This window comes from Grampus griseus (assembly GCF_964374135.1).
Source record: "Grampus griseus genome assembly, chromosome: 15".
Lineage (NCBI taxonomy): Eukaryota > Metazoa > Chordata > Mammalia > Artiodactyla > Delphinidae > Grampus > Grampus griseus.
This window is the reverse complement of record NC_139009.1, coordinates 85,513,452-85,585,540: the sequence shown is the minus strand read 5'-3', so window position 1 is coordinate 85,585,540 and position 72,089 is coordinate 85,513,452.

Sequence of the window (72,089 nt, the reverse complement as noted above, 5' to 3'; positions counted from 1 at the left end):
TTTTAATATAATTTTTAAGCACACAGAGATTTACTACAAAATAGTTCATGAGAGATAATCAAGTGACTTTTAAAAGATGTATACAAATATTTTGAGATGTGTGTCTTGTGAGGAGAAAAAGAGGAGGGGAAGTTAAATAGGGGGAAAATCTGGCAGAAATCACGTTTCCCATAATGAGAAATACTCTGTAGAAAACAGGTCTAGAATAAGTTGCTATTTTTATTCTTTTCCTTATGAACTAGGTTTCTCACAAAATCTTGAATTACCTGAAATTTGTTTGTTGGCGTGTGTGTTTACAATGAACCTTAAGGTCATGAGTTAGGGTGTGCGTCCTTAGCCTAGCAGCTCCTAAGTGAGAAGTGTGCGTAGTCTTCTGGCATTTTCTTTTTAATAGCAATTCCAAGTACAGAATTGCTGAAATGTAGAATCATTTTTGAACATGCACCCTGAGGCCACAGGACAATCAGGAACATTTCTAGGGAGTCGATAAAATAAAACTAAAAGCAGCAGCTGCGTGCTTTGGAAAGCAGTGCTATTGCTCTTGGTGGCCTCGCCCTTCACCTTGGTCTGTCTTCTCATCAACCAGTAACTCCTCTTGAAGCTGGAGGGACTCAGAACCCAGCCCAGAGCCCAGACCTGCCTCTGCCTCACTTGGAGTCTTTTCTGCAGGAAAAAGGTCCTTCTGTATAAGAGACTTTGTGGACACTTCCTGCCAAGGGGGTATTTACATTATCATTTCATCCCCAAAGCATCCTCTGATAGACATGATTCGGTCAAGTGTCCTGCCTTTCTTCTCAGAGTCCTACTCATTGTAGGACACAAAGAGTTAAGATGATGTTTCTTGTTGTAAAATTAATCAGATTCATATTAGCGGTAGTAAATGTCATGCTGGCACCTTTTCCTTCTCACACATTACAGTTTCGAGTCTTTGCTATGAGGGAATAATGAAGGCAGGATATGCAGTGCCATATACCATGCATCTTCTTGTCAGTCTGCATAAGAAGTGAATTGTATCTGCTACTAAGGGGGTCATAGAGCAGTGAGTTAAGAAGACTGCTTAAAGAAATGATGTGTCAAAGGAAACAGAAACTTATTTTTTTAGCATTTTCTAGGTGGATTGTCTTTTTGGAAATAAAATGTCCCCAGATACCCCTAGGCGATAAAGTCTGGTTGCTTTTAATGGCTACTGACCAAGGAACTTTCAAGTTCTCTGAACTTACTTACCAAGATCAATAAAACAAAAATAACCTCTTCCAAGGCAAATCTGAACACCACCAGGAGAGGGACAGCCTGCTGCCTGTCCTACATTGGGGACAGGGTGGCTACCAGTTCAGCGCTGGCATCACATTGCCTGGAGGAGAATCACTCAGTTCTGCCTGAGGGCAAGAGTTATCTGGACCAAGTGATTCAACCTCATCCAGCCCCTTCCATCATAAATGAGGAGGATAACAGTACTTATCTCACAGAATTCTTGCAAAGATTAAGGTTGTTAAATCACATAAAACTTTTGAAATATGCTGCCTCATAGACTGAGTGCCTCTATAACTGTTAGCTCTTAATATAGATTCATTAATTCTTTAATTTACTTAAAGAATATTTATCCATTACTCGCTAGGTTGAATATTTGGGAGATTCAGGAAAAAGAATTGACTTGGGTCAGATAGATTGAGATGGGTAATATTCTAAGAGGTGGTACTACATAAAATCACTCTATGTAGTAGAGAAAAGAGAGTACAGTAGCTCGTGACTTAGTAAAAGAGGCAAAATAATCCTCACATATAAACTCCTGCAGGGGTGGGTGGTAGCATCAGAAGTGACCCATGAGAAAACTGAATAACTACATGAAGAATGTAATTGGATCCCTCTCTCACACTCTCACAAAAATTAACTCGAAATGGATTAAAAATGTAAATGTAAGATCCAAAACTGTAAAGCTAGTAGAAGAAAACACTGGGAAACAGCTCCTTGACCCTGGTCTTGGTAAAGCTTCTTTGGATGTGACACCAAACGTGCAAGCAACAAAAGCAAACATCAAACTAAAGAGCTTCTGCATAGAAAAAGAAACCATCAACAAAATGAAAAGGCAACCTACAGAATGGGAGAAAATATTTGTAAACCCTATATCTGATAAGGGGTTAATATCCAAAATATAAGGAACTCCTACAACTCAATAGCAAAAAGTAAAAAAATAAAAACAAACAAACCAAAAATCCAAACGACTCAATTAAAAAAATGGGCAAAGGACTTAAATAGACATTTTTCGAAAAAAGACATACCAATAGCCAACAGGTACAGGAAAAGATGCTCAGCATCACTAATCATCAGGGAAATGCAAACCAAAACCACAATGAAGTATCACCTCATCCCTGTTGGAATGACCATCACCAAAAAGACAAGAACTAACAAATGCTGGCAAAGGTGTTGTAAAAAGGAAACCCTCCTACACACTGTTGGTGGGAATGTAAATTGGTGCAGCCACTATGGAAAACAGTATGGAGGCTTCTCAAAAAATTAAAAATAAAACTAGCATAAGATCCAACAGTTCTGCTTCTGGGTATATACCCGAAGGAAATGAAAACAGTCTTGAAGAGATATCTGCACCCCCATGTTCACTGCAGCATTATTCACAATAGCCAAGACGTGGAAACAACCTAAGTGTCCATGGATGGATGAATGGATAAAGAAGATGTGAAATGGAATATCATTCAGCCATAAAAAAGAAGGAAATACTACCTTTTGGACATTGACCTTGAGGACATTATATTAAGTGAAATAAGTCAGACGTAGAAAAAACAAATCTTGTACATTCTCACTTACATGTGGAATCTAAAACGGTCAAACTCATAAAAATAGAGAATAAAATGGTGGTTGGCAGGGGCTGAGGGTAGGTGGGAGAAATGGGGAGATGTTGGTCAAAGGGTACAAACTTCCAGTTATAAGATGAATAATTTCTGGGGACCTAGTGTACAGCATGGTGACTATAGTCAGCAACACTGTATTATATACTTGAAAGTTGTCAATAAAGTAGATCTTAAATGTTGTCACCCTCTAAAAATGGTAATTGTGTGAGAGGATGGAAGTGTTAACTAACCATACTATGTTACTATTTTGCATGATATATGTGTATCAAATCATCACTTTATACATCTTAAACTTGCATGTGTCATACGTTAATAATATCTCAATAAAGCTGGAAAAAAAGGAAGTCGTCCAGGAGTCTTTTTCAGTATTTCTCTAGCAGTTTTCACTTTATGTAAGTGATTTCTTTCCTCCTTTTCTCTCTGGACCTCTGGCACTTTTTATATTATTTAGTTTTCCATTCTCTCTCTCTCTCTCTTTCTCCTTCCCCCTCCCAGAAACATCCAAAGTCTGTATTTAAATCTCATTGTAATCCTTTAAGTTAAAGCAGTTGCTGCATTTCAGATGAAAACATCATTTTGTAACTTTTCCCAGTATCACATCATTTGGGAGCATATGGGAAAGCAAGTGCAACTTGGGGTAATAAAGGTTTCTGTCAAAAAGGTATAAAACTATGTTATCCTCTAAAGCACACCATTTGATACCTCCTAATGCCAGAGTCTATTGCTATAGTTTTAAACCAGCTTTATTGATTTATAATTTATATATAATAAAATTTACCCCTCATAAGTGTACAATTTTATGAGTTTTGACAACAATATATGTCATGAAACCTTCTCTCCAATATACAGAACATTCTCGTCACCCCAGAAAGTTCCCCTGTGCTACTTTGCAGTTACTCTCCTCTCTGACTTCCGGCCCCCAGCAACCCCTGATCTATAGTTTTTGTTTTGTTTTGTTTTCTTTTGTTTTATATGAATGGACTCATAAAGTGTGTGGTCTTTTGTATCTGGCTTCTTTGACTTAGCGTAATGCTTTGGAATTCATCTATGTTGTTTGTGTATCAATGGTTCTTTTAATTGTTGGAATTCCTTAGGATGGAAATATCAAAATTTATTTATGTATTCACCGGTAAATGGAAATTTGGGTTATTTTTAGTGCTTGGTAATTATGAAAAAACTTCAATTTCATTCTAGCCTTTTTGTGGTATTTACTGGGTAAATACCTAGGAATGGGATTGCTGGGTCATTTGGTAAGTGTATGCGTAACTTTTTAAGGAACTGTCAAATTGTTTTCCAAAGTGGTAAGCCAATTTGTGTTCCCATCAGCAGTATATGAATAAATAACTTTTTGACTTTATAGCTGACTTGATTCAATCCCAATTTTGAGATCATCAACTATGACTGAGCAATGTGTCAGGTACCGTCAGGGAGCATCAGATCCTCCACGAGGACTGACCAACATTCATAAACAATGTTAACACAAGGTAGGTTGTGATAATCACTATAATAAAGATAGAAGCAAATTCCTATGGGAATTTATGAGAAGAAAGAAAGGATGAACTTCCATAAACTATTACTTAAAACTAAATAAGGTGATCATTTCTACAGTCAGCGTTGTTCAATTCACTTTACTTTGGCCAGACAATTAAACCTTTAAAGCTGTTTTCCCATGGGATTGTTATGAGGTTCAAGTGAGCAAATATAGGTGAAAATTCTGTGAAAAACACCAAGAGCTACCAACACTTAAAGAGTTATGCTTGTACTTATCACCATCTTTGTAATCACCAGTTTTACACACCATGTTTACTAGTCCTGGAATACAAAGATCCTTATAGAGCAGACCATCTCATATTTCATGTGTTCAAATCACTTGGGCATCTTTTTAAAATCAGATTCTGAATTGGTAGGTCTGGAATGTGGCCTGAGGTTATGCATTTCTAGCAACACCCAGGAGAAGAAGATGTGGCTAGAGCCAGGCTGGGGGCTGTCTTTTTGGTAGGGCCCCTATTTTTTTCAGGTTTTGCCGACAGCCTTGGCTCTCTTCTTATTCAGTTTTGACCACTAGGACTATGGATTCTTCCCAATAAACCACTGTGTCCCTGAGTAACCCAATCTCCCATGTCGTTTGGTCCAGCAACAAGTACCCTGGCTCACTGATTCTCGGATTGGAGTGGATTTTTAATTTCCCCTCAACCACCAGAATTAACTCATTAGATTCTTGGACACCTAAGATCTCATGCAACAGTCTCCTTTTGATTGAATCTCACCTACAACACTGCATCCTCTATTCATTTACTGCGTCTGACTCATAATTGCAGTAAAAATGCTCGGTGTGTTTTAGGACCATGTGCTTGTCCAATATACTTCCTTTCCCAAAAACCATGAAGCTGAAGAAATTAACATTGGACATGAAACGTATTCAACTCTTCAAATCAAAAGGTGAAAGGTTAAGACAATATGCTTTCAACATACATGACGGACCAAAAACTAAGTTTTCAAATATACAAATAATTATAAATTATTAACGAAAATAAAACTTCTAATGGGGAGAAATTAAAAAGAAGAAATTATATATCAGGAAATTGCAGATGAAGAGGAAGCAGGTGTAGTGTTATTGATATCAGATAAAGTAGAGTGCAGAGAAAAAGGTATTGGAAGAGTTATGGATATTTTATCCACCAGATAACACCACAAAAGACTATTTAATTTTTTTTAATTTAAAAATTAAAGGAACATTTTGATACTCCTTTCTCTATCTTCAGCAGATAAAGTAGATAAAAAGAAATACAGATTTAATAGGCTTGCATCAAACTTTGCACTCTACACATAAAAAATATACATTGCCTTCAGAAGTATTTGAGACAATTATTGTAGACTCAGTTAAACATTGGTTGAGCCCATTCAATGAACCAAGAGAGTTTACATATTTATTTATTCCTCAAAATAATCCTGTGATGTAGCTCTTGCTGAGGATTTATTGACAAGGTCACAAAATCTCACAGAGTATGAAATTATTAGATTACATAGTCTGAAAGTGATAGATATAGCCAGACTTGACATTTTCTTAACCTTTTTGGGGGACACATTTTAGACTTACAAAAAGCTGCAAAAATAATGCAGACACTTCCCTGTACCTCTCACCAAGCATCCCCTAAAGCTGACATCTTAACCTACAGTTAACATTGATGTAATACTGTTAACAAAAGACCTTATTCACATTTCACTCACCTTTCCACTAATGTCCTTTCTCTATTCCAAGATCCAATCCTGTGTCACACATTGTATTCCTCCTTGGTGTTCTTCAATCTGTCATAATCCTTCCTTCTTACCTTGTCTTCCATGATCTTGATACTTCTGGAGAGTACTTGGTTGTTGTTTTATAAGAATGTCTCTTATTGTGGGTTTGTCTGATGTTTTCTCAGATTCAACTGAAGTTACACAATTTTGGCAGGAACATCACAAATTCGTCTCAGTGCTTCATATGAGTTTCACACAGTGGTTAAGTCAAATGACTTCTGACACTGACTTTGATCAGTTGGTTAAGGTGTTTTCTGCTGAGTTTCTCCAACTTAAAGTTCCTGTTTTTCTCTTTGTTGCTAAGAAGTATCCTGGGAGACATAGGTAAAGACTTTGCAAATTCTCGTTCTCCTCAACTTTTGGACAATTTTAAAAAATTCATCATTTGCCAGGCAACAAAGTAAATTAAGATAATCTATGGTTTTATTTTGTTAAAATTGAAGTTGTATCTGTCATATTATCTGAGAAAAAAACCTCAACAATGTAATTGTCATTCCACATTGAAACTTATAGAAAAGATACACTAATTATTTTAGGGCAAGTAAGTAATCAATCTGTAATTTCAGATTATTTAGAAAATAATAGAATTGGGAATGATATGTCTTTAAATTTAATTACAGAAATTACTAAACTTAGAGGAAAATTTCATATTGTTAAATTTCCATAATTGATTTAATAAAGCCTTTTTTTTTTTTGCTCACTGTATGCCAAACACTACATTATTGTGAGCAAAACAGACGTGATTCCTCTAATAGTGATTACAATGAGAATAAATAAACTTTTCGTCTTAAAAATCTTTAGAGGAAACCATAAAATAAGTCTAAGGAAAATAGGAGAAAAACATAATTAATCAAACAGTAGAATTAATAAGCAGCTTGAAAAGCCAAGTCCTGCCCTCTCGGAAATGCAGACAATGCATGTCAAGGCTAATCAAAGGGACTTCCCTGGCGGTCCAGGGGTTAAGACTCGATGCCTCCACTGCAGGGGACTCGGGTTCGATCCCTGGTCAGGGAACTAAGATCCCATGTGCCACGTGGTGCAGCCAAAGGAAAAAAGCTAATCAGAAAATTCACAAACAGCTTCAAAATCCACAAGCTCCATTAGGAAAGGACAAACTTTTCTCCTACTCTAGGAGGAAGAATTAACAAAGGGGACAGATAGGGAATTCATAAAGAATATATAAAAATAGTCAAGAAACACATTTAACTTCACTAGTAATTAAAACAGTGAGATCCTGTTTTTTCCCAACAAACTTCCACTGAAGACAGAATGGAGAGACCCGGTTGGTGTGGTTGTGTTCAGAACATCTTCACACATGGTGAATGACAGGGTTATTGGGTCAAGGCCCTTGATGGAAATTTATTTTCTTAAATTTTATTTTTAATTTTTAAAATTATTTATTTATTTATTTAGGTTGCGCTGGGTCTTAGTTGTGGTAGGGGGCTCCTTAGTGTGGCTCATGGGCTCCTTAGTTGAGGGTTACCAGCTCCTTTAGTTGCGGCCAGTGGGCTCCTTAGTTGTGGCATGGGAACTCTTAGTTGTGGCTTGCATGTGGGATCTAGTTCCCTGACCAGGGATCAAACCCTTGTTCCCTGCATTGGAAGGCGGATTCTTAACCACTATACCACCAGGGAAGTCCCGGAAATTTGTTTTTTGTATTACATCAATCACTCTATGATGGTTGTATATTTGATCCATCTCTAAGAAATCTAAGATTATATCCTAAGGATATTCATTCATAGCTTTAGACACAATAATACTCATAATATTATTATGTTGATAATAGTGGGAAAAATAGAAAAAATCTAAATATCAGATAGGGAACTGATTAAATAAACTGTGATAAGTTCATGACACAGGGTATCATGTGAACATTACAAATAATACTGCAGATAAATATTAGTGATGTAGAAGGGTATTCACAAAAGATTTCAAGTTATTAGAGCTTTTCCCCAAAATACTATGTTTAGTATTTTTTTTTTTTTTGGTACGCGGGCCTCTCACCGTTGTGGCCTTTCCCATTGCGGAGCACAGGCTCCGGACGCGCAGGCTCAGCGGCCATGGCTCACGGGCCCAGCTGCTCCGCGACATGTGGGATCTTCCCAGACCGGGGCACGAACCCGCATCCCCTGCATCGGCAGGCGGACTCCCAACCACTGTGCCACCAGGGAAGCCCCTAGTGTGATTTTTATGATAGTCGTATACAGTATGAATCTATATATCTAGAAACATATTCATAAGTTATTAATAGTGGTTATCAGTGTGAAGCAGGATTATAGATGATTATTACTCTCAGCACCTCCTTCCAATTCAAACAGAATTGAGCTGCCAATGGAAATGTGTATATATATATATATATTTTTTTTAAATGTATGTACTATTATTGTATATATTTTAAAATCTAGTGTTAAAGACACTTAACCAAGCTGTACCAAACTGGCTTTACTTCACATTTTGAACATCATTTTAACTTGTCCTCTTAGTTTTCAACTAGGCTCGTTAATTTCTTTGCTGTTTTATTTTTCCCTAAAGTGAGTGGACTAGAGCAGTACCTTTAAAAATTCATTCACAAATTGTTAATGTAGTTTTTTTCTAAAAAAAATATTTATTTTATTTTATTTAATTATTTTTTTGGCTGTGTTGGGTCTTCGTTGCTGCGCACGGGTTTTCTCTAGCTGCGGCGAGCAGGGGCTATTCTGCGTTGCGGTGCGCGGGCTTCTCATTGCCGTGGCTTCTCTTGTTGTGGAGCAGGGGCTCTAGGTGCATGGGCTCAGTAGTTGTGGCTCGTGGACTCTAGAGCGCAGGCTCAGTAGTTGTGGCGCACGGGCTTAATTGCTCCGCAGCATGTGGGACCTTTCCAGACCAGGGTTCGAACCCGTGTCCCCTGCACTGGCAGGAGGATTCTTAACCACTGCACCACCAGGGAAGTCCCAATATAGGTTTTAAAACATGGGACTGCTTACTGTTTCTCGTGTATTGTACACTTGTACATATTTGTCCTCTATTTTTGATTACTTGGGCTTTGACTTTTCCCTCAGTGATTATCTTAAAAAGGGGTACTTTGACCCCTTTCCACATTCTTAGATACAAACAAGCAAACAAACAAACAAAAACTTAAAGCTTAGTGACTCTCCTCCCTGCTTCCAGCAAGTTTGGGAACTTGGTGATTCGCACAATTCAATGCCCAGTGGCTCTTGATTTATATTTTACATTGCGTTTTGAATTTTTTCCGTCTATCTTTTTCCTTATTTACATTTGAGTCATTTAATTATTATTAGCACGTCTTTCCACTGGCAACTGCAGCTGCTTTGGCTGCGACACCTTGCACAATTACATCTGCTCCCTTTCCATGGTCATAGAGCCACACGTGACTAGCTGGGACAGTCAGAGAGATGGCACTATTCCCATTTTAAAGATTTTTAAGTTTTGGTTTTTCTCCAAAACATTAATAATGGATTCTTAGCACTTTCTTGGTGTTGTACCTCTGTGCCACCAGTCATGGAAATCTCCTCCATGCTGCTAATTACCACAGGGGTGCAGCAGGCAGGGCGCTGGGTGGGGAGCGTCTCCTGGGGAATTCAGAAAACTGAACATTTGATAGGTCCTGGTAGAGAGGAAATATGGGTATCCAGTAATAATTTCATTAGTGAATAACATCTGAGAATCTTTATATATAATCAGCCCAGTGTAACATGAATTGGAGGGGCCGACAAACATCTGCATACTCCTTCTCAGATCCCAAACCCTCCAGCCTGATCTCAGAAAGAGAAATACCTACTCAAGACAGCTTTCCCCTGTTAGATGGGTAATTCACATCATTGACAGGTTTGCTTAAACTGTTTTTCACTAAATGGGTAATTATGACAGGAAATCTCAGCATTCAAGGGCATTTGTTATTACACTCCTTGAAAATAAATGTTATTCTAAGTCGTGTTGGAATACCTGACAATTACACATGACGTGTGTGTATGTGTATCTGTGTGTAGTAAGTCCTGATTCAGCCAGAATCCCTATGCCAAGGACATCTGGATTCTTTTCTTTTTTTTTCTAGATATTTTAATTTTTATTGGAGTATAGTTGATTTACAATGTTGTGTTACTTTCTGCTGTTCAGCAAAGTGAATCAGTTATACGTGAACATATATCCACTTTTTTTAAGATTTTTTTCCCCATATGAGTCTTTACAGAGTATTGAGTAGAGTTCCCTGTGCTATACAGTAGGTCCTTATTAGTTATCTATTTTATATATAATAGTGTGTATATGTCATATTTTCTTTATGAAGAAACCTGAACTTAAATTCACTTGCTTTATAACTAAGATTTCAACGAGTTTAAATTTCCTGAGGCTTTAGCTCGAGTTATATTCCAGAAACTACTTATGAAAACTGAAATCAGATATTGTCAAATTCCTTCATAAGAAATTTACTTCTTATTTCTTGATTCAGGGTATATTGAGTGCCTGCTTGGTACCTGGGACTTGGGTAGTAGCTACCTGCTATTTGCTAGGTGTCCCATTGTAACTCCTAGGCATTGAGGGTGGGAGAAACATGAGAAAAGCTTTTGAAAAGCACACATTCTGGTTATTCCTTTCACTACAGTTGTTTCTATTCCCCTTTCACCTCAGTTTCCTCTTTTGTAAAGTAACAAAAGTTGAACCACACTGTGCTATTACCTCTTTGCTGCCATCCTAGGGAGGTGATTTTCTATGTCTTTGCAGTTGTCAAACTATAGCCCACCCAGGTCCCCCCATAAAGAATGTGTAGCATTGTGGTTAAAGGCAGGAACTTCAGAATCTGACAGAACTGGGTGTAGATCTCAGCTCTGCCTATTGCTGCCATGAGACCCTCAACAAGAGTCTTGACCTCTCTGTGCCTCAGTTTCCCCTTGTGTAAAGTAGTGATGGAGGATATCTTTGTGATCTGGAGGATTAAAGGCTGAGCACAACACCTTTCACAAGGCAAGTGTTCAATTAATAGTAACTGCTATGGAATCATCAATGGTAGACATTGACAAATACCACTGGAATAAATTCCTCCATAATTACGTGACATCCCTTTGACACATGTATTTCAAGGTCTGGGATAGAAAATCAGTGTGATCATTTGTTTTGGCACATTCTCCTGATTACTGTAGCTTTATGTTGTCTTCAAGTCAGGTAGTGGCAGTCCTCCAACTTTGTTCTTCTACTTAAAACTGCGTTGGCTATTGTGGGTCTTTTGCCTCTTCATCCAGACTTCAGAATCTGTTCGTCGATATCCACAGAACAACTTGCTGAGATTTTGATTGGCATTGCGTTGAATTCATAGATCATGTTGGGAAGTACTGACATTTTGACAGTATTGAGTCTTCCTATCTATGAACATGGAATATTTCTCTCATAGTTTTTCTTTGATTTCTTTCACCAGAGTTTTGTAGTTTTCCTCATATACATCTTGTATATATTTTGTTAGATTTATACCAAATTATTTCATTTGGGGGGGTGATGATGTAAATGGTATTGTGTTTTTAGTTTCAAATTTCACTGTTTGATTGTTGGTATATGGGAAAGTGGTTGACTTTTGTATATTAACCTTGTCTCCTGAAACCTTTCTATCATTGTTTATTAATTGCAGGATTTTTTTGTCAGTTCTTTTTGATTTTCTACATATGAGATGATGCCATCTGTGAACAAAGAGAGTTTTGTTTTTTCCTCCCCAATTTGTATACCTTTTATTCCTTTTTTGTCATAATGCATTAACTAAAACTCAGTATGATGTTGAAAAACAGTGGTGAGAGGGGGCACCCTTGCCTTGTCCTTAATCTTAGAGGACAAGCATCTCATTTCTTACCATTAAGTCTGATGTTCCTTGTAGGTTTTGTATAGCTATTTCTTATCAAGGTGAGGAAGTTCCCCTCTAATCCTCGTGAGAATTTTTATCATGAATGGATGCCGGATTTTGTCCACTGTTTTTCCTGCGCCTATTGATATGATCAAATGATTTTTCTTCTTTAGCTCGTTCATGTATTGGATTATATCAATTGATTTTCAAATGTGGAACCAGACTTGCCTACCTGGGATAAACCCTACTTGTCACGGTGCATAATTCTTTTTATACATTGTTGGATTCAACTGGCTAATAGTTTGTTCAGGATTTTTACATCTATGTTCGTGAGAGATATTGGTCTGTAGTTTTCCTCCTTGGAATGTCTTTGTCTGGTTTTGGTATTAGGGTGATGCTGGCCTCGTAGAACGGGTTAGGAAGTATTCCCTCTGCTTCTGCCTCCTGAAAGAGATTATAGAGAATTGACATGATTTCCTTTTTAAATGTTTGGTAGTGCTCACCAGCGAATCCATCTGGGTCTGGTGTTTACGTTTTAAAAGGTTATTAATGGTTCAGTTCCTTTAATGGATACAGGCATATTCAGATTGTCTGTTTTTTCTTGTGTGAGTATTGGCAGATGACTTTTATGGACCTTTCAAGCTGCAACACTCAAGGAACTCTCATTGTCCCATCAGGTGGAAATGTATGCACAGGAACTCTGTCTCAGTTCTGCATCCTCAATCCTAAACTCAGGAGTTGGCACATCATGAATGTTCTTCACTTCAGGCTTATTTGATGAATCAAAACTCTGTGAGTAGGGAAGGGTCCTGACAGCATCTAGGGCAGATGGTGGGTGGATGAGCATACTTTCTGAATGACAAGGGGGCTTTTTATTACTCAAAAAACCTGGGAACCCCTTGTACATAGCACCAACAGACCCTCAATCTCCTGTCAAACAAGGGCTTTGTGCTTCATGGGCAAGTCCCTCTGCTTGACACGTTTTTCAGTTCTTACCGTACTAGGAGTGACAATTTCACAACAGGACTCAAGGGCATTCCTTAGATAAACATTTTCCAAAGAGAGTTCTGTAGGATACCAGTTCTGTGCACTATTCCTAGTTGTCCTGTAGAGAAAAGGTTCCTTAATCAGATATGTTGATGGCCACCAGGCTCATTAGAATTCAACAGCCCCTTTAGGCTTCTCAGAGCCTTTCTTGTGCTCACATTCACTAGGTAATTGCCAATCTTTGACCTATGAGCCTCAGGAGCATCCCCGGAACTAGTATTCTATGGCATAAATTTTGACATGCTGCCGTCAACATTCTTGCATTCACTTCCTCATTCTGCATTCGTACTTGAATGATCTAGGCAGGGCCGTGCTAAGCTCAGGTGTCATGGCTTTATTAGCCCAGGTTTGGCTGAAAGCAGATATGCAGGTACAGGTGTATGGTCAGGTCATTCAAGATGACTGTTCTCTTCTTCTCTGTACATCACCTGACTGACCAGTGTCTGCTTCACCTACGCCCTATGCACATGACTCACTTTCCTACAAACAGGCCCCAGCTGGTGATTGTTCTCATCAAAGGGGCGGTGAACTGGTTTCCCTGGTAACTAATGAGCCCACCTGACTTCAATTCCCCTTTAACTGGCAGTCTCCCCTTCCTCCTCGGAGGGAAGACTGCAACTACATCCTGCCTGCTGTCCGCCCCATGAGGTGGGCTGTCGCTCCAGGACCTTGCTTCAAACAGGTAAGCTCCCCGATCCGTGAAACCATTGATGTCTCTGTTGCTGACTCCGGGCTCTTTCTTCGGTCTTGAGGCTGGGCAAGCTCAGGCCTTGTAGGCCTGTGGGGCGGTTGGGGGCGGGGGGCAGCCCAACAACAGGGATCCGGTCTCTTCAGGGAACAGCAAACACATTCTTCCCTCATGGGGATGCTCATTAGTTCATCATATGAGGGTGTTACGGACTGAATGTTTGTGTCCCTGAAGCCAAATCTGGCCTCTGTGCCCTGACACTGAATGAAATCTCGGAGACAGAGTTTTGGGTGAAGTAGAAAACAATAGCTTTATTGCTTTGCCAGGCAAAGGGGGCCACAGTGGGCTAATGCCCTCAAGACTGTGTGCCCCACCCTGGAGGGGGTCGTGAGGAGTTTTATAGTAATGGTTCAAAGAGAGCGTGGTCAGTTCGTGGATACTCTTCTGATTGGCTAGTGGTGAGGTAATTGGGAGTCGGCATCACCAACCTTCTGGTTCCAACCGGTCTGGGGTCTCCGTGCTTGTGGGCAGCAGACAGTTAACTTCTCCCGCCTGGAGGGGGTTTCAGTACCTGCAAAACAGCTAAAGGATATTGTTGTGTGTATCCCTTGAGGGGAACCAGGACCCTGCCCCAAGGCTGTACTGTTGTGTCCTGACTGCTCCTCGCTGGTCTCTGCATCCCCTCCCTTCCCTGATTAGCATGTGTGTGAACCTGCCCTTGGAACTCAGGGAAGGTCCTGGAGGCTGAATGAAGCCTATTTCCTGTAATCAAGAGATGGGGTACACGGAAAGGCTTTTGTGCCCAGGAGCCCACAGGGCCCTGCTCGGTATCATCCCTCAGAATATGTATGTGAAGCCCTAATCCCTGGTGCGATGGTATTTGGAGATGTACTCTTTGGGACATTATGAGTATGGGGCCTTTATGACAGGATTAATGTCCTTATAAGAAGAGTCGCTCTCTCTCTCTCTCTCTCTCTCTCTCTCTCTCTCTCACACACACACACTCACTCTCACCCTTACCGTGCGTGAGGAGAGAGTGAGAAGGTGGCCATCTGCAAGCTAAAAAGCCAGCTGGTATCAGGAACCAAATCAGCTGTCACCTTAATCTTGGACTTCCAGCCTCTGGATCTGTGAGAAAATACATTTGGGTTGTCTTAAGCTCCCACCCCCGGCCCACCACATCTCCGGTATTTTGGTACCACAGGTGTTCTGGAAGCCTGAGCCGATTAAGGCACTCAACTTTCCATTTCTACTCTGTCCACTTCCCCTGTATGTTGGAGGCATATAGATGAAGGTTCCTTTCTAGAAATTACCTGTGGCAGAAGAATTCAATCTCACCCTCCAGAATCAAGTGAAAAGGAGAGATATTTTTCTGTAAAGTTTTCCGGCATGTATTGCAGCTGCTGAGCAAGAATGGAACTCTCTCTCTGTGTTAATATTTCAAAGGCACTTACAAGGCATCGTGCACTGGGTCTTCCTCCCTGTGTTGAAGGCTCTGCTCATCTCAGTGAGATGGCTGAGGGCAAAGGGAGTGTTGCCTGTGTATACAAATATAGTAATAATGAAGTCATTTATTTTCTCCTGATCCTGTATTTGTGAAAAAACAGGAAAGGATTAAATGTCCCTGTCTTGCTGAGAAGATCACCTGTACATTCTGGATAGGCAAATTCAAATGTAAACAAGATTACATAGACATTTCAAAATACTTTTGGGAACGTGTTTCCGACGAAGCTTAAGAATGTATACGTCATCTATTCATTCGAAGAAGAGGTAGTATTGTTACCTAACCACCACATATTTCAGCCCACTATTTTTTTTTTGAAGTATCGTGGATTTACAGTGTTGTGTTAGTTTCAGGTGTACAGCAAAGTGACTCAGATATATATTCTTTTTCAGATTCTTTTCCCTTATAGGTTATTACAAAATATTGAGTATGGTTCTCTGTGCTGTACAGTAGGTCCTTGTTGGTTATCTATTTTATATATAGTACTGTGTATAGATTAATCCCAAACTTCTAATTTTTCCCTTCCCCCCTTTCCCCTTTCGTAACCATAAGTTTGTTTTCTATGTCTCTGGGCCACTATTGGTTCTTAATGAGAATTCCACTACATTTATTAAGAACCTACTACGTGTAGACAGTGTATGGGACTCTGGATACACAGAAATACTCAAATGTGATCTGTAGCCTTAAGGGTCTCTGAGCCTAAAGGGGGTAACATACAAGGACGCGGGAGAATTATAACTCAGCAAAGTATCACACCCTCCACAGTGCAGAGAGCGGGGGGACATACGAACTATGGTTTGAAAGTGAGATGGAAACTGTTGAAAAGAAATGGAACTTTCTATGAAGACTTTTCGTTAATTCAGACTCCCTCTTGGAAAGTAATAAAGGAACCCAAGTTTGCCTGTGGTTTCTTCTTCTTTCTTTCTTTGCTTGCCTCTCCCCACACTACCATTTCCCACTGCCAGCTGGTTCAGGGTCCTGGATATCTTTGTCTCATACTGACCCTGAGACACTGGGACTTTTCCCCCAGGACAATTGTGTTGAGGCTGCCTTCCTTGGCCTGATTCCTGTACTCACCATCATCATTCCTGCAAAGTTCACTTAGAAAAATTACCTGCCAGGTGCTCATTTCCTCAGGGTCAGGCTTACTGGATTTTAGGAAGATTCTGCTTGACGTCTGCCTTGCCTAGACACATCCATGAGTAAAGAGAGATGGAAAAACAAAGTCTTCTCTCTCAAATTTCTGGAGGAAATATGCTTGCCTGTGATCAGGGATAATATTAAAACATTTAACAGCCATTAAGACAAGGTAACTGAACATTAAGGAAAGCAGCCAGCCATTGGGTTCAAGCAGGATCCCAAAGGAAGGTATATAGGATTCTGGGAGCTGTCGTTTGCAGCCAAAGCAGGGGTGGTAGAGGCCATGATGCCTTGGGGAGGGGCTCTTTCAAATGTATACAGTAAGCCCCTTACATACGAACGAGTTCTGTTATGAGAGCATGTTTGTAAGTCCAATTTGTTCGTAAGTCCAACAAAGTTAGCCTAGGTACCCAGTTAACACAATCGGCTATATAGCACTGTACTTAATAGATTTATAATACTTTTCACACAAATAATACATAAAAAACAAAGAAACACAAAAAATAAAGAAAACTTCTTTTGCGGTACGCGGGCCTCTCACTGCTGTGGCCTCTCCCGTTGCGGAGCACAGGCTCCGGACGCGCAGGCTCAGCAGCCATGGCTCACGGGCCCAGCCGCTCTGCGGCATGGGGGATTTTCCCAGACCGGGGCACGAACTCGTGTCCCCTGTATTGGCAGGCGGACTCTCAACCACTGTGCCACCAGGGAAGCCCAAGAAGACATCTTTAATCTTACAGTACAGTACCTTGAAAAGTACAGTAGTACCGGCTACATCACCACTGCTTTCACGCTTGCTTCTGTACATCCTTGTCTTGAAATAAAGATACTGTACTACTGTACTCTATAAAGTACCGTACAGTAAAGTACACAAAAGCACATCCACTTGTAGAGGATGCATGCATGTGACAATGTACGCAGACATGTGAACTAACTTACGTGATTGGACATGTGAATGCATGTTCACATCTTTGAAAGTTCGCAACTTGAAGGTTCGTATGTAGGGGACTTAACGGTACTATTAACTATTGGGATGCCTATGTTGATGTGTACCAGCTGAGTAGCAACCGTGTCTTTATGGTAAATTAATGATATGAAGTCTTTACTTAATAAGAGAATAGAGAACTTGCCATTTGGCTCCAATGATGGGGATTTTAGGGGAGTTAGAAAGGGAAGGTAATGTCATAAAAGGCTGCTCCAGGCAACATGCTGGAGCCTGTTCTCTACTTCTCCTCCCCCTGCTTCTTCTCTCTGTCCTCATCCTCAGACCCAGAAGACAGCATGTAGGCAGAAGCTATTTCCCACATCCCTGCAGAAGTAACCTTGCTTTTAGCTATTAAGTCAATGACGCTGCTCTGTTATGAAAATATTGTTCAAGTTACAAAGATGCCTTGAATTGGCCCCTTGGTACTTTGCTCAGGCTTTATTTACTTTGATTTCAAACCATACGTTTGTTTTACCTTTCATTCTACCTAAGCTGGGAACGCCAAAGGTAAAATTAAGTATTTCTTTTGGAAAGATATTTCTGTATGACCTTCTGCAGATTTCTGATTTACGAGTTACCTGCCATTACGTGGACATTTTATGAACAGAATCTTCCATATCAGTAGGAAATACAGAAAGATGAGAACTTTTTAAAGGAACATTTAAAATGTTAGCCTCTGTAAACAATACAAAAGAGTAGAAAAATATACTTCAGTTTGCAAATAAAAAGTTTATATTGAACTGTGTTTGGTTGAATGCAAGCCAAGTAAATGACTCTTTAATGCCCTTTAGGAAAGGCAAGTTGGATATGAACCACTGCCTTGCTTCTTCAGTGACTAATCTGAAATAAATGGTAATATAATGCAAAGCAGCTTTAGCAACTAATAAAACTTTTTGTGACTTAGCAATTACTAGAGAGTTCCTGAATGCATATGTTTATTTTTGACAGCACTGGATTTTGCATTCTCTACACTTGTTTATAAACAAGCAGGAAATTAGCTCCAGAAGGCAGGTGATAGGAAAGATTTTCCAACCAGTGAGAGTTTGTTCCACGTCCACTCGCGGGATGTGGTTGTTTTGGTTTGTTTCATCCCTCATGTTCCTGGACCATCAGTGCCTCCTGGTACTTGGGACGGCTGTGCAAATGGAGGCTTTAACAAACGGCTAGAGAGTGATATCTTACCAGGCCTATGATGGTGTGTTTTCCTTTCAGACAAAGTTCGAAATAGGCCTTTCAGGCTCAGGGAAAAAAGATTAAAAAGTAGCTTTCTCTCTTGATTTGAAGAAACTATGATTTCTTTTTTTCTATTGTCTTGGCGCAGACTTTTAATCGGTAACGTGAGCTTGCCTCCAGCAAATAATGTCTATAGGATGTTTTCCAAACTGAACTATTCTAGGGGGATTTTGAAATGTCTTTACCCCAGTCGCACAGAAAAATTGTGTCACTAGAGAAAATTCAGACGGACATAGAAGCAATAAAAATTCTCAACACGTTTTAAGTAAAAAAGCCCTCTGGAAAAGAAAAAAGTGGAAATTAAAGAAAAACTGCTCAACTAAATACTTTCTGACTAACTAAAAATATGTACACTGGGGAAAAAGCAGACTGTTAACAATGCCAAATTAACAGACACCATCAGCAAAGCTGGTCCATATGTCTGTACTCCCAAAGTTTTACATACCTTTCCAATTAGAACAATGAAATGATTCCTTTAATCAAATACAAATCAGGACCACAATTTCCATTATTTTATGATAAGGAAAAAAAATCACAAAAACCTGTAAATCTCAGTATTCCTTTTTTCCAGATGTACCAATTTAATTTGTAATTGTAAGACACTGCCTGGTTTTAATGAATGTGTAACATATGGATTTGTTCATTTCGCTGCCTTTGCATGTAGGGTCCCCAAGAGCAGGCATCAATCTTGTTAATGACAAACAACATTCTGGAGATTAAATATTTTTAGGGATAACAGTTTCTATTACTCTGTTGAGCTGCACCATATCTGTGCCTACACTGAGGCTCCTGGTCTATAATTTGGACATTTCCGATAGTTGGTTACCGTTGTAGTTGGTCTTGCCCATGTGATTATTTTAAAAGTCATTAATCCAACTGTATGTTTAGGTCAAAACAAATAGAACAAACTTTCTCCAAGGCAATGAGATTATAATAATTGCCACTCTAGGCCACTGTGAGCCATGCTGATTAGTTTTACCAAAATTTAGAGTTTTATAATGATTCTGCTACCAAAAAATAGGCATGGGTTTAGAGCAAATTAAAGTATAATTCAATTGCTTCCCTTAATGAGAGCACAGCATCACCTTAAGCATTAAGTCAAAATCAAGTATTGGCACGGGCGCTGGAAGGATTTGTACCTTCTGTTGTTGAGTGGCTCACCTTTTCTGGGATGAAGGATGGGAATTTACCCACAGATAGGGTCCAGGTGAGTCTCTGCCCTGCATGAATTCCCAGGGGAAGTAGGACATTGAAGAAAAGGTGTGGGAAGGGGGTAAAAGCTGGCGGATGGAGAAGCTGACCATGCAAGGACTGTTCAAGATGGGACAGGTTTCCTATTTCTGAGGTCACCTGTTGCTTGTACTTAAGAGATGCACTGTGTCCAGCCACATATTTTCTACTTAGGATGATGCTAGTTGGCCAAGAAATGGGACTTTTCACACCTGTAGTTTTCTCTGAGTGTATCTTTTTCTTTTATTTTAGAAAATAGTGTTGAGTGACAGGAAGCTGAATCTTGTTGATATCCTGTTAGTTAGATTTATTTATAAACAGTATCTCCCTGGGCACTACTTAGCCGCTACCGATAGGGACCATAACTCTATCTTGTCCTACTAGTGACTCTCCCATAAAATTCCACACTCACTACATCCTAATGTAAGGATTTTCTTCAGTGAACACTTACACCACCCTGAGGAATTAGTAACTCCACCATAAATGCTCATTTGTACATTACTAGGTAGAAAGGCTTTAAGGTGAAGCTTTGATGAGCATTTGCAGGTAGAGCGTGAATACAGTACAGTAGTGCCTGCCCTGAGCTGGGCAAGGAGGGAAGGAAGAACTTAGGGATGTCAGGGACTTGGAAACAAACTATTTCTACTCCCGAGTTTGGATGGAAGCCTTCTCTTGTCTGATGTGTTAGCACACATGTGGGTATTCAGGGGTTTACCACCTCTACCCTTACTAATCTTCTGATTCCTGGGTTGATGGTCCTTTCTTATGGTGGCAGAATTAAGTCACTTCTCTGAATAGAATTTAAATGCTGTCAGTCAGTTATATGCTTATTTACTTGCCTTTCCCACTGGGCTAGAAGCTCCGTGAAGATACAGAACTTGTCTGTCTTGTTCGCAGGAATTCTGGGCACCCAGTGCACTGCCTGACACGTAGTAGGTGCTCAGTAAGTGTTCTGTTTAATTCAAGGATGAATGCAGTTTACCAAACATGCCCCATTTATCTCCTTTGTAGTTTTCCTTTGCATATGACAAAATATGTCTTTTGTCCTAATTTCAGTCAGTTTGCTGACTTGCCTTTCCATCAATGGGTGAGTATAAATATCTCTTGATTTCTTTAGCCCGCGAATGTCAATGTCAAGTTCGACAGCGTAATAAAAATTTCTGTGAAAAGTCATTTGATGAAGGTGTCTTCTACTATTAAAAAATGCCTCCCCAGTCTTTTGGGTGTGAAAAATCAACATCTCACAGTTTTTTTTTTTTCTGCTAAAGGATAATCCCTGAGTAATTTAATGTATCACCACACTCTGGAGTCCATAGGCCCGTTTGTCAATGCTTACCAAGAGCAGCTCTCTTATTTTCCTTGCGGAAAGCTAAGTGAAAAATTAATCTATTTTACTTTAATAACCAACGTTATTCCTACACCTGCTTCGAATACTGAAATTATTCTTAAAATTAGGCAAAACGATTGGAAAGTTAACAGTTTATCCTGTGTCCCGTATATTATTTGCACATAACTCATCAGTTAGGCTCTACTACTCTCCAGCATCTGACGTTTTGTGTTGCCAACACATGCTCCTAAATTAGTTGTTAAAACTCAAAATCTGTTTTCCCATGGAAACAAAATTATTATTTTTGTGGTACGCGGGCCTCTCACTGTTGTGGCCTCTCCCGTTGCGGAGCACAGGCTCCGGATGCGCAGGCTCAGCGGCCATGGCTCACGGGCCCAGCCGCTCTGCGGCATGTGGGATCTTCCCGGACCGGGTCACGAACCCGTGTCCCCTGCATCGGCAGGTGGACTCTCAACCACTGCGCCAAAAACAAAGCCCGAAACAAAGGTGATTTGTTTTCTAGGCTAGATTATTGCAGTTCATCTCAGTCCTGTGCTGCCTAACACAACCTAGTGCTCCTAACACCTTCCGTGACGGGGTCCCCTGGTTGGGATTCGCACTTTCATCCCCGTTTTCCAGATGAATAGATTCATTACACAGACACCCAATAGGGAAGGCTAAAGAGATAAAGCAAGCACAGAGCAGAGCTTAATTTTGCCCCAGGTCTGCTTGAGCCGAAAGCCCCTAGTCTTCCCATCCTACATCCTTGACTCCACGGAACCTGAATGGAGGTGAGGACACCAAAGGACTAAAGGATGCAATCTCTCAATAGATACATTGACTCTGCCAATTAGTCATCGTTGGCTTCCCACAGAATAATTTAAACTGCTTTTGGTTAACACTGGAAGTGTTTGAAACAAAACATTTTTCATAAAAGTGGCCCTAAGTAGATGTTGGACGTTCTAATAAGAAGTCAGATTAGTTGATTATGGCCACCATTTTGAATGAAAGCAGAGAAGGGAGTGGATAGACGGAAAGAAACTAAGCATAACGAGACAGAGATAGGAAAGGGGATGCTGTGAAAGGGGAAAAAGGGAGCATCTTAAAAGTTGTCCCACTGATTAATGACCTACAAGGTATTAGAGAAACATCATACAATAATCATGGGTAACAGACACACGTATCGTCTTAGAAGCTCTCTGTGTCATCAGCTACTGGTCTTATTAACAGTAGCTGAGGTTAGGTAGATGATCCTACAGAATATGTAGGATATTTACAGGAGAAGAATATTATTAGCTGGAGGAAAAAATAGTTTTTTAATACGTGATGCCCTAGACTGTTAGGAAGATGAGTGGTCCACGTGACAACGCCCCAAATGTGATCTACTTTTAAGGGAAGATTTTATATATAAGGAGTCTGAAGTGAATGTAAGCACAGTGTTAGCTCTATAATTTTACTGTCAATATAAGCATGATAAACCGTGCCTTTGGTAATGTAAAAATCCAAACACAATAAAGTGAAAATAAAAAAGGGTTACAACGGAGCCTATAAGAAAAATATTATTATTACAACTATCTTTATCTCTCTTTTATTAGATTCCTTCTATGCACCAAACATGTTATAGAAGTCTTATGTCATCCTGACAATAATCTTGCATGGTAGATGATATTACCTTATTTTACACATGAAGAAACAGAGTGGGTGAAGTTATGTAACACTCAAGTTCAGCGAGCTGCCAGTGGTAAAGACAGGATTCAAACTATGTTTTTCAGACTTCTTTCCTGTACCCTTTCACTCTGCTGTCCTATAAAGCAAAAAGATGCTATCTTCGTGGTCTTTGACGAAAAGGAAAGGGAAATCTGAGCCTAACAACACTAACTGACAAATGAGGACCCTTGACTGAGTTAAATTGAGCTTCATTATTTGGTGCTTAGAAACTTATTTGGCATAAAAGTGTGCATTTTCTGTTTTAGTGAACACGAAAATATTTTCCTTCATTGATTCAAACTGTACTTCTGAACACCAAGTACTTTAAAAGCATGTATCAGACACAATGAATTTACAAAGCAATAAAGAGCACATCCCGCCTTACTCACTGAGTTTAAAATTTAGGGAAAATAAAATGTGACCAAAATGTGACATTCTTATCACTTAATCCTTCAGTCTCATAGGACGCTAACAAGGAGGGATAAGATTTACAAGGACATAGATGGTCTCGGACGGGGATGATCAGGGAGTGGATTTCAGAGAGAAGTGGCACTTGAATTGGGGCTTGAAGGATGTGTGGGCAGAGACCACGGCTGGCATTTCAGCCTGAAGGACAGCATGGAACCTATCTCATGGAAGAAAGAAGTGATCAGGTCCCCTGGGTGAGATGAGTGATTTAGTAGCCTTTGGAGTATTGGGATATAATGCTGGAAAGACTGATTGCCTTCTGAAAAATAAAGAACTTCAGTTTCAGTTTTGATGAAATAGTATTTTATTCCATAGTCAAAAATTAACCACAGAAGTTGTTTAGCCAGAGAAGTATACATATTTATTTAATAATATCAAATATGTATAGCCTGCTCCATGTCTATATGGTACTATTTTCTTAAGCCCTTAAGAGATACTAATTTATTTAATTTTTATAAGCCCCTTGTGAGTTAGTACAACTACCAGCCAGAGTTAACCTGTGAGGAAACCAAGGCACAGGGAGGTTAAGTAACTTGTTCAAGGTTACAGAGATGGTTAAAAATGAAGCTTGGATTTGAACTCAAGCATCTGACTTGAGAGCATTAATCACAACCATTGGGTTGTGGTGCCTTTAAGGGGAGAGGTCATTTTGCAGGACATTTCCTGTCTTGACTATATAATGTTGCATTGGGGATGGGGGAATGGAGTCAGGAGTGAGGGTAGTTAAAACATCTCAGCCAATTGCCCACTCATGAAGTCACAGGTGAGACGGAGGACAGTCTGCAGAGGGCGTACACTTTATCATCATCATCAAGGATTAGACACTTTCTTTTTTTAAAACATATTTTATTGAAGTATAGTTGATTTACAATGTTGTGTTAATTTCTGCCATACAGCAAAGTGATTCAATTTTATATATATATATATATATATATATATATATATATATATTCTTTTTCATATTCTTTTCCATTATGATTTATCCCAGGATATTGAATAGGGTTCCCTGTGCTCTACAGTAGGATCTTGTGGTTTATCCATCCTGTACATAATAGTTTGCATCTGCTAATCCCAAACTCTCAATCCACCTTTTTTATTGTGAAGTATGCTTTTTGTTTTATCTCATGCTCTTGCCTTGAATAAATAATCCCTGCTTTCTTTTCATTTGTAATTGTCTGGTATATTTTTTGGTACTCTTTTATTTTTAGTCTTTCTAAGATATTTTACTTTAGATATAGCTTTCATACACACACACACACACACACACACACACTTTGATTTTGTTTTCTGATATGATTTGAAAGTTTTTCTCTTTCAGTTGTTAACTTTATTCCAACTACATTTATTGATATGAAAGATAGTTCTTACCAGTACTTACGTGTGGCTTCTTAATCTTAAAAACGCTTTGCTAGGTTTTTTGTTTTGTTTGTTTTTTGTTTGTTTTTGCTATTGTATGTATGTCTGTGTAAACATATTTGTGTGTTTCTTGGTGCGTATGTGTGTGTCCCTTGAATCTTGGTAAATTTGTGGATGTGGGTGACAGAAAGGAAGAAAAACCAGAGATAAAGACTGGTGTTTTGAACATGAATGACAAGGATGACAGCATTGGCATTGAAATAAGTAGAGAAATCAGAGAAAATAGTTTAGGGGCAGAGCATTTGTCTTCCTAAATGTTTTGTTTAAGGTCCTGGTGTGTCCTTCTCATGGAAAGGGCTAACAGATATTTGGATAAGATGGGAAGAATGAGGGGAGAGGTGACCAGAGAGGCCAGGTCAATTTGGGAGTAAACAGAGGGGCAATAGGCAAGGGCACAGCCCAGCAGTTAAGAACAGGGGCTCAGCATAGCACAGGGAGATCAGCTTGGTAGTTTGTGACCACCTAGAGGGGTGGGATAGGGAGGGTGGGAGGGAAACGCAAGAGGGAGGGGATATGGGAACATATGTATATGTATAACTGATTCACTTTGTTATAAAACAGAAACTAACACACCATTGTAAAGCAATTATACTCCAATAAAGATGTTAAAAAAAAAAAGTGATTTCCAAGAGGGTGGTAAATAAGACAGCTACGTTTATGCTCCAAAATTAGCAATAAATCATAATACAGTTGTAAAAAAAAAAAAAGAACAGGGGCTCTGCACTCAGACACAGGTGGGGCTGGAGCATGGTTTCTCCATTCACAGCAGTGTCCTTCTAGGAGAATATCTTGATCCTTTAAAGCTCAGAATTTTCTCCTTAAGAAAAGAAAAAGACAGTAAGAATTTCTATTTTTCGTGGTCGTTCTAAAGATCTAATGAAATCATGGAAACAGCGTCTGCACTTATTAGTATAGAACCAGGTATATAATGAGCTCTCAACACAATTTAGTTGTTAAAATTACAGTTGACTCTTGAACAACGTGGGATTAGGGACACTAACTTCTTACATGGTTGAACATCCACGTATAACTATTGACGCCCCTAAAACTTAACTACTAATAACTACTGTTGATTGAAAGCCTTACTGATAACATAAACAATCAACCCATGTTTTGTATATTGTATGTATATCCATGTATATTTTATGCATTCAAGACATACCTAACATTTTCTTAATTTTTTTTGGTATTTTCTTAATTTTTTTTGAAATTTCTAGGCTACATGGTTCATCTGCAAGGTTTTCAATAGTCGCAAATCTCCAAAAACTTCTCCAGTATAGTTATTAAAAAATCTGCATACAAGTGGACACATGCAGTTCAAACGTGTGTTGTTCAAAGGTCAACTGTATAATTGAATGATTATTGCAAGCGTCATCCCAGTGGATAAAAGCACTGAGAGAGGTTGGAGAGAGTGAGACAAAAAATGAAGAATTTTGAGGAACGGGGAATTCAAAAGTAGGATATAGTAAAGGAAAAAGAGGGGATAAAGAAATAAGGGTGGTGATCATTCAAATGAGAGAGAAGTAGATTTTTGAGGGGCAGAAGGAATGAAGAAGTGTAAAAAGAAGAATTGGCTGAGTCTTAAATGTCCTGCTGTAATGACAAATGATGGGAGATGAGAAAATGTCACCAAACTTGAAAAGCAGATTATTTGGGGGGAGCAAAGAGGACTGTGTTGTGTGGTTTGCCAAAGGTGGGAAGACAGAGGTTACAGATTACTTTTGATCACATGAACCTGATGTAAAGGTTGTATAAGATCTGGTCGAGATGGAGATGAATCTAGAATAATCATCAGACATGGAATCCCTGGTGCACTTCCTGTGAGTCAGCAGAGGGCGAAGATTTGAGGGGAAACTCAACTGACGTGACACCTCATGGTGGCCACTGCCTCCAGATGACCTGGAATATTTTAGGTGCACAACACACTTCAGTTGAATGAAAAACTGAACGAATTCGCAGCAAGAGGAATGGATAGGGAAGCTAGGAGCAGGGGCTTCTGAAAGTAGAAAAAACGGATTTAATTTTAAAATCACCTAATATATTTTCAAGCTGACAGCAATTGTATTTGTCAGTGGGGAAACTTAAAAAATATATTATTGTAAAACAATAACAGAATATTACATAAAATTTAAACGGTATGTGTGTAGGAAAACTCCTGTAATTTCCATCATACTTATATAATTAAAGTAGTTTCTGTATATTCCCTTCTAGTCCTTTATTCACATGCAGTCATAGTTTTACATAATTGCAACCACAATATACAGGCAATTTGCATCATGCTTTTTAATTTAGTTCAAGGGAAGTTTAGCTACAATTATTTGAAAGAAAAAAATGTAAAAAATATTGGGTATAAATATTCAGTTACCAACATAGGAAAGTTTCATTCGTCAGTTCTTACATATGGAAAGGAAAAGCAATACAAATGGGATAAAGTGATTCAACTACACTTTCCAGTTCTTAATGGAAAAAAAAATCTTTCAAATTTATGGAACTGAATAAAATATTATAGCTAAAGGCACTGGTAACTTTTATAATATTTTGCTAAGCATTGCTTCATGCTAAATCTTTTTTTTTTTTTTTTCTGTATGCGGGCCTCTCACTGTTGTGGCCTCTCCTGTTGCGGAGCACAGGCTCCGGACGCACAGGCTCAGTAGCCATGGCTCATGGGCCCATTTGCTCCGCGGCATGTGGGATCTTCCCGGACCGGGGCACGAACCTGTGTCCCCTGCATCGGCAGGCAGACTCTTAACCACTGCGCCACCAGGGAAGCCCCATGCTAAATCTTGATGCTTTCTGTTAAGTTGCTGTTAATGCCTTCCTGAAAATATATGCTTTGTAATAGAACATTATTATTATTATTAATTTATATTAATAAGATGACACCATGTAAACATTCTTTACCTTTGAAAAACCCCATTTGATCTTTGTGTGAAAGACACAACACAAATTAGTAGAATACAATGCAGGAAAAATGATGGTGACATAACCTGGTTTCAGCAGTCCTATGGATTTCAGGCTAAAATCACCCTGCAAAGGAAACACTGTTGATGTGATGTCTAAAAATCATGGACATTTCTACTCTGAATACATTTTGCCTGTGATTCATGAGTCTTGTGAAGTTTATACCTTTTTTTTTTTTTCCTGAGGCACCCCTTCACAAGTTCTATAATTTCCATAATACTCCTAAATTTTAAGAGCTCTGGATCTGCACCTACAGGCAGCTGCAGAAGATGCAAAAGAAGACAGACCGGCTCTCTCCTCTCTAGTCAGGATTTTCTATTAACATGTCTGCAACCTCTGCCCCACTCCCCCGCAAATTGGCAGTTGAAGGTAGTCCAAATAAAGAGAAAGAGGGGATTCATTAGTTGATTGACTTAAAATTTATTTTTGAGTTGAAAAAGCAAGCTTCAAAACTATTAAACTATTTTAAAGTAATTTTGAATAGTTCTCAAGTAGCTGTAACGTTGACTCTTGAAGTAAAAAGAAGATGGCAGAAAGTCCTGTGGCCAGATGCAAGGAAGTAAGCCTGCACTTTTGATTAAAGAATACGTGGCTCCTTCCCCTAAATAAATAAGGTTTCATGTGTACATGTCCCCAGAGTACAGCTTAGTCAACCAGCCACGAAACACAATTGGCCAGAGGGGGAGGACTTCAAGAAATTTTAACAATTCTTTTCTAGGTAGCCAAAATTCAGTCATTGCCCCAAGGCAGGTGTCCCTAAGCACATTTATGTGTTTACAAGTTTTCTTTAATCCTGCAAAGGGAGGTTGTAACTTGGGAATGGTACAAGATTTGATTACAAAAATGGCCAGTGAAAGGTCTTTGTGAGTCTTAGTGGCTTGAGTTCCAGAGGTAGAGATTATGTAATCCATACTTTAATAAAGGGATGTTAATTACATTAACCATAGCCAACATTCAAATATCTATGATGTGTATCAGTCACTGTCCTAACCACTTTGCAGATAGTAGCTTATTCAGTGCCCAGAGACAATCCTATGAGATTGGTTCTATTATTACTATTCGCATTTTGTAAATGAGAAACAAAGAGATCACGCAGTTAGCAAAAGAGTTAATATTTGAACCCAAGGAGTCTGATTCTGTTTATAACCACTGAGGAATATACCTCAACTATCATAAGGATTAAAATATAAAATAACAGAAGACGAAAGTTAATTTTAAAATGGTTCTACTTCATGTCATAGTCGAGTAGTTCTTACCAAACAAATTCTTCCTTAGAAAACAACTACAAATTGGGGAGTGACCAAAACTAGGCTGAAATTGAAGGGCACTCTACACTAGGAAGAGGGAATGCCATTGAGTTTCCCCAACTTCACAACATTTGGCTTCAGGGTAAGCCCCAGCCTTCCACTTGAGGCTGGCCTAAACTGAGATGAACACAATCAACCTTACTGTCTTAAAGAGCCCAAGAACAAAGCTTACAGGTCTCACAATATCTGGAAAGCGAAGGGTGGGAGGAACGTTGGAAAGAGAAAATCACAGATGCGGTGCGCAGAATTCTGCACGTAAACTTCTAAACCTTGGGCTACCCAGGCATGGGGCAGATTTCAAGCAGTGCAGCCAAAGCAAACAGCCTATTTCAGCTTCTACCTACCACACAGTTCAAAGTTTCCATTCAGCTGAGTGAAACAACCAACACTTTCTGGAGGAATATGGCAGAACCCAGAATCTCCACAATATAGCATTCAAAATCTTCAGCGGATAATCCAGAACTACTTGATCTACAAAGAAACAGTAACACATGATCCAAACTCAGAAGAAAAGGTTATCAATGAAGCCCAACTCGGAGATGAGACAGATACTGAATTTGTCGGAGAAGGATTTTTAATTCAATTATTGTAATTATTGAAAATATGCTTGCAACCAACATAATAGATAGGAACTCTCAGAAAAGAAGGCAAATGATTTAAAAAAAGGTCAAATGACAGTCCTAGCACTGTAAAACACAAAATATGAAATCTTTTAAATTTAGAAAATGTGATTCAGAGGAGATTTAAGAAGACAGAAAGAAGGCTACTGAAACTGAGGATGGATTGATAGAAATGACTGAACTGAAGAACAGGTAGAAAACAAACAAAAAAAGGGAGCAGTGCCTTAAGGCCTGGGCAAGAATTCCAACATGTCTTACATAAGTGTGATTAGGATCCCAGAATGAAAAGATAGAGAAAATAGGACAGAAACAAAGATTTGAATAAGAATTTCCAAAATGTTTCCAAATTTGTTAAAAAACATAACTTTATAGATTTAGGAGGCTCAGCAAAATAAAGAGAAAACATTGAAAGCAGCCAGAAAAAGACACCACATGTCATGTAGGAAAACAATCATATGATTGATAACTAAGGGTAAATGTAACAAAGCACCAAGCTAAATTTTGGTCTATAGATCTAGAGTCCATCTCAATGACCTTGAGCTTGACATTTAGTCTCTCTAAGAATCAGTTTCCTTGCCTGTAAAATGAGGCATTTTAAAAAATAAGTCTAAGTCCTGTCTAAGAACTGATAAGTCCCAATAACTTTTCATGAATGTTTTAGCTTTCAAGAGTTTGAGGAAAAAACAAGTGAATGTCATTGTAATATCCCTACCTTTCTCAACTTACAGCTGAAAATATGTTAAATTATTAGAAAAAAACCTTAATTGCTGTTGCCTTTTACTCATTCTTCATAACTCAGAAAATTGAATTTGGGTATCAATTATCTTTTCATTATATAATTTCTTTATATCTTGAAAAGTTTTAATCTCAAATCTATGGGCAAGTTAATAGCATCAGTCTATGACTTGAACATATAGGAAGAATAAATTTATCAAGCTTTCCAACCTCTACTTCTGGAAATTGGGTGAAAATGCAAATCTTCAAAATATATATGAGGACTTCCCTGGCGGTCCGGTGGCTAAGACTTCACCTTCCAATGCAGGGTGCGCGGGTTCGATCCCTAGTCGGGGAGCTAAGGTCCCACATGCCTCGGGGCCAAAACCCCAAACATAAAACAGAAGCAATATTATAACAAATTCAGTAAGAGACTTAAAAAAAAAACTATATATATATATATTTATATATATATAAAAATGAAATTAAATGCCTCTTTGTTCTTAACTTCCTCATCAGGAAGATAATTCTTTCACAGCAGTGTAAGGATCAACATGTGAAATATGGTCAAATTCTAAGCTATAAAGCACATACGTTAATATTTATTTAGCATCATTATAAAAGTAATGTGTTTATTGTGAAATATTAAGAACACATAGAAGAGAAAATAAAAATAACTTTAATTTTTGCAAACTGTGGTGATATTTTGGTGTATCCCTTATTAAAATTTTTCTTAGTTCACCAGTACATAATCTTTTCTTGTTTTAGATAAAAGTAGCAGAATGTGTATGTGAATTTATGACTATTGATGACGTTTGGATCATGGAAGAGTGTTGATTTAGTTTTAGATTCTGCTTTTTTTTTTAATGTTCATACCCAAAGTCAAATTTGTCCAGTACAATAAGCACTTCCTCTAATTTCCAAAGCATGTTTACTACAATCAACGCTTGACCTCTTCTCTTGCTTCTTAGGACAGACTTGAAGGATTCATCACTTAAGGAATCCTGTAAAGATAAATATTGGATTTGGAATTTAAAATAGGACACAAATCTCCTGTCTTCTGACGACAGTAATATCTTGCCTGCAGTCATTAAGCAAATCATTTTAAACGCAGAGTTTTCCAGGTGGGTTGGAGAAAACACGGTGTCAGTGTCCTTCTGGGACAAAGTGCATTTTACAGCCCCAGGAGCAGGTGAGTTTTTGACATTCATTCCAATTTTGACTGTGTGAAGGCAGAACCTAGTGGCTTTCCACCTGTGGGCAGGCTGTAAGAGATCTCCATGCTATTAGCTTTTTTGCTTCCATTGGGTGACTTCCAAGGGGAAAAAAGAAATCATGGATTTCCAAGAAAAAAGAAAAAGCCCTTCAAAATATAGCAGGAAGAATAAGTGGACTATGGGGACAGCCTTTAACTGGGCAATGAAACACTTAGGCTGTTTCTATGTGAGCCCTGAGCACAGTAGGAATTAATGTTACCAGCCAGAAAAAATACATTTAAAAATTTTACACCCTCAGATGCTATGAAAATCCTGGATTGTGTGATACTGAGACTCTTACCTGCAGTGGTGCCTGAGGTTCTGGTGTATGATGCACCTGATGTGTCTTGCAGGGAGATTCTACAAGCTCCAAGGAGGACAGCAGATGCGTGGAGGTTTGCATGGAAGCCCATTCCTTTCACGGGAGGAGAAAATTGGTTATTAGGAAGGAAGTGAGGTTCTTCCTACAGGGCTCCAGGCAGCGGCTGTTCCTACAAGCCCACATGTTGCATTGAGGGTTTGGTGTTCAAAGGGAAATGCCCTCAAGGCAATATACATGGAAATCTACAATCCAGGGTCTCTCCTAGGTTACTTACTGGAGGAGAGTTCTCCTGCAATATTGCAGGGATTATTTTTCTTGTTTGTTTTTTATGTTTCTTTTACTACCTATCAGTTTTACTATTTTCAGGGAACTCAGTCTTAACACTATGGCCTAGCTTTTAAGTAACCAAAACTTCAGTGAGAAGTGGTTTGAGCATCAGAAGAAAATAATACAGAGCAATTTTTAGGAAAAAAAATTACATATGCATAGATGCTTTGTTTTATTTTATCTATCTATCTACACGTCCATCTATTTATTCCTGCTTCTTTGAAGTGGTCCTAAACTTTTTTCTGCATAAAGAGCAGAGTGGGCATCAAGTCATAGTAAAGTGATATTTCTGTTGGACAATGTGTGATGGCCTAGGTCATGGCTTGCTTTTTCATTAATAAGGATGATTAGGCATCTGGTTTCTTAAAATTGAAACCCCCAAAAATACAGAATGTAAAATTGTAATATTATTAAAAAAATCCTGACAAAGCATAACCAATATTAATCACAGGTGAGCAATTCTTTTTAGTCGTTTGAAATCTAGAAGATACGATACGCCAACATATGTTGGTATACCAACATATTTCATATATATATATATACATATATATGCATACACAGATATGTGTGTATATATATATATATATATACACACACACACACACACACACACACATATATATGTAGACAGACAGACATTAAACGTTAAGCCCGATGTCACCATCTAGGCAGGGTCTTCAAGTCTGCTCTAAATTACAATCAACAGAGGGAAGAGTAAAAAAAATACCCAAACAAATGCCCACTTCCAAAGACTTGTGGCTTAGTTGGTCCCCTGGGGCTCAGCCATCAGAATTTTCAAAGCCTCCTGGTGATGCTCTCCTACAGCCGGGGCTGTGAGACACAGCACCCTGACAGCTCATTTTCTCCTTGAATGACCTTGTTGCTTCCTCCTTTTCTTTCTTTTTTTTTTTTTAACATCTTTATTGGAGTATAATTGCTTTACAATGGTGTGTTAGTGTCTGCTTTATAACAAAGTGAATCAGTTATACATATACATATGTTCCCATATCTCTTCCCTCTTACGTCTCCCTCCCTCCCACCCTCTCTATCCCGCCCCTCCAGGTGGTCACAAAGCACCAAGCTGATCTCCCTGTGCTATGCGGCTGCTTCCCACTAGCTATCTACCTTACATTTGGTGTACATATGTCCATGCCACTCTCTCGCTTTGTCACAGCTTACCCTTCCCCCTCCCCATATCCTCAAGTCCATTCTCCAGTAGGTCTGTGTCTTTATTCCCATTTTACCCCTAGGTACTTCATTACCTTTGTTTTTTTCTTAGATTCCATATATATGTGTTAGCATACGGTATTTGTTTTTCTCTTTCTGACTTACTTCACTCTGTATGACAGACTCTAGGTCCATCCACCTCACTACAAATAACTCAATTTCATTTCTTTTTATGGCTGAGTAATACTCCATTGTATATATGTGCCACATCTTCTTTATCCATTCATCTGTTGGTGAACACTTAGGTTGCATAAATCACAGCAAGACCCTTTTTGACCCGCCTCCTAGAGAAATGGAAATAAAAACAAAAATAAACAAATGGGACCTAATGAAACTTAAAAGCTTTTGCACAGCAAAGGAAACCATAAACAAAACCAAAAGACAGCCCTCGGAATTGGAGAAAATATTTGCAAATGAAGCAACTGACAAAGGATTAATCTCCAAAATATATAAGCTTCCTCCTTTTCTTATCTCCTCCCTCCCCACCTCCCCCGCCTTGTCTGGCCCTGTATTTACTTATTTTTCTATTTATATAGGCCTTTTCTTTTCTTTCTTTTAAAAAAGGTATTTAATTTTACATTTTTGTCATTGGGCCCCATAGGGTGAGGGCAGCTGGGGAGCTGGGGGGATCGTGATGTCAGACCCGGACCATCTCTGCTTTGATCAGACCCTTTGCCGTCGATTTATCTTGTCAGTTCAAAGATTTTGCATGAATAATGTTTACACCTCGATCTAGAAGGTTGTGAGTTTAACTGTTTTGATTGCCACAGGGAGAGCAGTCATCTCTCATCAGGAACTGTGGGGATGAAGAGCCACATTTTTCCTGAAACAGGTGTGTGGTGACTCTTGGGGTCCAGACAGACTGGCTGCAGACCATCACTCTCCCACCACGGGAGCTGTGACACAGAGTCCCTGGAGCCACACGGGGTGAGAGCATCTTGGGGAGGGTTGTGTCTAATTGGAGGGAGGTTTGAGAACCCCAAGCCCGTGTGGTTAAACAGCTTATTCCTCAGATGGTCACCACACTGGCTGAGAATAGGAACAATTCCCAGTGTTATCACAGCCGTGAAACTGGCTAACTGTCTGCCTGCAGGAATATATTTATTTAAAAAATTATCTAAAATAGGCCTCATTTACTTCAAAAGATCTACACATTCAATTCCCTCAGCCTTGAATATTAGTTGTATATTGTCTCAGAAATGGCTGGAAGAAGCCCACCTATTGTTAATAGGATTTAAAGCATAGGGGCAAGTTTATTCTCCTTGTTTAAAGATATCTGTAAAATATACAGATGTTTTCTGATAAGGGAGTTTGACTCAAAATCTTTCAATTTCTCCCTTCAGAGCTCTTACCAGCCTCTTTTCTTATCTTCCTGCCAAATAATGGAATCTATTCTCCTGATCAGCGTGGTTATAATTTGTACATAATGATTTATGTGCGTGTGTAAAAATCCTGACCAACTGCTAGTGTCAGAGAATGGTGTTGTCAGAAGGTTGGAAACCCTTGGTTTCAAATCTGGCAAGAGTGGCTTTTTCTTTCCCAGTACCTTGAAGGTATCGTGTATTTAAATAGTCAGCAAAGGGCTGGTGTCTTGTGAAGAGAAGGTTCTTATTCAGCCTGTCCAATACATTCTTGGAAATGTCACATCCTGAAACGATACCTGCTCCCAGAAAGTTTTCCTTGGGCTTAAAGAGACTAATCTTTAAGCCACTGACCTTCCAATGTATTCAAAGAAGGAAAACAATGCAACAAAATATATGAATGGAGTATGTTTACATAATACACGTGCTGGAAACATCAAAGTAGTATTTGTAGGATCAAAATTTAAACATTTTCCTATTAAGTTTGCCATTCTCTCAAGAATTCATGTTCTTAACTGAATGAGAGAATAATTTGCACTTGAAAAAGAGGGCTGAATTTTTCCATTTTTCTTTCCAAATCTGCTCTGTCCTATTCTAACGTGCTCTGTGACTCTGTGGACCACACCAGACAGGCTCCTTGGCCCTCTGTCCTGGAGTTGACTTTAGGTGTATGGAAGCACCAACAGGGGTAGAAGACCAGGGGATGGGAGGAAAGAATGGTCAAGGAATTGAGTCCCTTTTCCTCACTGCGGGGTTGTGGGTTGGCTGAATCCCTCTCAGAAGCCTGGGACCCCTGTCAGGCAGCCTCTCTTATAGCTACAATCTCTTCAGGTTCCAGGACCTTCTCCCTCCTGTGTACCTGCATGCCTAGGAGTAGTAACAGATTGGATGTTTCCCCACCTGTGGTTTGGTTTCCTTCAACCAAGATTCCTTTACCTTGTTCCTTTACCAAGCCCTCTTCCACACCACCCCTCCCTTTGTGGTTTTTTTTTTTTTTTTTTTGGTTGCACCACACGGCATGTGGGATATTAGTTCCCTGATCAGGGATGGAAGCCATGCCCCCTGCAGTGGAAGCGCAGAGTCTTAACCACTGAACCACCAGGGAAGTTCCTGCCCCTCCTTTTGGGGTGGGCACCCACATGATTGGAGATCGATGACTAAAAACATTTTTCAATAAGGAATGCGTCAACAATGACTTTCTGAGCACCTTTTACGTACCTGGCATTGGAGGTTAATGAGGAAGGTATTAAAAAAGAGTCCTTGTCAACCAATAATATTTAACTTTGTTAAGGAGTGTGATATTTGCTACTCGCAGAATAAGCTGGACTAACAGGTGCTTGTGCTTTAATGCTGGATTCTGGGAGCTGGCCCAATGTGGACCAGGATTGCTATGGACTGTGACCTTCTAAAATTTCATATGTTGCAACCACTGTGAGTCCCCAGTCATGGAGGTGGGGCCACTGGGAAGTGATAAGGACATGAGGGCAAAACACTCATGAATGGGATTAGTGTTCTTATAAAAGAGACCCCAGAGAGCACCCTTGCCCTTTCCGCCATGTGAGGACACAGTGAGAAGACCGTGGTTTAGGAACCAGAAAGCAGGTTGGCACTAGACACTGAATCTGCCAGCACCTTGATCTTGGATTTCCAGCTTCCAGAATTTCGAGAAATAAGTTTTGTTGTTCAAGCCACCAAGTACAGGCTATTTTGTTATTAGAGCCTGAATGACTAAGACAGTGATGTTTCCAGCTCAGCAGAGGTGACAAAAGTTATGTCTTATTCAAGACTCAAGGTAATAGAGAGATGTTAGAAAATTAAAGATAAAATCCAGTCTATTTATTATTAAAATGCTGGAGCAAGTATTAATCTTTGTTTACTTTTACATTCTAATTTTAAAGGATAAAACCTGCCTTCATAAATAATGGGTCTAAACGCTCATCACAGGGAAGAAATGGTGTTTTGAACTCACTTTTCACTCTGTTGTAACTGCCTCATTAGCGACTTAGTATCTATTTAGGGTTAGTGAGAAATATTCTCTCTCTCCTTTTATTTCTTTTTTTCCTTTTTTTTTTACGTTGTTTGCAAGTAGACAAAAATGTCTTCCCCAATGCTAGCATTTACTCATATTCATTCTGTTCAGTTTGAAGAAAACATTTTTTTCTTCTGTATATTTTTAATCTATATCGATCAGGACTCTTTGAGCTGCACATTACGAAACTGAACTCATTCTAGCTTAGGCAGACCAGAGAATGGCTGGTTCTTATAAAGGAAAACTCTAGGGTTCCCTTTGACTTCAGGCAGAGTGAAAATCTGGAGCTCAGGTCGCTTCATCCTGGTCTCTCTATTTGGATTTTTTGTGTGTTGTCTTCATTCTTTTCTGAAGATGACGAGCAAAGCCAGTTCTGCCCTGCATTTTTCCTGTGACATATGATGCTGGAGGATGAAAGTATCTCTTCTGATTCCTGTGTTGGAGATGATCTGGGAGGACCCTCATTGTCTTCTTGGGCCCTGTGTCCAGCCCATCCCAACCACTGTGTCCAGGTCAACAGATGTCTCCGATTATCCAGGCTTGGGTCCCACAGACACTGCCAGGGAGAATGAAAGAGGGACATGAGAAGAATTGGTAGAGGGTGGGGGACAGGAAAGGTTAGCTGTAGCTGGACCAGAACCGGCAAGGGTGATTCCAAGAAAATTCCACTCATGTGGCAGCCTTTGGGTCAATGGTGCTGCCATAGGTGTAGGAGGTGGAGTCCAAGCTGTGAGATATTCTCGTGACAGCAGCTGAAGTGACAGCCTAACAAATCTGAGTCTAGATGCCCACACAGATGAACCCAAAGGCTCGCAGGAGAACAAATGAAACAAACTCTTCAGTTTACACTCATAAACCCTCAGTGGGGCAGTTGGGTAAGAAGATCATATGGCCTAGCCCACCCTCTCTGCTGTAGGAAGAACTTTTTCATTAATATCAAGACCTGGGTGTTGGTCTTTGACAACCAGTCCACAGCCTCTCTCCTTCTCTTTGGGAGGCTTTAAGACCTTCTCAGTGCAAAAGAGAGGTGTTAATACCTTTTAGATCTCAAAAGGGAAGGGGCAGGTATCTTCGTGCTTTTACTTCCAGAGCCCTCTTTAGCCCATGAGCACATTGACCCAATTTCTTCCTTAACTGAAAGGAAAACATTGGGAGAGACAAACTTAATTGACCCACAAATACCAGTTATAGCAAACTCAAGAGTCAAATTACTCACTAGTCTCATATTTATTAACCTAAGAGATACCTCTACATAATTGTTTATAGGGAAAAGAGATAATAACATATTTCAGAGCATCTTTTTATTGTCAATGTGCCACCAACAAGTTTACCATGCTATCTTTATAATAAAACCACTTAACAGCATTAATAGAAAAATATTAATTACTGTATGCTAGGCATTATGCCAAGGATTTGGAAATAAATCGGACCCAAAGAGGGAAGGTTCTTTCCTTTAAAGATGCTGTATTTTTGTGTAGGAAATGAGTAATAAGAAAATACAGCAATAAGTAATTAAAATAATTTCAGACTATGGGAAAGACCAGGATGAATATAAAAAGAATCATGTGATAGAAAAACAAAAAACAAAAAAACACAAAAACCAGACATGTAGGGAGGACTCCTTTAGAAAGAATAATTAGGAAAGGCATCTAAATGAAATGATTTTTATGTTGAGACCTGAGGTTTAGAAGGTGAGAGCCTTTGGAAAGAACAAGCAGAGAGAATTCCAGGGGGCATGAACAACAGTGTGGATATAGAGTGAGGAAGGGGCTTGGTTTGTGGATCTAGAAGAATGATGTGTCAATGGAACAAAGTGTGTGAGATGAAGAGTAGTACATGACTCACCAGACAATCCTGTGTTAATTGAATGGAAAACTTATTGTTAAAATGTCCATACTAGCCAAAGAGATCTATAAGTTCAATGCAATTCTTATCAAAAATCTTAATAGCATTTTTTACAGAAATAGAAAGAAAAGAATTCTAATATTCATGAGGAACAACAAAAGACTCCAAATAGCTAAATCCATCTTAAGAAAGAAAGCTGGAGGCATCATATGCCCTGATTTCAAAATATATTATAAAGCTACAGAAATTGAAACAGTATTGTACAGACATGTAAAACTGAAGAACAAGATAGAAAGTTTAGAAATAAATCCATGCATTGATCTTTGATAAGAGTGCCCAGACTACACATGGGGGAAAGTAATCTCTTTAATAAATGGTGTTGGGAAATTTGGATATCTACATGCAAAAGAATGAAATTAGTCTCTTATCTTATACCATATACACATATTAACTCAAACATAAGAAACTGTAAAACTCCTGGAAGAAAACCTGGACAAGTGGGACTCCATCAAACTAAAAAAGCTTCTTATTTTTTAGTTTGATGGAGCAAAGGAAACAGTCAATAGAGTGAAAAGCCAACCTACAGAATGGGAGAAAATATTTGCAGCCCCTATATCCAATAAAAGATTAATATCCAAAATATATAAGAAACTCCTACAACTCAATAGCAAAAAAACTAGTAAACTTATTAAAAAATGGGTCAAGGTCTGGAATAGATATTTCTCCCAAGAAGACCTAAAAATGGCCAAGATGTATATGAAAAGATGGTCAGTGTTATAATCACCAGGGAAATGCAAATCAAAACCACAATGAGATATCACCTTATACCTGTCAGGATGGCTACTATCAAAAAAGCAAGAGAAAACAAGTGTTAGCGAGAAAGTGGAGAAATTGGAGCTCTTGTACATTGTTGGTGAGAATGCAGAATGGTATACTGCTATGGAAAACAGCATGGAGTATCCTCAAAAAATTAAAAACAGAACTACCATATGATTCAGTGGTCCCGCTTCTGGGTATTTATCTGAAAGAATGGAAAGAAGGATCTTGAAGAGATAGTAGCACTCCCACATTCATCACAGCACCAGTCATAACACTCAGGATGTGGAAACAAATGAAATATCCATAGATGGATGAATGGATAAAGAAAATGTGGTATATACGTACAGTGGAATAGTTTTCATCCTCAAAAAAGAAGGAAATTCTGCAATATGTGATAAAGTGGATAAACCTGAAGAACATTATACCAAATGAAATAAGCCAGTAACAGAGGGAAAATAAGGCATGGTTCCACTTAAGAGGTATTGAAAATAGGGCAAATTCTTAAAAGCAAAGAGTGGGATGGCTATTGTGGGAGTTTGCACAAGAGGGGGAAGTGGGGAATTGCCAGTCAAAGGGCATAGAGTTTTATTTAAATAAGATGAATAAGTTCAGGAGATCTTCTGTACAACAATGTCCCTACAGTTAACAAAATTGTACTGTACACTTAAAAAATTTGTTAGGAGAGTAGATTTCATGTTAAGCATTCTTACCACAATAAAATAAAATTAAATTTGAAAAAATCATTAGAAGACAGACGAGGCAGCATAATATAGGCCATTGTAAGGAGTTTGATTTTATTCTCTGAGTCGCTTTCCTGTTTCAGGCAACCAGACATTCTCAATTTAGAGAACTATCAGGTGTGAAACAAGTCCTTCCCTGAGAGAAGGAAATCCATGAAAAACTGAAAATTCCCAGGGTTCTATGTGCCCCAAACTGAATCCATCTATCACCAGACCACCAACCTCCAGGTACTGCTTTCCACCCCCCACTCCCATTTTCTATCCTGGTTCAGACTATTATTCAGATTGATTGTATCATTGTCCTCAAGAGTTTACTGGTCCTTTCCGTGACCCATCCCATGGATGTCACACTTGGCCATGTGATTTGCTTCATCCAATAAAACGACAGAAGAACCAACACGTGGTACTTCCAAGAGAGGCACTGAGAGCCCAGCGGCTTTACCATTGCTTCTTTCCTTCTGCTCCAAGAGTGGCACGTCCCATGTAGGAATTGCTTCTTCACCTTCAGTCCCAGAATGAAGATATATTGGAAGAAAGCTGGAGCTTTCCCAACAGCTGACATTGAACATGAAGGAGAAATCATCTTTTGCTGTTGTTAAGCCATGGACACTTGTGGGTTATTTATTAGATGGTATAATGTAGCAGAAACTGACAAAGAATTGGCACCTAGAGGTCAGGTGTTACCATGAGAGCAATGACCACCACAAAACACTAAAGTGTGTGGCGTTAGATCTTGACAGAGTGTTGAGCAATGAGGAAAATGTTATCGGATGCTGAACCATATTGCCCTGCTTTAGACAGTGGCAAAACTCAGGTAAACCTGTCTTCTCTACCTCCAGATGCATTGCTCAGTGGGGACCTCCCCACCCCTGACTGAAAATACGTGATTGGAAACTAATCGTGAAAAAACCTCAGAAAAACCCATAGTGAGGAACATTCTATTAAAAGAAGTGGGAGGAGGGTGGGGCTGTGGTCTTAAAAATGGTCAATGTCATAAAAGACAAAGAGAAGCTGTGGCATGTTTCAGATGAAAGGAAGTGAAAGATATATGGAAGTAAACACAGTACCTGCCCTTAGCCTGGATGCCGTGCTGGAGAAAAACACTGTAAAGGGCGTTAATCGGTCAACTGACAAACTAGGAATAAGGGTTAATAAGGTTAATGTTTGTATCAGTGAGGAGATGACTGGAGAGTTAGGGCCTGATTGATGGTAGTTTCTGTGCCTCAAAGAGCACTCAGGTATTAGAAAGATCACTGCCAAGTTTTCTGGTTGATCAAATCCTTGACTTTGTTTTATGGGCACAGGAAGTGAGTGTTGGAGTGGGAAGGGATGAAAGAAGAAACAGAAACTTCTAATTATTTTGAGGCCTGAGGAAGGATGAAGGTTTCCTCTTTTTCTAGCAATAGAGCCTATATTGAGCAAAATGTTTATTTTACAGCAGCTGTATCAGCTAAGAGCAATTGCTCAAAGACTCTTTTCATAGATTAACTAGCTGTCCTAGGATAATGTGGCAAGCATTATCTTCTTTTGCTTCATCGTGTTTATTTCAGTGAATCTTGAAAGAAGCTATCTCAGGGGATTTCTATATGTGTCTTACTTTTAACAGGACCTAAAACCATATATTTGCAGTTGTTATATTGAACTAGTTAATTCCTTTCCTTACCTACCTATCCAAATACTGCTCATAGTTTGTTTAAATAAACTTGAATACTATATTGTTAGGAAATGACATTAGTGTCTACCACAGCTTATACTAATCCTTTTCCTTCCCCTTCTCTTTCTTTTTTTTTTGAGAATTATCTGCAATATTAATTAGGTTCATATTCACTCAATGAATATACTAATTCATATTTACACTGCTTTTTGGGGGCTACTATGTGAAAGAAACTTTGATAGTCATTTGAAATAGGTATACACACCTTATCATCAAGGAGCTTATGGATTCGTGAATAGAGACTTGAAGAAAGAGCAGATAATTTATATATATATATATATATATATATATATATATATATATAATTCCAGGGTGCTGAGAAGATGTACAAGGAAATAAAAATAATGATAGTCCAGATGATTAATATGGAAGACAGACAAAGAAGATCAAACCTAAGATTTTTTTACGGTATGAAAACCATTTTATTACATGAAATTTAAATAATGAGTGGATAGTGCTAAATATTTCTCAAAGAAAATATGTTATTTTTGATGCAATTATGCTTAAAATAACTATAGTTATAAAAAGAGTCAAAACAATGCAAATAACATGTGCACTGGGTTAAAATGGCAGGAAAAAAGAGCCAAAAGTTCTACAGTGATAATTGTCTTTAAACTATACATTTTTCAAGTGACTGTAGAATAAGGAAACACTTTATAAATTAGAAAATAACAAATAAATATAAAGAAAAGATTTTGGAACTTTAAAAAAACTGCTTACAGATGGTTTTAAGGACAATTTCTTTCAACCCATCAAGGAAATACATATACTATATTCAGAACTCTTCCAGAAAATGGAAATGAAGGAAAATACTTCACTGCTTTAGTAAACTAGCATAGCCGCAACACAATATTGTTTTGAAAAAATAATGTAAATCTAAGTCTACTTTACATATTGGTATAGATGAAAAATACTTTAAAATAACAGAAATTAATCATTTAAGAAGAATATTCTTAATTAAAAAGTACTGTTTCTGCCAGTAATATAAGATTGATGTAATATTAAAGTGAAACATAAAGTGGTAAACATAATTTTCATTTCTGACAGGAAAATCAATAGAGGCAGGAACTGTATTGCTCTTATTCACCATTGCAGGCCCAGTGTTATAACAAAATAAGTGGCAATAAATATTTAATAAATAAATTAATTAGATAATTAAGCTCAGCTGTAAATGGGCCTTTGCGAGTATTAAAATCCATTCTTGATATATTTTGAAGATCACATCCTCGTATTATAAATACCATTGGGCTGGCCAAGTATTTAAGATGTTACGGAAAAACCCAAACGCACTTTTTAGCCAACCCAATACTTATATAAATCCAACAGTCAACCTCATATTTAAAGATGAAACCTTGGAGGTACAAAAATCAAGGATAAAATGTAGTTGTTACTGTCACAATATCTTTTAGCATCGGCATAGAGATATTAGTCAATATAATGAGAGTGAAAACACAAGTAATTTTTTTTGTAAGTTAAATTATTATCTAGAAAATCTACAAGTAAAATAAAAACCTATTAGACATAGTAGAAGATTAGCCTAATAGACATTCGAGTATGGATATAAAAAACTTTTCCATATGTTAGAGTTTGAAAATCCTACAGAACAAAATTGACCATATGCTGAGGATGTATGAGAAAACCGTATGTAGCTCTACAGATGGGTATAATTTGAGAATATAAAAAAGAGCCATAAAATAACATGTGAATTGGTGCTAAACATGGAGTTGTACAAAACCCTAAAATATCTGGCATTGGCTTACTACTGTATGGTGGGTGGTAAAGAAAATGATATGGCCTGTTGGAACGACGATGAAGCATTATAAAATATTTGGGAGGCTGATCTTTAGATTACCTAAGATATTTGTGATCAAGGGGAAAAGACTGGAAAATAAACACTAATGGTGGGTTTTGGTTGCTATTAGCAGTCTTTGGCAAGGTATTACGAGAAAGAGATGAGCTCTAGAAAGAACAGGCCAGTTTGCAAGAGGGATGAAAAAGGGAGAGAAAAATGCCAGAAATCTGGGGCCTTGCAATGTTGAAAAAACTGACGACTTATAAGCTCCAGATAGTAAGAAATACTGTTGTAAGATGTGTCTTTGAAATATAAAGGCTGCTTATAATTCGGCTTTATGTTAAAGGTACGTGTCTAATCATGGGTAAGGGTTTACGTAGATTCAACACACCTTCTGTTAAGTTCAGAGAGGAAAAAATGTGGGCAAGAACGCAGAGAAATGCTGTATGGAAAATGTATTGTCATGAAAAGAAGTGAGGGGCTCATTAACTTTGCCACATAGTATGTTATAACTATGATGTGAAGAAAAGGTCCAATATTCAAAGGAGTAGGACACCGGTGATTTAAACACTATTTAACATATTTTTCAGAATTCACATTCTAATGAGCCTCGTGAGTCTCCAAGAAGGGACTATGAGAGACGGTGTTTCTCAAAATCCGTGTACCTAAAATGTTCTGTATCTCTGTTCCATTCACAAAACAGCCATCAACATCCCTAAGAATATTCTTTCATAGACCATAGTTTGGGAAACGTTAGAAGAAGCTAATTAGATTAGCTAATTAGCACTGATTAGATTAAAAATTGATATTTCCGCAAGTAGAAAGGTATTAAAAAGAGAATGTAAAAATAAATGAGGCAAGATCCACTTTCATATGACTGAGAAAGCTCTTACTAAGTCAGCCCTTCCATAGACAACCACTATAAACTCTGAGCAAAATACAAACAGCTCTCTGAAGGCACTGGAGAATGATTTAAAATGTCAGTAAACAGCCATAAAAAAGGACAAAATAATGCCATTTGCAGCAGCATGGATGGACCTAGATAGTGTCATACTGAGTGAAGTAAGTCAGACAGAGAAAGACAAATATATGATATTGCTTATATGTGGAATCTAAAAAAGGCTACAAATGAATTTATCTACAAAAGAAATGGAGTTACAGATGTAGAAAATAAACTTATGGTTACTGCGGGGTAAGGAGGAGGGGAGGGATAAATTGGGAGATGGGGATTGACATATACACACTACCAAAATAAAATAGATAACTAATAAGGACCTACTGTATAGCACAGGAAACCCTACACAATACTCTAATGGTCTATATGGGAAAAGAATCTAAAAAAGAGTGAATATATGTATATGTATAACTGATTCACTTAGCTGTACACCTGAAACTAACACAACATTGTAAATCAACTATACCCCAATAAAAATTTTAAAAAATATGTAAGGTTACAGATGATCTGAAGGACACTATCAACCGCTTTGACCAAGTTGACATTTATAATACCCTAACTCTCCACAACCTCAGAATACACATTTCTCCACACACATATGAGCATTCACCACAATAGCCATAAAATAAATGTCAAAAAAATTAAAACGGTTGAAATCAGTCAGTCTATTCTTTGACTACAGTGGACCTAAACTAGAGATCAGTTGCAATAAAATATTTAGAAAAACCTCAAATATCTGCAATTTAAGAAATTTAGAAAATATTTTAGAGTGAATGACAATGAAAGTCCACTGTCAAATTTTCACAAATGATAGTCTAAAACCCTTCTGAATGATCCCCTGCTGCAGAAAACCTGGACATAACACTAAAGAACAGCAACTAAAGTTGTAGGGTGTGAGAAGCAAACAGACTTTTGGTGGGGAATTCACATTTGGAAGAGGAGAGATGGAGAATGAAATGATACAAGTGAACTCCTGTCTCCCCAACTCTTAGCATGAAACTAAGTTCAACTGTCAGGGCATGAATAGCAGCCCCAGAAGACGCACTTGGAAAAACCCAGTCTTTCTTCCCTGGAGAACCAGAAAATGAAGTTGCCAAACTACGAACCCCGAAGAGAGTGGAAGACCCTCCAAAGAAAAGAGCCAATTAAGATGAGCAAAGGATTTCAACCGACACTTCTCAAAAGAAGATGTACAAATGGCCTTTAAGTACATCAAAAGATTCTTATCACTTATTATCAGATAAATGCAAATTAAAGCTACAATGAAATATCATTATTCACCTATTAAAACAACTAAAGTTGAAAGGCCCAACAACACCAAGTCTGGGTAAAGATATAGAGCAACTGGAACTCTCATGCATTGTTGGGGACAATGCAAAATGGTAAAACCACTTTGGAAAATGGAGTTATGATACCTTGACATAATTCTAATTGGTCGGTATTTAGCCAACACAAGTAAAAATGTGTATCCAAAAAAAGTGTATTTGTGAATGTTCATCGCAGCATTATTTATAGTAGCCCAAACCCAAATGATTGGCAACTGATAAAAAGATAAATAAATTGTAATATATCTATACTTTGGAATGCCATTCAGCAATAAACAGGAACAAAATAAATTCTGTATAAAACAACGTGATGCATCTTAAAAATATAATAGTATGTGATGTTTAAAAAGTCAATCACAATAAATCGTACCTACAGTATGATTCCACTTATATGAAATTCTAGAAACAGCAAAACTGCAGAGACAGAAAGCAGATCGCTTGTCCCCCGAGGCTGTGACTGCAAAGCATGGGGACTGAGTGCAAGGGGCCACAGGGAAACTTCAGAGTGGAGAACATTCTCTCTTGACTGTAGTAGTCCATTGCCTTGCTTGGGTGCAAAGAACCCCTCACCTTCCCTTGAACACAAGCTCCTGTGCCTTTTTGGATGCCTCTTCCTCAGTCTAAATTCTCTTCTTTACATGATGAAATCCCTCTCATCTTCCAGGCTCAGCTCAGATGTGATTTCTGCTGTACCCACATCTGATCAATCAGAAGCTCCTTCATTCGTTCTCCTTTCTGTAACTCCTTGCACCAAATCCTAATCACATTATATTTTAACTGTCTGGGTTTTTTTTTCAGTCTCTTTTAATAAACTGCTGCTCCCTAAGAAACTGGACTGTGCCTTATTTTTGAACCTTTGCAAGCATCCAGCTAAAATCCCCAACAAATAGAACATAATCAATACATTTATTATATGTTGCAATTTCTGATTTCCTAAAGAACAATTTTTACTAGAGTCTTCAGGATTTTAAAATTTCCCTTTCTTTTTAAGGAGATGCCATTAAATTGTCCTTTGTAGCCTTCACTTTTACCATGTTTTTTTTGTTGTTGTTGTTGTTAACGGACTCTTAAAGCCTTCTTTCGAAATGGGAATAAATAATTCTCATCCATGAGAATAAGCATTATTTAATATCCTAAGAGAATCTTTTTGTTCGATAACCTCATATATTTTGTATAGAGAGTTGTAAATGAGAAACATGATTTGTCTGTACTATTTGACTTCATCTTAGTCTGTGTCCTACAGTAGAGCCCATTGCTTGAAATTACCATATATAATTTTGCATAGTATCATTACATTTCTCAACAAGCAATGCCTTGTCTCCATTTCCCTAAAACTTTCTTATAATATTCACATTTCCTTTATGTTAATCCTTTCTAGTCCTTCTCCAGCCTCTTCTTACCAGTAGGCATACATGACTGAACAGCTACAATTCACTTTAGCCGCTGTTGATATGGTGAAGTAATTACACACCACAATTTTGTTAACGTATCACGGTATCCTGCTAGCTGCCTTAATAACGGCACTATTTCTAAGAAATCCTCAGTAGGAGAGTTTCTTGTTAATGATAATTAGACTAGCAATGCATAGGAATGGTATATTTTATAAAATCTTCATAGGTTAAGGAAGACTTAGCAACTCCTTTGAGATTAAAATGTGATTTACACATGGTGAGAGCAGTCAGAAACTTTCTGACTAATCCTCGTTAGTGAACCATTGTTAAGAGGAGAGTCTTTTCCCCGTTTTCCAGTTATCCTCTTAGAAAATCTACTGCCTATTTTATAGATGAAGCAATGGAGGTTAGTAGAAATTGCCTGATGGAAATAACTCTCTCCTAGCCAAAAATTAAATGGTAGAGCTAGATTTGAATTCACGTCTGTCTGATATCAAACTTAATGGTTTCTCTGAGATACCAGGCTGCAACTCAGTGACAATCTTCACCAAAAAATATATTTATTACAAACCTTTCCAAACACACACAAAAGCACAGAGAACAGTATAACAAACAGCATGAACATCAATCAGATTATACATCTTATCAAGGTTCTGCCTCATTTTCCTCATCTATTTCTTGGTCTCTCCTCCTTTTTCTTTTCTTTTGTTGTAGTATTTTGAAACAAATCTTAGATGTCACGTCTTTTCACTCATATATTTTCCCATGCATTTTTTAAAAATAAAATTTTTCTTTATGACAATGCCTTTATGGGCTTCCCTGGTGGCACAGTGGTTAAGAATCTGCCTGCCAATGCAGGGGACATGGGTTCGAGCCCTGGTCTGGGAAGATTCCGCCTGCCACGGAGCAAGTAAGTCCGTGAGCAGCAACTACTGAGCCTGCGCTCTAGAGCCCGCAAGCCACACTACTGAGCCCGCGTGCCACAACTACTGAAGCCCAGGTGCCTAGAGCCCGTGCTCCACAATAAGAGAAGCCACCGCAATGAGAAGCCTGCGCAACGCAGTGAAGAGTAGCCCCCACTCAACGCAACTAGAGAAATCCTGCAAGCAGCAGCGAAGACCCAACACAGCCAAAAATAGATAAAAAATAAATAAAACAATGCCTTTATTATACCGAACAAAGTTAACAATGATGCTGTGGTATGAGATATCTCAAAAATATCTACAAAATTCTTTTGTTCATGTCAGTATCCGAAGAGTCCACACATCATATTTACTTGCCTTGACACGGAAGAGTTTTAAAATCTAGAGCAGCACCATCTCCCACCCCCTCCCGCCCTTCATTCTGTTTATACATGTAAACATTCCTATCAGCTCTAAAGCCTTGATTAGATTCAGGTTCAGGTTCAAAACATTTTTTTCTTCCAAAAATCCATCATAAGCAGTTGCACAGTTGTCCCATTTTTAGAGATACTTAGGCTGACCATCTTCAGGTGCTGAAACCCTGATCTTTTCATTGTCAAATTTCTCATCCATCTTTCAACCCACTGAGGATCTCTTCACAACTGAATTGATTCATTAGGTGTTGCAGAATGGTGATTTTCTGATTTTGCCATTCCTTACACATTTATTGGCTACCTTTCTTCTGTAAAGAAGAAATTCATCATATCAAATAGCCTTATGTGACTTAGAGTGTACATGAGAAAGTCAGAATAAATGCTTAACTTTTCCCTTTCATTGACAATTTTCAGTGCACAGAGTTGGTGTCCTAGATATTTCATATCTACCCCCGCCCCCCTCTCATATCATTGTGAAGTTATAAGTTTTTACATATTCAATATATTTAAATAAATTATTCTTTTTGATGCTAAAGTTGATCCATCTTTGACTCTTGGATGATGAGAGATCTTTATGTTGCCTTCTTTGTCCTTCAGGTTCAACTCATCTGTCTTTGATCACACTCTTGTTTTCTGGCACAAGACATGTCTAAGCTCATCATGTTTATTTCCTGCTTTACATCTGGAATTAGCCATTACTCTAAGAAATCCTAATTCATTTTAGTGGAGAATGGCATTTGGAAAACACTATCTGGGCACTAGGGCTGCTCACTGCTATCAAGTTATCATTGGTTATGGACATTTTTAGGGGACAGAGCTAGTACGTAGATATTTAAAATAAAACAGCAATTTATATGGATATTTCTAGCATCCAGAAGTTTACCTGACTCTTTGATTTTATACTTCTATGTTTTTAACTTACACTAAAAATATTTTTTCTTAACAATATTAATATAATTTTTTATTTGTGTCATCTGGAAATATATATACATATAAAATGGTTCTAAAAATAACAAATATTGCTACTAACAAATAGACTACTGAATATTTTAAGATATGTTTACAGTTTTTATGTGTTCTTAGAATATCTTCCTCTGTGTACATCTGTGGATGTTCAGTTCACATACCATATTCTAGAGTCACTTGAAACAAGTGTTCACAGATAAACTGTATAATACGATATATTCAGAGAAGTCTGTCTTCCTTTGCTAGCTCCTGTAACCTACACCCTCCTTCACAGTAGGTTACTATTTTTATTAGGTGACCATTTTATTGCTCTGTTCACCTATTCATTAACCAATGCCAAATTACTATTCTTTTTTTTTAGGATTTTTCTGTCTATTCCTGCTGGCTTAATCTCCCATATAAATGCTATATTCTACCTCTGTAACTAAAAAGAAAAGAAAAGAAAAGAAAAAAAGCTGTTATTTTTGTTGGGAATCATAATAAAGTTATATTAACTCAGCAAAATTGAGATCTTTAGGATTAGTCTTCCTGTGCCATATTTTTATACTTATCAAGTCCACATTTGTGCCTTTCAGAAATATTTTAATGTTTTCTTCATATAAATTTTGTACCTGTATTTTAAATTATATGCTTAGGAATTTTATCCTTTTGTGTTATTAAGTGAATTTCCTTCTGTTATATCTTCTATTTGATATTTTATAGCTATGATAACTATTTCAGTATCTTCAATTTTACATATGGCTGTACTTAAATTCTCTTATTTTTTTTGTAATGGGTTTCCACTTCATTCCTTGATTTTTATAATAGACAATTATGTCATCTGTGAATAGAGATAACAGTACCTCTTCCTTTACAGCGTTTATGCTTTTAATTACTACTCTTATCTAAATCCTCCATGGTTCTGTTAAAGAGTAAACAGTGGACAATTTTGTCTTGGTCAAGACTTCATAGAGAGGGCTTTAAACACCAGTGAGATATTACCTCACACTTGTTAGAACAGCTATCATTAAAGTCTACAAATAACAAATATTGGCGAAGATGTGGTAAAAAGAGAACACTTGTGCCCTGCTGGTGGGAAGGCAAGTCGGTGCAGTCACTATGGAAATGAGTAAGGAGTTTCCTCAAAAAATTAAAAATAGAACCACTATATAATCCAGCATTTTGACTCCTGAGTATACACCCAGAAAAAAAGAAAACACTAATTTGAGAAGAAAAGATACATGCACCCCAATGTTCATAGCAGCACTGTCTACAATAGCCAAGACATGGAAGTAACCCAAGTGTCCATCAGCAGAGGAATGGATAAAGAAGATATGTGTGTGTATATATATATATATATATATATATATATATATATATATATATATATATATATATATATATATGTAGTATTAGCTATAAAAAAGAATGAAATTCTGTCTTTTGCAGCAACATGGATAGACCCAGAGAATATTATGCTTAGTGAAGTAAGTCAGACAGAGAAAAACAAATACTGTATGATATCACTTATATGTGGAATCTAAAAATAATAAAACAAATTGATGTATATAGCAAAACAGAAACGGACTCAGATATATAGAAAACAAACCAGTGGCTACCAGTGGGGAAAGGAAAGGGGGGAGGGGTAAGATAGGGGCCTTGGATTAAGAGATACAAACTACTATGTATAAAATAGGTAAGCAACAAGGACATACTCTACAGTACTGGGAATTACAACCATTATTTTATAATAACTTTTAATGGAGTATAATCTATAAAAATACTGAATCACTATGCTGTACACCTGAAACTAATACAATATTATAAGTCAACTTTACTTCAATAAAAAATTTTTTAAAAGGCAGAAAATTTTTAAAAATAACAATTTTTAAATTGTTTTAAATTTAAATTGTTTAAATTTAATTGTTTAAATTTAAATTGTTTTAAATTTAAATTGTTTAAATTTAAATTGTTTAAATTTAAATTGTTTTAAATTTAAATTGTTTAAATTTAAATTGTTTAAATTTAAATTGTTTTAAATTTAAATTGTTTAAATTTAAATTTAAATTGTTTTAAATTGTTTTAAATTTAACAATTTCCAATTGAGATGTTGTTTTAGGAACTGTTCAGGAAATATTCAGTTATTTCTATTTTATTGAGTTTTTAAAAAACATAAGGATGATTTTTTTTAAGCGAATTGGTCCTCATTTTTTGCCTTTTCCCTCTGTGTGTGGAGGAGGCTCCTCCCCCAGTCTGGGCAGTAAAACCAGAATCTGTGAAGGTGTGTGCTTCACAATTCTTCTTTGAGTTGACTTTGGGAAAGAGTATTTTTGGGTTGATTTGCAAAACACAATCACTCTTAAGTTCTTAATGTTAATTTTAGAGCACCTCCTAGTTCTCAGAAGCCATTCTTCTTGGGTATGGATACACTTTTTAATGAAAATACTAAACAGCCTTACAAACCGTGTGTGTGTATGTGCGCACACGCTCACGTGTATGTGTATTTATGTTTATATATTACAAAATACTCTTTCTAAATGATTAGCGCTTTGTTAGGGAGATAATTTCTGAGAGCATCTTCCAAAATATAATTATTGTAAAAAATTATATGCTTATATAGAAAATTCATATTAAGTGGGTGGTTCTTAAACATAGATTCTTTGGCAAGTTTCACAGTAAGGTCACTGACTTTATTAGACAGCTAAGTTTACTTTTACAATATAGTATTATCTAGTTATTCCGTGGAATAACTAGTTATTCCACGGAATAACTAGACATTCCGTGGAATAACTAGACAATACAAATGGCAAGCAGAAGGAAATTAAAATGATTAGATACAAGACAAATTTTTTTGAAAAAGTGTTCGAATTGCATAGTCTCCGAAATCTGCCAAGAAATTATTAGAACTTTCATTGTCATGAAGCTTAATTTGAAGGAGGTATATTTTCTTTTCTTAAAAAAATAGCTTTTGTTTTTCATGGCAGAAAATCCTGGTTTGTTGGGAAGGTTTTGAAGGAGCCTTTAGAAGAGGATGACAAAATAAAAGCCTTTTCAGTGGCCTGTGGGAAGGCAGGGCCTGTCCTGAGATGGAATTTGGAACACAATAGTTCCCTGGGCAAACTGTCACTCAGTTTTCAAGGTGGAATTTAAATAACCCCATTGTTTTCAAAGAACTCCTACTTTGACCAGCTATTCCGCAGAATTAGAACTGCATTGATCCCCTTCCAAAGCATTTACTTTCAAGATTCCTTCTTGAGTATTATGTTGTCCTATTTGAGACTTGTCTTCATCAAAATAATGGATCCTATAAATAAGAATTCTGCGTCAAGGAATTTAATTTGACTTTCCAGAGGCCAAACTCCGAAACTGAAGTCCTGTAACATGTGAATATAACATGTAATTTCAAAACAGAAATAAGACTTCTCGACAGGGGAAAAGAGAGAAATCCTCCTCATTTAAGCAAAGGATTAGCTTTTAGAAGTTAGTTACTGTGACCCCAAGAAGAGAATGATTATATGTTTTTTTTCCCAGTATTTCAGAGATAATGAATAGTTAAAAATGAAAGACGAATCAAAAGTCAATATTCAGTTAGCTAAGATCTTTAGGACAAAATAGTTGAATCTAAATAGCTGATAATTTTGAACATTTAAAGAGGGCTCTAGAAATGGTGCAGAGGTGGGGAGAGAAAGTGGCAGGAGAAAAAAAGAGAACTTTCATTTATGGAGTGCTTGTTATGTACCCTTCTGTGCATATGTTTTTATGTCACTTAATTTAATGTTCAAAACAGCACTGTGAAATGTGTACTATTGTTATAACTATTTTATGGGTGGAAAATGTGTCTCTAAAGACTAAATAACTTGTCCAATTCACACCATTAGTAAGCATGGTAGGCAGAATAGTCAATAGTATGATGATAATAGGGTGACAAGAGAGGATTTTATACCTGCAGGCCATATTCCTCTCTGGAAGTTCACAGCATCAAAAGCTACAGGGATCCTATAAATTTCAATTTCAGGTGTTTATTTTAAAGTAATATTTGCAATAGTCATCTTACAGGAAAACTTGTGTTCACGATATAATATCCTGCATGGTATTTATTTATCATGTTGACTTGATATCGATATAAACAGGTAATAGGTCACTTTTGGCCTCGGGGCCACAGTTTGCTGACCCGGGTGTAAAGACGTACAATATGTTTTGGGATCACACAACAACCCATCTTTTGTGTGGTTTTTAAAAAGTACATTTTCAGATATCTCAAAAGACAGCTCACTTAGCTCCTTTTTATTTTAAGATTAAAAATAATCTTTATGTGAAAAATGATTTGGTAAACCCGCCTATCTGCGCTTGCCTGAATGACTAGAAACAATCTGAGTGTCTGGGGATTGGGGGTTTCGGATGAGCCTGCATCAGGAAATATCGGAGAGCAGTGGCTTTGCAGAAACAAGGTACATAGAGATGCAAGCTTGGTTTTGGATATACATTTACAGACCGTGAAACGCACAGATCTTAAGTGTATAGTTCCAAAATCTCCATCACCCCAAAAGTTTACCTCAGGCCTCTTCCCAGTCAATCCCCTCCTCCAGAAGAGACAACCGTTGTTTTGAATCTTTCCCCATATATCCTTGTTCCAGAACTTTATATGATATCTTTCAGTATTCTTTAAGTCTGATTTTCTATCCCTTATCTATTGCAGTGCAGCAACTTTCCACAAATGTAGTGGCTTAACAAACTCATTTATTATCTCAAAATGTCCAGGTGTCAGGAATCCAAGCACGGTTTACCTCGGTCCTCCGTTCAGGGGGTCACAGGCCTGCAGCTCAGGGTCTTCTTCCAAGCTCGTGTAGGTGGTTGACTGAGTCCAGACTGAGGCTGTCCGCATCGGCAATTCACAACACGGTCCTTCACAGCTTCAAGGCTAACAAGGGGAGAGATTTCATTGGATAAGTCAGACCTACACAGTATAATTTCTCATTCCATTAACTCAAAACCAACTGATTGGGGAACTTAAATATTGCCATATTATGCAGCCTAATCCTAAGAGTGATATCCTTCCTATTCACAGCTCCCACTCACCCTCAGAGGGAGGAGAGCATACAGGGTTACAAGGGCTGGGGCTGTTCCCATCATGAGGATCTATCACAGAATTCTTTTACATTTACGATATCCATCTGTATTATTGATGTCACTGCACATATTTGTTGTTATTCATTGTATGAATATACCATTATTTCTTAATTGGCTCTCCTACTGATGCATTTATTTTTGTTTTTTCCAATTTTTGGCTATCATGTATAAAGCTACTATGAATACTCTTATGCAATTTTTGGTGGGATTTTTTGTTTTTCATTTATCCTCGATAAATACCTAGAGGTAAATTGGTGGGCTGTAGGAAGACTATAACTTCTTTATAAAAAAAACAGCCAACCCATTTGGCAAAAATGATTTTACGATTTCGAGTTCTCAGTTTTAGTTCTTTATTCATTTATTTTAATTTGAGCCATTCAAGTGTGTGGAATGGTATCACACTGTGGTTTCAATCTGCATCTTCTTTATGACTAACAATCTTCAGTGATGCACTTTTTTGTGAGGTTTGTGGCCATGCCCTTGAAAAGTGTCCGTTGAAGTTTTTGGCCCATTTTTTTTAATGCAATCATGGGGCTTTTCATTACAGAATTTAGGAATTCTTCATACATTATGGGTACAATTTCTTTGACCGATATATATTTAATGAAATTTTTCTCCCAGTCTGTGGCTTCCCTGTTCACATTTTTGAGAGTATCTTTTGATAATCAAATATATTTAATTTTGAGGTGTCAACGTTATTGATTTTTAAATTTAATATCTGGTATTTCTGTGGTTCTTTTAAGAAATCTTTGTCTACTGAAAGGTTCAAAAGATATTTTCCTACATTTTTTCCTTATGATTGGAAAATATTAAAGACTTTGTTCCTCTTTTTGTTGTTGTTTGTATTGTCTCTGTTGAGAAGTCAGTAGTATTTTTATTACTGTTTTTGTGTATGATAACGCTTCTTCTTGCTCTGCAGTTGTGTTTTTCAGGCCTAGAATTTCCATCTGTTTCCTCTCCTCTTTTTTCTTTTCTTTTTTGTTTCCCTTTTTGTACTGAGATTTCTGATCCATTCACTCTTTGTATAAAATTTTTCCTTTGAGTATTGGAACACATTTATAATAACTTTTCCAAAGTCTTATCTGCTAATTGAAACATCCCTATTATCTGTAGGGCACATTTTTCTGCTTCTTTGCTTATCGATAATTTTTTTAAACAGGTTTTCTTTTTTTTTTTTTAAAGCAGTTTTAAATTCACGGCAAAATTGAGCAGAAAATATAAAGCTTCTCTATTCTCTGCCCCTACACAATCACAGTCTCTTCGCCAAAAAATCCCAGGCCAAAGTGGTCACTTCTTAAAAATCGATGAACCTACATCATAATCTCCCAAACTCCATAGTGTACATTAGGTTTGTTCTTAGCGTTGTACATTCTGCGGGTTTTGACAGCTGCATGATGACATAAATCCACCATTACAGTATTATTATACAGAATAGTTTCATGCTCTAAAGATCCTCTGGGCTCTATTTATCCCTCTCCCAACCCCAACCCTTGGCAACCACTGATCTTTTTATTATCTCCAAAGCTTTGCTTTTTTTCCAGAATGTCATACAATTAGAATCAGGTAGCATGTAGCTTTTTCAGATCGACTTCTTTCACTTAGTAAAATGCCTTGACATTCCTCTATGTCTTTTCATGATTTGTTAGCACAGTTCTTTTTAGCACTGAATAATATTCCTTTGTCTGGATGTACCACAGTTTATTTATCTACTTTCCTACTGAAGGATATCTTGATTTCTTCCAACTCTTGGTAATTATGAACAAAAGTGCTGTTAAATTGGTATGTGGGTTTTTTGTGTGGGCATAAGTTTTTAACTCATTTGGGTAAGTATCAAGGAGTGCTACTGCTGGATTGTATGATAAATGTAGGTTTTGTTTTGTAAGAAACTGCCGTATTACCTTCCAAAGTGGCTGTACCATTTTGCATTTCCACCAGCAACGAATGAGTGTTCCTGTTGCTCCACATCCTTGCCAGCCTGTGGTGCAGTCAGTGTTTTGAATTTTAGCCATTCTAATGGGTATTTAGTGGTATCTCATTGTTGTTTAAACTTTCAATTCTATAACGCTGTGTGATGTTGAGCATCTTCTTATGTGCTTATTTGCTATCTGTATATCTTCTTTGGTATCTGTTAATGTCTTTTGCCCATTTTTAAAAATTCAGGGGACTTCTCTGGTGGTACAGTGGTTAAGAATCCGCCTACCAATGCAGGGGACACTGGTTCTATCCCTGGTCTGGGAAGATCCCACATGCCGTGGAGCAACTAATCCTGTGCACCACAACTACGGAACTTGAGCTCTAGAGACTCTGAGCCACAACTACTGAGCCCACATGCCACAACTACTGAAGCCCATGAGCCTAGAGCCCGTGCTCTACAACAAGAGAAGCCACTGCAATGAGAAGCCCACACATTGCAACAAAGAGTAGCCCCCACTCGCTGCAACTAGAGAAAGCCCGCATGCAGCAACAAAGACCCAACGCAGCCAAAAAAAAAAAATTAAAGAAAAAAATCAAGTTCATTTTCTTGTCATTAAGTTTTAAGAGTTCTTTGGATATTTTAGATAACAGTCCTTTATCAAGTGTGCTATTTGCAAATATTTTATCCCAGTCTGTGTCTTGTCTTCTCATTGTCTTGGCAGTGTCTTTAACAGATGGAAACATTTTAATTTTAATGAAGTTCAACTTATCAATTTTTTTTTCATGGATCATGCCTTTGGTGTTGTATCTAAAAAATCATTATCAAACTCAAGGTCATGTAGATTTTTTCCTCTGTTATCTTCTAGGAGTTTTATAGTTTTTCATTGTACATTTGATCTATGATCTATTTTGAGTTAATTTTTGTGAAGGGTGTAAGGTTTGTGTCTAGATTCCTTCCATGCATGTGGATGACCAGTTGTTCTAGTGCCTTTGGTAGAAAGACTGCCTTTGCTCCCTTGTCAAAAATAGATTGACTGTATTTGCATGGGTCTATTTCTGGCCTCTCTATTCTGTTCCGTTGATCTATCATTCTTTCACCAATATCACATTGTCTAGATTATTGTAGCTTTATAGTAAGTCTTTGAGTCACAGGTAGTATTAGTTCTTTGACTGTTTCTCTCATTCAGTATAGTGTTGGCTATTCTGGATATTTGCTTTTAAACTTTAGAATCAGTTTGTTGATGTCCACAAAATAATTTACTGGAATTTCTACTGGGATTGCATTAAATCTATAAATCAAGTTGAGAGGAAGTGACAACTTAAAAATACTGAGTCTTCTTATCCATTACTGTGGAATTTATTTACCTTGTTCTTCTTTGTGATTTCTTTCATCAGTTTTGTTGTTTCCTCATGTAGATCTTATACATATTTTGTAGATTTATACCTAAGTATTTATTTTGGTGGGGTGCTAATGTAAACAGTATTGTGTTTTTAATTTCAAATCCTGAGATAATTGTTTTTATATAGGAAAGCTATTGGCTCTTGTATATTAAGCTTACACTCTTCAATCTTACTATAATTGATTAATACTTCCAGGTTTTCTGTTTTCTTTGTTGTTAATTCGTTGGAGTTCTCTATGTAGACAATCATGTCATGTGCTAACAAAGACAGTTTTATGTCTTCCTTCCCAATCTCTGTATATTTTATTTCCTTCTCTTGTCTTATTATATTAGGAAAGTTTTCATGTAGGGTGTTGAAAAGGGGTGGTAAGGAGGGGCATTCTTGCTTTGTTCTTGATCTTAATGCACAAGCTTCTGGTTTCTCACCATTAAGTATTATGTTGGCTGTAGGGTTTTGTTCTGTTTGTTTGTTTGCTTGATCTTTTTGTTTGTTTCTTTGTGTTTTTGGTAGATGTTCTTTATCAAGTTGAGAAAGTTCCCTTCTGTTCCTAATTTGTTGAGTTTTGGTTTGTTTTTTACAATGAATAGGTATTAAGCTTTGTCAAATGCTTTTTAATACATCTAACTGATACAATAATTTTATTTTTTATTTATCCCATTTCATTTTTTATTTATTTAATGTTACTTATTATATGAATTAATTTTTGAAATTTTTTTTTTTGGGCCATGCCACACAGCATGTGGGATCTTAGTTCCCTGACCAGGGATCAAACCCTCACCCCTTGCAGGGGAAGTGTGGAGTCTTAACCACTGGATCACCAGGGAAATTCCAGTTTTGAATGTTGAACCAGCTTTACATACTTTTTTTCTTTTTTTTAAGATGTTGGGGGTAGGAGTTTATTAATTAATTAATTTATTTTTGCTGTGCTGGGTCTTCGTTTCTCTGTGAGGGCTTTCTCTAGTTGTGGCAAGCGGGGGCCACTCTTCATCGCGGTGCACGGGCCTCTCACTATCACAGCCTCTCTTGTTGCGGAGCATAGGCTTCAGACGCACAGGCTCAGTAATTGTGGCTCATGGGCCTAGTCGCTCTGCGGCATGTGGGATCCTCCCAGACCAGGGCTCAAACCTGTGTCCCCTGCATTAGCAGGCAGATTCTCAACCACTGCGCCACCAGGGAAACCCCTAGCTTTACATACTTTTAATGAATCCCATTTGATTGTGGGATTTGGTGGTTAATATTGAGTATACATTGTTGGATCTGATTTTCTAATGCTTAGATGAGGAGTTTTGAATCTATGTTCTTGAGAAATATTGGTCTGTAGTTTTCCTGTAATGTCTTTGTCTGGTTTGCGTATACAGTTTTTATTTTACACTGGATATTGCAGTTGATGCTACGAGGTTCAGCAAATGGAAATTTTTTATACAGATTTATACTGTGATCTCTGACTTGCCCTCTTAGAGTGACCACACTGCTTTGTTTGGGCAAGTTCTTCCAGGCAGAAATGTGTGGGTAGTGTAGTAACCACATAGTGTGTCTTCCTCCACTCTGCTGCCTAGTTTTCAGCTTCTGAAAATAGTTGTTTTATATATTTTGTCCAGTGTTAAAGTTGTTTATAAAGAGAAGTTATTTCAATATCTGTTACTCTGTCATGGTCAGAATCAGGAGTCCGAGGCTTTATTTTAAGTCTTTTCTTGGCATTAAGTCTTGAACCTTTGTACTACATTTCTTAAGACCAAATTAAAAATGCAAAATTTTTTTTTAAAAAGTCAAAACACTGCATGCTCATTTACTTAAATGTTTTGTAACACCTGGATCTTCAGCCCTTCCTTTTCTCCAAATCTGCAAATGCTAATTTAATCTGAGCTCTTCAGCTCCAACGAAAAAATTTTAAAAGCCAATCTAATGTCCAATATTAGTAAAACTGGATAAAACTATGTATGTATTTTTGCTGAAGTAGAAATAGCTACAAAATCTGGGAGTTCTTTTCAAAGATCAAGAAATCTCTAGTTATGCAAACACAAAACAAAACAAACCATCTTTACAAGGATATGATGCTTGATCACTGGTACTTTACTACTTAGATGTGCTTTTCTATGCTTACAGCCCACTTTATAATATGTTCATACAAGTATAATTTTAGGGAAAGATACAAATGTCATTTCAACTTTTTATCAGTGTTGGTAAAGAAGTTTCCAGAATGATATGAAAATGGATCCAGGTGACAAGGTCTAGCCTCTCTTGTACGACATCATGATATGGCTGTGCTCATAATCTCTTCCCCTGAGTACAATTTCTGATATGGGACAGGAGAGGCACCTCCATTACATGGAAAATTACAGGCTTGGGTGAAAGCTGCACTTTGTATCATTCTTCGAGGAGACCTGGGTGAAGAACTTGTAGTTTTATTACTAATAAACCCCCCCCCACCCCCCCAAATTGCATGACTTGCTTGAACTCTATTTCAAATTTGTTTTTAAAACTGTACGCTGCTCCCCAATCCTTATGGCAATAATTCAAAATAATGTGGTAATATACAATAAATAAAACCATTGTATGTTTACAGATCATTTTTTTTTTTTTAGTGGAGAAAGTCTTGCCTGTGCAGATAGCCAAGGGCCACCACTAGGAAGGCAATGAGTAAAGTGGAAATCCTGTGCTTACCTGCCCTGTGGCTCAGGCCAGCAAGGGTCAGTGAACTCCCCTTCATTTCCTCTTCTGTTCTCTGACCCCATCTGTTTGAAGAGCACCTTAGGGACGGTATCAATTTCCTTATGCTAGCAAAAACCACCTGGAAGGATCCATTTTCTCAAGCTGTAATTCCCCACTGTCCTCTATGTGTAAGTCTATATGTTCACATGATTGTCATGTATACATCATAATTTCATTGGAACAAAAATCTCAATTTGTAAATATAAGTAAAGCAAAAATTCTGCTACTGCCACCCAGACAGTGGGCAGACACCTTTATAAGATGGTTTGTTCTGACAATCAGTATCTCCTTCATATCAATCTAGAATTATGACACTCTTGGGAGAAAATTGGTTATCACTAATGTTGTTGCTGAAATGCATCCTTGGTTTACCAGTGTGAAATAGAAATGCAGAGACAAGAGCTTGGGGTGAAGTAGAAAATAATAGTTTCATTGCTTTACCAGGCAAAGGGGGCCACAGCGAGCTAATGCCCACAAGACTATGTGTCCTGACCTGAAGGAGGTAGTGAGGAGTTTTATAACGTTTAAGGAACAGGGCGTGGTCAGCTCGTGGACACTCTTCTGATTGGTCAGTGGTGGGGTAATCAGGAGTCAGCATCATCAACCTTCTGGTTCCAACAGGTCTGGGGTCTCAGTGCTCATGGGCAGCAGACAGTTAACTTCTCCCACCTGGAGGGGGTTTCAGTATCTGCAAAACTGTTCAAAGGACATGGCTCTGAATATTCTCTAGAGTCCTTGAGGAGGAACTAAAGGTCCTTGATTTTGTTTAATGGCTAAAGTATTATTATTTTGTCTTGCTTGACTGTTTTCCTTTCTTTCTGCATTTTCTCACTTCTCTGATTAAATTTATTCTTTGACTAAAATTTTTCTACAGACAAAAGGCAGGTGGAGGACACAGGGTACGGGGGTCTGTTCTGAGAAGGCCTCATAGGGTCCTGCTCAGTACAAGGTAAATGCAGAATCAGTGGGAGAACTGTCAGCAAAAATATTCACTACTTTCCAGGTCACAGGAAAATTTAAAAAAAAAAAAGAAATCTTTCTTATGTAGAAGAAAGCTTATGCACACATTTCTATGCTATAGCTTTTGAATACTTTAATTTTTTGGATGTGTCATGAACACATGGGCTCGACTTTTTGAACCCATTCCTCTCATTCATTTTAGCTCTCCAATTGTGCTTCTGTTGGAATATATTATACTCTATGTCAGGACCTTTGCACTTACTATGGGTGAAGAAGATGTGGCACATATATACAATGGAATATTACTCAGCCATAAAAAGAAACGAAATTGAGTTATTCGTAGTGAGGTGGATGGACCTAGATTCTGTCATACAGAGTGAAGTAAGTCAGAAAGAGAAAAACAAGTACTATATGCTAACACATATATATGGAATCTAAAAAAAAAAAAAAGGTCTGATGAACCTAGGGGCAGGACAAGAATAAAGACGCAGATGTAGAGAATGGACTTGAGGACATGGGGAAGGGGAAGGGTAAGCTGGGATGAAGTGAGAGAGTAGCATGGACATATATACACTACCAAACATAAAATAGATAGCTAGTGGGAAGCAGCCGCATAGCACGGGGAGATCAGCTCGGTGCTTTGCGACCACCTAGAGGAGTGGAATAGGGAGGGTGGGAAGGAGATGCAAGAAGGAGGGGATATGGGAATATACGTATACATATAGCTGATTCACTTTGTTATACAGCAGAAACTAACACAGCACTGTAAAGCAGTTATACTCCAATAAAGATGTTTAAAAAAAAGAAGTGTCAACTTCTCTCTTTTTTATCCTTGAAAGCTTAGTTCAAATGTCATTTCTGCAGGAAAGTGTCTCCTGACCAGTCTCTCCCTTTACATATCTTTAAAAACATGGTTTGCATTTTCTATTTATAGATTTGTGTTTTTATGTGATGAATTCGTTTCTACCACGGATTGTACGCTTCATGAGGGCTGAGACTTTGTTTCTTTTGCTCACTATTTTATTCTTGGGAACTAGTGCAATGCGTCACACAGAGTAGGTCCTCCATAGATGAATGCATTTCTAAGGTTACAAATATTTAAAAATGAAGTTTCTCTTGCATTCATAATTCCTTAAGTAAACTGGGTCTTTATTTCCTCTTTCTTTCTTTCTTTTTCCCCCCCCCGTCTTGGTTCCTCCTGTTATTCTTTTCTTCCATTCTCTGACTTCCATAGAAGACTCTGAGTTGGACTTCTCAAAAGGTAGGAGATGGGGATATCTTAAAAAGTAGGTCTTGTCTATAGAAAAAAAATTTATTAGGTTTAATTCCACCTTAAACTACTCCAACAGAAAACTTCAAGAACTAGAATCTAAGATCTAGAATGCAGATTCATATTGCTTCACAAATGTATAGCCATTTTCTAGGACAGTGCCTGACAGGTAATACTAGGGGTTCACCACGTATTTGTTAAATGAATAAAACAATGAAATAGGCAGAAGAATGTTAACATTGAACCACTGTGCTCTCACTGGCTTATAAAATTTACTCTTTTAGTTAACTCCTTTAATAAAAATTAGTTGGAACCTTTTGCCAGAAATCTTTGAATTGTACTAGTGAGTGTAAAAAATCAGATGACTTCCTGCAACTTCAGCAGCTGCCATGCCCAGAAACTTACTGCTCTGAGAAGTTTCCAATAAGGTATATGAAAATATTTGACACTAAATGCTTCTAACACAGCTAAGTTTCTAATAGTTAGCTGTTTCATCATATTAGAAGACAAGGCATCTTAAAGGCTCAAAGTTGTATCAATGCTCCCCAATCTATTTAATCTCTGGGTAGTTCATGCAGTTATCATGATGGGAGGAACCTACATTTCTATGTTATTTTCCATCTTCCTTTATTTGTATAAAGAACTTCTAAAGGGTAGAACTTATGTTTTAAAAATGAGTAATGGGGGCTTCCCTGGTGGCGCAGTGGTTGAGAGTCTGCCTGCCGATGCAGGGGACACGGGTTCGTGCCCCAGTCCGGGAGGATCCCATATGCCGCAGAGCGGCTGGGCCCATGAGCCATGGCCGCTGAGCCTGCGCGTCCGGAGTCTGTGCTCCGCAATGGGAGAGGCCACAACAGTGAGAGGCCCACGTACTGCAAAAAGAAAAAAAAAAAAATGAGTAATGAACATATGCATCCCTAATGCTATTACTTATTTAGTAATTTCTTCACCACCTTAGATTGAAATGTTAAGCTTTAGTAATGTAGCAGCAGTAATTATATGTGTTGGCCAGGAAGTGCACAGTTCATGGGGAATACTGAATCACTTGAAAAGTTGGATTGGCCAATCTTTCTAGAAATCTGCTTCAACGGAGATACCAAGTCATTCTTTGCAGTTGACATATATTTGTTGAGGATGTTGTAGCAGGTGATAATCACTTGAATAGGGCACCTAGTCACAAAATCCTTCTTCTCCAGTAAGAAAAAATGTGGACACTTCGTTAGAAAACAATAGGCAATCTTTGTCTTGTAAAGTAATTAAAATTTTTTTTTCATTTTCTTCAATATGGACTTTATTGTTTTTAATTAATAATCTTTGTTATCTCAGAGCGGTTCCATGATTACAGAAAGACAGAGCAGAAAGTACAGAGGTCCCATAACCTTCTCCTATCTTCCCACCTTTGGTTTCCCTTATTATCATTTTGCATTGGTATGAAACATTTGTTACAAGTGATGAGCCAATATTGATACACTATTATTAGCTAAAATCCATAGATGGCATTAAGGCTCATTTTTTGTGTTATATAGATCTACCGGTTTTGACAAATGTATGATGACATGTAGCCACCATTATGGTATCATACAAAATAGTTTCACTGCCCTAAAACCCTCTGTGCTCTACCGATTCATCCCTACCTCCCTCTAACCCCTGGCTACCACTGATCTTTTTACTATTTCCATAGTTTCACCTTTTCTAGAATGTCGTGTAGTCAGAATCTTACAGTATGTAGGTTTTTTAGATTGGCTTCTTTCTCTTAGTAATATGCGTTTATGACTCTTCCATGTCTTTTTGTGGCTTCATAGCTCATTTCTTCTTAGCACTGAATAATATTCGATGGTATGGATGCATACTTGTTTATCCATTCACCTACTGAAGGACATCTTGGTTACTTCAATTATGAATAAAACTGCTATAAATATCTGTGTGCAGGTTTTTGTGTGTTCATAAGTTTTCAACTCTTTTGGAAATCCCAAGGAGCTCAACTGCTAGATCAAATGGTAAACACACGTTTATTTTCCCAAGAAACAGCCAAACTGTCTTCCATTTTGAATTCCCACCCACAGTGAATGAGAGTTCCTTTTGCTTCACATTCTGCATTTGGAGTTGTCAGTGTTTTAGATTTTAGCCATTGTGATAAGTGTATAATGTATAAGTATATAATGGTGTCTCATTAGTGTTTTAATTTGCAACTCTCTAATGGCATATGATATTGAGTAACTTTTCATATGCTTATTTGCTGCATAGTTTTAATGATTATAAAGTACTTCTAATATTTTTTGAGAGGGGACAGTATAAGACCTCGAATGATTGAGAAGACTCAGTATAGATTTTGGGGTCAAACTTCTTAGTCACTTCCTATTGAAAACTGTTGTATTTAGCAACTGTGTCACTAATTTGACAGGTACAATACAGTTTTTAAAATGTCAGACTCGATTGTTCACCAGTCTCAGCTTTCAGTCTGTGCTTTTTCCTGTGAAAAATGCAAGAGCTGCATTGCCGCCCATGATAATATGATGATTACCTCTCAGAGTAATAAAGGGGTTTTAAAATGAATGGCACCCTTTATGGGTTGATAATTCACATTGGATAGCTTGTGAGTGACCTGTCTGCTCATTTCCTTACTACTGTCCAGCTTATGTAGGCCTATCAGGCCTGGAAATGCTGCATGACTTTGACCTCAGTGATGAAAGAGGTATATTCTCAGAGAACTGAACCCCAGCATGCCTGGTCCATAACCTCTGTATCCAGCTACCTACACTGATCTCAAAATGTTATAAATGAGATTATCACTGAGAAGCATTCAATTTTTGTATTAAAGTTTCATTTGGACATCTTGCTTCCCTGAGGAAAGGTGTGACACATTTGAGTAGGTTTCTCTGTGAAACTGTATAATTTTATTTCCTAGTGATTTTAGGAATGAGGTTAAACTATGCTGGCAGAGTTTAAATGCTCTATGACTTGGATTAAAAGCACACCCAGGTCACTTCCTGCCTTGTGATTCTTTCAAAGTAGCTTTTATATTTGAATGTCACTCCTGTGCACTGTGTTTAAATAGCAGAGTTCATAACTTCTTGATTATCTTAAGAATTATTTTAAAAAAGTTATAGGATAAACAAGAGTAAAAGGGATTGAAGCTCATCTTTCAGTCCCAAGAAACACCTGACATGGTTTATTCTTCTAGCAGAGCTAAAGGCTCTTAAAATATTCCTGGCAGACCGTTGTTCTTAAAAAAACATTTACCATCCCTTGTCAAAAATAAATCAAATCATGCTAATCTTTACATGCACTTAAAAAGGGACCCAAATTACGAGATGGTTTTATATACCAGATTACTCCAAATATTGCCTCTCTCTTGAAAGAGAGGATAAAAATGAATCAAATATCAAAAAAGTAAATTGTTCGCTTTTATTGCAATCATTTTCTCTTCTATAGAGATAATTAAATATAGCTTAAGAGACAAAAGTGTGAGAGTCAGAGATAGACAGTGATTTCAAAGACCAGAATTTAATGTTTGCTTGCAAGATAGACCTATTAAAGACACACTATCAATAACATGTCAACTTTAGTTTATATTATGACTGCCAAGATGACCTAAAACGGATACTAAATGTGAAAACAGACAATTCTCTCTTAGGACTGACTATAACCTAGTGCTTTTTTAGTAAATTAAACTTTATTGAAGCAATTGTATTGTTAGTGATAATTCAATTTCCTTTTCCCCACGTTCCATTTTTGTCTTTGGAAAAGCGGTCATCTGTTTTATATATATATATTTTAAGGATGTGGAGTGGAAGATGGGCTTAAGCTAAAAATAGTAATATTAATACAGATTTGATGCAGTCAGAACAGTTAACCAAATAGTTTAAAATATAGCTGGGAAATTTAAAGAAAACATTTAAGAGAAAGGACTACAGAAGACCCACAAATATAAGCTATGTACTGACATGTTTTCAACTTTCTCAAGCATAAATAAGGTGGCGTTTGCACCCAAGATCTTGAAGAAAAACACACACATGTACAAGCACAAACACACACACACAGAAGAAAAAAATAAGCAAGGAAATTCTTTCCAATCGTTGGCTTCATGAATACAACTGCTCTCCTGTTCCTGAAGCTGTTACTCGCCAAATAAAACATCACAATTCCACTAGGAAATGGCCAGCTAAACAGAAAATGCCATGAATCTGCTGCTGATGAATATACGGGCTTCTGCATGAAGTGCCCTGTGTCGAAAATTGTTATAGAGGCTTTTTTGTTGTTTTGGACATTCCCAGTACTGGTTGCTCAGTGTTATGTAAATGACAAATGACTCGAAAAAATACTGGCATAGGAAATCAGTTTCCTCGTGAAAGGATCCAAACAGGTTCAACTGCCATCTGAATGCAGCTTCTTAATATCTAAGAGATGTTTGTAATCTTTGGTGAATTTGGATATTGTTTTATTAAAGCAGCATGAATTTACCTAGATGGATCGTCAAGGGGAAAAAAATCCAGAAACATGGGTTAGAGCCTTTTTGTTTATTCTTCACATGGACCAGATTTAGTTTTATTTGTACCTGCAAATAAAAGGTTGAGAATTTTGTGACCAGGTGAATCAACATGACAGATAGGTTGTATATTTATCTTTTTTCTGTTGATAGGTCCTATAATTGATTCTGTAAAGTATTCCTCATGGTGAAAAGATTCATTAGTACCTTTTCTCTTTTTGCAAAAGTTGTCCATCCTCCTTTTCGTAAGAGTTTAAAATGTATTTTAATGTGTTATATCGAATAATTTTATTTATCATTGTCAAATATTCCAGATTTGCACAAAATACTGAAAATAACAGACTCATATGCAACCACTGCCTGTATCAAACAAATGTTAACAAAAAATAAATATTGTATTTTTTAAATGGTTGAAAAATAAAGTTAAAAAATACTTGAACAAAGTAGCCACTGTTTTTTAATACCCTAGTCCCACATCCAGGAAAGAAGGTGAAATTAAAAACATAGACACCTTCCAATGAGAATGACATTTAACCACACAAAAATGAATTACTACAAACCTTAAAATAATATGAACTGTAAGGGGAGGATGGAAAACTTTATATTGGAAGTTCTTTCAGTTGAAAATATCTAATATGTAGGTGAGGAACTCAACTATTTAACTTGAAGATTTGTTTTGCAAATCTAAAAAGTAGGCATTTTAAAAAAGTTTCCCTATATCATATCTTCTAAGTAGAACTACATCAGAACATATTTTTCTTGTCCAGATTTTGTATTTGTTGCTTTGATTAAGTGAATTTTAAATACAAAGCTGTCAAAGCAAGGGAAGTCTCCATATTTAAGAGATTGTTAGTTGAGAGAGGTTACTAGCTTGGTAAAGATTTGACAACTGAGACCAGGCAATTATTCTTCATGTTTCTTGGTCCACCCCTGAGGAGTATCTTCAATGTCACACATTTTTGACATGTCCAAACCACACAAGGACACCCACCTCATTTTGTTAGTGCTGCTTCTTGATGACTTAAATATAGATTATCCAGCTTATCTGCTCTTTATTACGTTTGACTGTGAATGACTTGAACTTTTTACCAATTTCCAGTCTATCCTCAAAGCTGAAACACATGACTTATGACTGGGATTATTTGAAAGAATACAGTTACACAAAAAAGATTTTAGAATGCTTGAAGCGATAGTAGCATATTTGAAATATATATATTTGATATATATATATATATATATAAAGTATATATATATCAGATATGTACATATTACCTTACAATGACTAATTGGAAGAGGGCAACGATCATTTATATATTTGTTCATTTATTCAATGGACATGTAGGGAAATGAAGACGAAGATGCAATTCCCAGCAGAATTCTACAGTCACATGGCTGGACAAATGAAGTGTCATGAGTTCATGAAGAAACTTACTCGATACTACAATCATCTGTGGGACTCCGCTGACCCTGCCTTAGCCTTCCCTCTGTCCGGCAAGTTTCTTTGCTGACCTTCACATGCTGTTCTCCCCCCAGCCCGTCTGCCTTTGATTGCCCTCTGCCTTGCTGGACAGTCTTTCCAACATGCTTTCTAATTATCCCAGTGCTTCCTAATCCCCTTACCAACATTAGGTCACACTTGGTCCACAAAACCTTCCCCAGTTTCTCTGACTCCTATTTTCTTTGTTATCTAAATTCCTTCAGGACATTCTGCTCAGCACTGGTGGATTCAGTGTCTGGAATCCTTGTCTGTGCAGGTGTGACATAGCCTTCTCCCCCAGAAAACAAAACAAAACAAACAAACAAAACACCCAAACAAAACTACTTAATTACTCGGAACTTAGAATTTAATATTAACTTTTGTTTAAATAAAATGACAACCTAATCAAGTTATACTTTTTTAAAAAATATTGTCAGAACCTACTGTATAGCATAGGGAACTATATTCAATATCTTGTAATAACCTATAATGGAAAAGAATAAAAAAAGGAATATAGGGCTTCCCTGGTGGCGCAGTGGTTGAGAGTCCGCCTGCCGATGCAGGGGATGTGGGTTCATGCCCCGGTCCGGGAAGATCCCACCAAGGAATCTATTTGGTGATGGAACAACATATGACTTATATCGGTGTCATAGTGAAGAAACAAAGAAGAATTCATAAAGAAGTTCTTTATTAAAAACCTGTTTGTGTCAGGTACTATGCTAGATTCTGGGATAGATAAAATGGGGGTATGATAAGATGACACTCATGGAAAAATGAGGGTCAGGGACTAGCAGAATTTTGTAACTCATTTACTGACTATGAGGTTGTGATAACATCCAGAACCAATACACCTTCACTCTCTTTCAACCCAAGTCTTTCTTTCTCCATAGAGCCTGACCCTGCACCACAGACCCCACTGAATTGCTCTTTTCTTTGACCTCCATTTAAACTGATGTGTTTTACCTCTCCTGGTCCCTTCTTGAATATCAGCCCTCTTTGGTTGTTATTTGTTAAGTCTGAGTTTGCAGGATTAGACCTTAAATCATATAACTGTGATTCTTACGTGCCATTCCTAAGAAATAACGAGGTTTGAAGAGATTGTTTTTGCCACTGCCTGTGTTCACGGGAAAAGTAAAGAAAAATGCAGTCAGATGTGGATTTTAGCCACACTGTATGCTGGCTTTAGGCTGGTGTGTTCTCCTGTAGTGAGCTGTAAATTTGGCAACTTCAGGGAGGGGGAGAATTCTTACTGGAAGCACAGAAATATGAGAACTTTGTGGCAAATGAGCCTCCAATGTGGAAAGGTGGCAGGGCTGCCACAATTAGGCAGTGCACAACCTGCACAACCTTCCCTAGGGACCCTGCTGGCAGGCATTGTGGTGGAAAGGGCTTTCACCAGGAGCACTTGGTGATGACAATGAGACCTATGTGTGGGCTATGGGTGATAAGAGAGGGTTGACATTTAGACAAATTGGATAGATAACAGGTAGAGAAGAAGAAAGAGACTGATGGAACCAATGGTGAGATAGGAGATAAACCAGAAAGTGTGAAGTCACAGATCCAAGAAAAGAGAAGACCTCAACAAGGAGGAAGAAATACTGCTGCAGATCAAGGAAGATATGGCCAGTAAGTGTTAAGAGGTAGAAACGATCTTCGAATTGTACCTGCTACATTTTCAATCACATTTCATAAATCCACATGCCAATCTTGGTAATCGTGATCTGGGGCGATCATCAACATTTTTCAGTCCTGCATGTTGCAATTTTTAACTTATTCTCAAGCAGAGAGATGATCCTACTAAGTCACTATTATTAAGACAAACTTCAAGGTGACCTTTTTCCCAAGGTACAATAACAGGAGATTGGTGTCTATGCATCCACACTCTCTCCCCATCATCGTGTGGGGAAATTTTGCCAACATTTTCACGACTGCTGAAGGTTTAACCTGGAATCACAAAGCAGAATAGAACTGACTGCTCCCTGGTAGGCAGGGAGTCAGGGGCCCTGGCACTGTCCTCTTCTTGCCTAATTGGGACCAATGGGATCAAAGAAGCTATCAGATTACATAGGGTGTCTCACGGGACAGAGAGTTAATGCAGGTATCTCCAATGTCAAATTTGCTCTTAGGGAGTTTGACTCATTCTGTAAAAGATGCAACCAATTCCAGGACAAATAACTTTGATCTCCAACATATTTTTGCAAAAGTTTATCCCTGGTGCTAGGAGTTGGCCATGAGCCTGCTTAGTTCCTCTCCACCTCCCTACCCTGCTTTTCACCCTGGGGAAGAGATATTTATGGGCTTGTACTCATGGCTCCCTTGCCCTTTGGCTCTGCTTGCTTTGTCCAGTGGGAAGAGCTGGCAGAAGATCAGAGGGAAGGAAGCTGGGGCCTCGGCCATCAGCCCTCTTCTGCCTTCTTCTGGGCTCAATTTGACAGTCACTATTTTCTCTCTGGAGGTCATGGATTCTCTTGTGAGATTCCGATGGCTCTGCTCCAACCTTGCCCTGGGTGTGGGACTGTCTCCCTGCTGTGACCAGCCACACACAGATGCTTCACTCTGCCTCATTTCTTGGCTTGATCCTCTCACGCCTTTGGAAAACAGTTCTTCACTCAGCCTGCCTCAGGTTGCCCTGTGTGTGTGTGTGTGTGTGTGTGTGTGTGTGTGTGTGTGTGTGTGTGTGTGTGTGTGTGTGTGTGTGTGTGTGATCCATCTCCACGTTGCCAGGACCCTGACTGACAGCCCCGTGTTGCTGGATGGATCACGTCCTCTGGCTCATGGCGAGATGGTTGAAAACTCTCTGTGATCCACCTTTTGCTCCTTACAATTAATCGAAGTCATCTGCGCTTCGTTATCAGAAGAGTTACAAAAAATAATGTGTATCTCACAAACTAACTCTCTCAATTTCATTTAATTAAGAAAAAAAAGAACAGTCATGAAGGTGTTTTTTAAACTAATGGTTCTACAAAGCTTCAATTCTCTTCTTTAAATCTCCTGATCTTCCCATCTTAACTTAGACTTAATTGTTAATGTAATTCTACAGA